The 72,089-nt window shown below is 41.9% G+C and overlaps 1 protein-coding gene and 8 gene segments (V, D, J or C); all 9 read left to right on the forward strand.

Annotated features, from left to right (window-relative positions):
- The first annotated feature begins 7,639 nt into the window (after positions 1–7,639).
- Positions 7,640–8,543, forward strand: LOC123651860. The segment is given in 2 exon segments: positions 7,640–7,710; positions 7,981–8,543. Coding segments are annotated over 2 exon segments (492 nt in total).
- Positions 8,544–10,826: 2,283 nt separating this feature from the next.
- Positions 10,827–11,347, forward strand: LOC123651989. The segment is given in 2 exon segments: positions 10,827–10,875; positions 11,007–11,347. Coding segments are annotated over 2 exon segments (390 nt in total).
- Positions 11,348–13,415: 2,068 nt separating this feature from the next.
- Positions 13,416–14,277, forward strand: LOC123651861. The segment is given in 2 exon segments: positions 13,416–13,505; positions 13,831–14,277. Coding segments are annotated over 2 exon segments (471 nt in total).
- Positions 14,278–19,094: 4,817 nt separating this feature from the next.
- LOC123651990 lies at positions 19,095–19,746 on the forward strand. The segment is given in 2 exon segments: positions 19,095–19,310; positions 19,421–19,746. Coding segments are annotated over 2 exon segments (438 nt in total).
- A 5,755-nt stretch (positions 19,747–25,501) lies between these two features.
- Positions 25,502–26,066, forward strand: LOC123651991. The segment is given in 2 exon segments: positions 25,502–25,569; positions 25,675–26,066. Coding segments are annotated over 2 exon segments (441 nt in total).
- A 5,123-nt stretch (positions 26,067–31,189) lies between these two features.
- Positions 31,190–38,710, forward strand: LOC123651992. The segment is given in 4 exon segments: positions 31,190–31,317; positions 31,449–31,789; positions 38,389–38,392; positions 38,517–38,710. Coding segments are annotated over 4 exon segments (588 nt in total).
- Positions 38,711–43,402: 4,692 nt separating this feature from the next.
- Positions 43,403–44,106, forward strand: LOC123651993. The segment is given in 2 exon segments: positions 43,403–43,562; positions 43,700–44,106. Coding segments are annotated over 2 exon segments (456 nt in total).
- A 3,161-nt stretch (positions 44,107–47,267) lies between these two features.
- LOC123651994 lies at positions 47,268–48,912 on the forward strand. The segment is given in 3 exon segments: positions 47,268–47,471; positions 47,598–48,112; positions 48,856–48,912. Coding segments are annotated over 3 exon segments (621 nt in total).
- A 16,706-nt stretch (positions 48,913–65,618) lies between these two features.
- PRSS2 (serine protease 2) lies at positions 65,619–69,341 on the forward strand. The gene is made up of 5 exons (XM_036429088.2): positions 65,619–65,713; positions 66,768–66,927; positions 68,262–68,515; positions 68,879–69,015; positions 69,134–69,341. The coding sequence occupies exons 1-5, from the start codon at positions 65,674–65,676 to the stop codon at positions 69,284–69,286; spliced, it is 744 nt and encodes a 247-aa protein (XP_036284981.1). The 5' UTR covers positions 65,619–65,673; the 3' UTR covers positions 69,287–69,341.
- Positions 69,342–72,089: the final 2,748 nt, after the last annotated feature.

Genomic DNA, 72,089 nt, shown 5'->3' on the forward strand with positions numbered 1-72,089 from the left:
ATCACATTAAGAAAAGTCATAAGAAGGGAATATGGGTTGGTTCCTTGCATTCCTCACAAATTTTCACAGAGAATGGCTAAATTCAAGGTTGAGGATTAATGTCACCCTTTGGGCTTCAAGTGATAAAATAAACTTTAAACTGTGCAGCTACTGTGCAAAGGCCATTATCTAGGCTGGATTATCTCAGTTCATGATTAGTGGTCCTGTCTTTGCCTTCATTATCAGAATGGTTAAATGGTACCAAGATATCCTCAGATCTTCTCAGACCTTTCCAATTTACCTTGTTTTCGGGCACATCCTCAGTAGGGGATGTGCAAGAGGCAGCTAATCGATGTTTCTCTCTCATCATGTTTCTAACTATCTATCCCTCTCTGTTTACCTTCCTCTCTGTAAAAAATCTATAAAATATATTTTTTTAAAGTTACACAACTATTACAATACCACAAAATTGCCCCAACCACACACACACACACACACACACACACACACACACCAATCCTAACCCCTGGGAACCTCTAATCTATTCTCCACATCCATAATGTCATTTTGAGAATGTTTTATGAATGGACTCATACAGGAGGTGATCTGTTTTCAGATTTTTATTTTTCACTCAGCATATTACCCTTGACATTTTTCTGAGTTGTTATATTTATCAATAATTCTTGTGTGTTTGTTTTATTGCTGAGTAGCATTCCATGGTATGGATGTACCAATCTGTTCAGCCACTCACTCATTGTAGAAATTTTTGGTTGTTTCTATTTTTTTTTTTTTTTTTTTTTTTTTTTACTATTACAAGTTAATTGGCTGTGTATACTAGTGAACACTTGTATATAAGATTCTGTGTGGACATCAATTCTCATTTCTCTGGGGTAAATTCATGCCCCAGAGTGAGATGTTGTTTGAGAAATATATTCTTTTTTTTTTTTTTTTTTTTAAGGAAACTACCCAATTATTTTTCAGCATGACTGTGCCATTTTACATTCCTAGAGATTCACTTTTAATAGCAGTAATTTCAATTTGCATGTAACATTCCATTTTTTCATTTCCAAAACACACATACAAATAACTAGAATAGAAACATGGTAGATCCAGACATGCTTTTCTTTGGACGTGTTTGAACTCTTCCTAAATATTTGAATTCTTTCTAACCCTTATCTAACTGGAAGTCTGTGGGTTCAATGCAAGCCATCACTGGCCACTGCTGTCTGAACACCATGTCACCTGTCCTAGAAAGCCACCTGGTTCATCAAGACAGCATCCAACGTACATCTTAATTAATTCACTTAATTAAACAAAAACATATATAGGTCATCTGTTACATTTCAGACACATTTTAAGGCCTTACATTTTGTTCTAAAAGGATAAAAATTATTGACCTGGCCACCATAATTAGGAAAGTAAGTTGCATTCTTTACTTTGGTCTACTTTTTTTTGTGAACATATGAGAAGATAATACCTATTTAAATGCAGAAACAGGTTAATGTTGTTGGCAACTTATTGGCATTGGTTCTTCACCCCTCAAAGGATAAACTTGTTCAGAAAAACTTTGCTCTTCCTTCTATGCTTCTTCCCCAGAGGGCGCTCCTGAGACAATAGACATTGGCTGGTATGGTGATGTCATTGCCAGGACACACCCTATAGCGCCAAGGGGACACAGATTTGCTCTCATTTTTGCTCATACTTACAAGTTCTGTCACCTGGAAAAGTTCTTACTTTTTTATTTGGATCCTGTCATGGTGTGCAGGCTTCTCAATTTAGTGTCACTTTGTCTCCTGGGACAAGTAAGTCCTTGTAAGTTTGAATATCTCTACTTTGCCTTTGCCCTGTCCACTCTTGCCATGCATTCTATGTTCTTGTCTTTTCCCACAGGACACACATCGGCTGCAGTCACTCAGTTTCCCAGCCACAGGCTTATAGGGAAGGAACAGACTGTGACTCTGAGATGTGACCCAATTTCTGGACATGAGATTCTTTTATGGTACCAACATGCCATGGGGAAAGAAATGACATTTCTGATCAACTTCCTGCGAGAGTATGTACAGGATAAATCAGGGATGCCTGCCAATCGGTTCTCAGCAGAGAAGATCGAAGGGACTAGATACATGCTTAAGCCCTCCTGTGTCTCACCTGATTGCTCAGATCTCCTTGGGCAATGTAGGAAGGCTATTCTAGAAACTTTTCTACTGGCCACAAGGAGGCATTATTGTGTCACCATAGCCAAAAGTTATAGAGGTTTTCCTTGATATGCTCTGAAAAGTGGTTAAAGATAGAGGAATTCCAAACTTGATTTCTGTATTAGGGTGGAACTGGTTGGCAGACATCTTTCATCCATCAATGACTGTAGATAATAAAACAAAGACATTATCTAAATAGGTTTATCAGCTAGACTGGAGCAAAAGCTATTCATGTATTGAGGAACCTCTGAACTTTTTTAGGATGTAAGTAAGGAGAAACGAGATGGAACTTGAATGAACAGGGGCAGATATAGGAAGGGGTACAGATAAGAAAACATCACATTTGCTTCATACCTGACCCAGCCAAGCCCAGACCCCTGCCTAGTAGACTGTGTATCATATCACAAGAAGGGATCATTGCCTTGGTGACATCAACATCAGCACTGTCATCACAGGTAGATCTGCCTATCAGAGACCATGGACTCAGAGCTCCCACCTCTCAAACCAGAGTCTGGAACATACAGATGCCCCATTCCTTTTCTGGCCCTGCCATGGGTCCCAGGCTTCTTCCATGTGTGGCCCTTTGTCTCCTTGGAGCACTGAGTCCTGGTTAGAAGCACATTTCTTATTAAAGCTATGAAGTCCTCAGTTCTGTGCCTTTCTTTTATGGCAGCAACATGAGTCTCCCTCTTGTCTATAAATGTTTCTTCTTTTTCTGCAGGTTACATGGGTGCTATGGTCACCCAGAACCCAAGATACCAGGTTATCAGGATGGGAAAACCAGTGACCCTGAATTGTGCTCAGGACCTAAACCATGATGTCATGTACTGGTATCAACAGATGCTGAGCCAAGCCCCAAAGCTGCTGTTCTACTACTATGATCAGGAATTTACCAATCAAACAGACACCTCGGATAACTTCCAACCCAGCCGGCCTAATGCTTCCTTCTGTTCTCTTGGTATCCGCTCACCAGGCTTGGGGGACTCCGCAGTGTATCTCTGTGCCAGCAGCAAGTACACAGAGCTAGAGTATTACCTCCTCTCTGCTCATAAACCTGTTTCCAGATCCAAGAGCCCTCTCTAGTAACCCCCTCCTCCCCCACACACACAACAGCAATAGGAAGTGGGTTATGGCTGTCATTATCTCCTTTGCAGATGGAAGTTGGGCCTAAACCTACAAAAACCATTGACGGTTATGCCAAGACTGGAAAGGTGGTTACCCTCACCTGACATTCAGTTTGTGGTGTTTTCCCAGAATCACTTTAATCACCCATTCTGTTCTCTTCAGAAAAATAATAACTTTTTTTATTGTGTTGTTTTTTTAATCTAAGTTGGAGATTTAGCAATATATTAAAGGGCAGGGCCTGGCAAGAAGTAAACCCCTCCCACAAATCCTCCCCCTAAGGAGAAAAATATGCCCTCATAGGTGTGTTGAGACCATCTCACAGGTTTCTTATCAAGTAAGGAGAATTAGAACTGCTGAGAACTTGTTCCAGATTGAGAGACATGTATTGCCTGGGGCATGCATTATTCATAATACTTCTAACTATTTTGTCTGATGTAAATCTATGAAGTATTTAAGTAGCACAGATAGGACTCATATCAAAAGCTAGATGTGGGGCTTTGTACGATATATTAAAATAATAGATACATTAAAATTACTAGAGTTTGCTCTATCTGCATTAACTAAGGGCCTCTAAGAATTAGATGCCAAGCCTGGGTTAGAAAATGCCTGTGAGAGAAAATGGGGAAAAAGCTGAGAGAACCATCAGATAATGATGCAAATCTGACCCTCATGAGGAGAGAGGGAAGGAGAAAAGGAGGGGGGAAAATAAGCCTGGTGTGGCTCAGTGATTGAGCATTGACTTATGAACCAAGGAGATTGTGATTCAATTCCTGGTCAGGGCATGGTCCCAACTGTGGGCTCAATCCCCAGTAGGGGTCGTGCAGGAGGTAGCAGATCAATGATTCTCTTTCATCACTGATGTTTCTATCTCTCCTCCCTTCTTCTCTGAAATCAATAAAAAAAAAAAAACATAATTAAAAAGGAAAAAGAAAAGAAAGAAACAATGAAGAAAGTAAAGGAGGATGTGGGTTGCAGTATAATCGTAAGAAATGGTCAATAAGGCCTGGCAGGACCTTAAGTCAAAGTCAAGCATGCCTGTGTCCTGCCTCTCTCCATGGACAGAACTCTGCCCCACAGCTCCAGAGTGGGGGGCAGGGACAGTGCCCTCTTCTCTTAGAGTTCCCTGCTCTCTCTGAGTGGGTGCTTGGGGCGGTATCTTCATACAAAGACTATTGAGTTCTATGAAGTGATCACGTATCTGAGGTTGATATTACCAAAACACTGAGAAATTCCTACTGATTTTATCTCAAACACATCTCCCCTGCAGTCTCTCCCCATTGATGTACCCCACACAGATGCGATGAGTTTCCTGTGGAACAACAGAATGCTCACTATAGCAGGTGTGTTACATCCTTTTACCACAGGGATGCCTCCTCATAAGACTGCCACTCCCCTCAGGGTAGTGATGAAATGGGAATAATTGTGAGAGTGCAGATAACACAAACCTCTCAAGGGGAAGGAAGAACAAACACTGATAAATGACCCTCACTCTGGGACTATTCCAGAAAATTCAAACCTCAAATCCTCACACAGCTGCCCAAAGAGCATGGACTTTTATTCCATAACTTGCTTCTTTCTTCAGGGCCACAGACACTGGAATCGAAGTCAGGAAAACTGCTTCCTAATCAACTCTGGATTTTAAAATTTTTATTTTATTTTTTAGCTGTAAGACAAGCGCTCTCAGCTCTCTGGGACTCAGTGTTTCTCCTTTTTAAATTATGAGACTTGCACTATTTGGTCTCTAGGGACCAACATGACTATTCTCAGGACAGAGCTCCGTCTTTCCCACCCGTGTGACCACCAGGGATTGCTGTGGAAGGCATGCCACGACCATCTGGCAATAACTGAGCATCCTGGATAAGTATATCACACAGATACTGAGAACATCTGGTTGGCAGACACATCGTATATCATTCCTGTACTTCTCAACATTGACACTGACTTGGAATGCAGTCATGTAAAATAAAATGGTATATATATATTAATTCCCTACAATCTCCCCCACTGCCACCAGATGGCAATAAAGGAGTGTGTCAGAAAGACTTTTCCCTGCACATTTGTAAGGCATCAAAAGCTTTACCATGGCTCTCCTGGTTCAGGCTTGCTGTCTTTGCATCATTATGAATAGTACCCTCCTTTCACATATTTTTTTAAAAATATATTTTATTGATTTTTTACAGAGAGAAAAAGGGATAGAGAGTTAGAAACATCTTTGAGAGAATCATCGATCAGCTGCTCTTGCACACCCTTTACTGGGGATGTGCCTGCAACCAAGGTACATGCCCTTGACCAGAATCGAACTTGGGACATTTCAGTCCTCAGGCCGATGCTCTATCCACTGAGCCAAATCAGTTTTGGCCTCTTTCACATATTAAAGGGCCCCAGTGTAGACAATAATCTGACCATTGTAGATTCCAACACAGGTTTTGCTGCCTGCATCTGTTGCATACTCATCACAATGTTTGATCTAGCTAAGACAGAGAGAGAAGGGTTGCTTTGGAACGCAGTAATGAGCAGTGGAGAGTAATCGAGTGGTGAGGCATCTGTCCTTATCTGACCCCTTTGACTGGTAAACAGCCAGAAGCTGATGGAACCATTCACAAATTGCTTGGTTAGATTCTTCTCATAAGCAGGGTTGCCTTGGGGCCTAAGTAACAACATCACCTCAGAGATGATGAGGAGACAACTCATGTCCCCACGTCTGTGTAACCATCGCTGTCCTGGCAGCCTGAGCACTAGTGACTCTAACAGTACCCAGGAACTGTCTCCTTGGGCCAGGCGTGGCCAACCAGTGATGGCATTTTCATCAAAAGCATTCGTGAGCAGCCCAGCTGGCTTGATTCAGTGGTTGAACTCAACCTATAAACCAGGGGTCACAGTTCAATTGCCCAGGTTGTGGGCTCGATTCCCAGTGTAGTATGTGCAAAAGGCAAATGATTCTTTCTCATCATTGATGTTTCTATCTCTCTCTCCCTCTTCCATTCTCTCTGAAACCAATAAAAATATGTTGTTTTAAAAAAGCATTTGTGAGAATTTGGAGTGTTTCCAGGAAAGATAACTGTGTTGACTCCAATTGTTATTGACAGCTGCATTTTGATTGAAGTATATATTTGGGAAAGCCTGCTGAATTCCTCCCAAAATAATGAGAGCTTTTCAGGGAGGCCTTGGGATCCTGCTATTAATAAGGCAAGGCCTTGAGCCATTACTTGGACACTAAAGGTTGACATGATCTTATTTATTACTCAAAGCTTATAGGATTCTAGATGTATATGTTGCATCTCCTCTGAGAGCCTGTAAATTCTAATAGAGTGCTTTGTTTTTCTTTGAATCTTCTTTTCACTATGCCTTCCTTTCACATAATTTTTATTCAATGTCACAGGTTAGAAAAGATGAAGGAAGACCCCCTCAAACATCAGTAACACATCATAATTAAAGAGAATAATACAAGAAGACAAATAGTACCTATGGACACAAGATGAGAGGGAGAGTTTGAATTTTGCTAATGTTTGTTCTTTAAAATAGATACTTATATTAAAAATGCTGCCTGGCTAGTGTTTCTCAGTGGTTAGAGCACCAATTCATATACCAAAGGGTCTTGGGTTTGATTCCTAGTCAAGGACAGGTACCTGGGTAGCAGGTTCGTCCCTGGCCCCAGTTGCAATGCATGTGAGAGGCAACCAGTCGATCTCTCTCTCACATTGATGTTTCTCTCTTTCTCTCTCTCCCTCCCTTCCACTCTTTCTAAAAATCAATAGAAAAAATATCCTCAAGTGAGAATAAACAACAACAATAAAAATTCCAATAGAATAACAAGAGATGAGAAAAATAAATTATAAACTATAAAATAAAGTTCCTCAAGATGTTTGAGATGACTGAGGTGAAGGAGGAAAGAAGGAAACTGAATCTGATTTTCCCTCAATGGTCTCCACTTTCCTGTGAATCTAGATATCGTATCTGGTCACTACCTCAGCTCAGCAACAGAAAATGGAAAGATAACCTGAGCCAATGAAAGGAAAATAAAGAAACAGAAGATAAGAAAAAATGGGGAGGGATATGGTAAAAATTAATCATTCCTAAACTAATGACCAATAATAAAGGTACTCATCTCTCTTGACTTTCCCTGCACAACATTAGCCCCATAGCAACACATACTAAGCAGGATGTTTGTATGATTCAGGGAAAAAGATGTCCCATTTAACTGATGTGCAAGATCACCTCTGCGGACAATAGGATCCATTAGAAATGGTGATGTCACAGGAAGACTCGCCTCATGGGAGGAGCTGTGAGGTCTAGCTCCCTGAGCTGCTGCAGGAAGCACCGTTCCTTGCTCTGCCCGTGAACTCCCCTCATGACAACTCAGCCATGGGAACCACACTCCGCTGCTGGGTGGTCGTCTGGCTCCTGTGGGCAGGTGAGTTCTGGGTAATGGGTCAGCACCATTGGCCTTTGGCTGTGCCTCAAATATGCTCTGATCTCCATGTTTCCCAAAGATTTTCTGGAAGGTATTGACATTTCTACAAAACAAATGCATTATGGAACAAAAAGCAAAATTCATGTGAATTTTTAAATGAACTTAGGAAACTTCAAAGCTATTTGCACTAGTCTTGGGGCTGCTTCATTGTGAGCTACAAACTTCCTCTGCCCTCAGGACTTAGTCTCATGCCATCTCTTCTCTTCTGAGGTCCCACGAGTCCCAGCAGCGTCACACAGAACCCAAGACACCTGGTCCTGGGGAGAGGACAGGAGGCAAATCTGACATGCCACCCGGTGGAAGGCCACATTTATGTCTACTGGTATCGGCAGCTCCTGCAGGAAGGGCCGAAATTCATGATTTACCTCCGGAGAGAAGAAATCCTGGACGAGTCAGGAATGCCAACAAAACGCTTTTCGGCTGACTTTCCCAAAGAGGGGCCCAGCCTCTTTAAGATCCAGCTGGCGGAGCTGGGCGACTCCGCAGTGTATTTCTGTGCCAGCTCCTCCTCCACACCAATTCAAAGTCACATCCTCCCAGGGCACAAACATCCTCCAGGCTTCGCCCTGGCACAGCCCCAGCTGCTGGGGGTGGGTCAGGGCCACAGCCAGGGAAGGGACTTGGCTTCTGACTACTGGACAAATTACTTGTGAAGCATTTTTAAGGGTGAGGGTGGGAATAGGGGAGGGCTGTAGAAATAGCAAGGAACTTCCCAGCCCCATTCACAAACTAAGACTGTCATTCACAAAAGGTGACATAATTTGTCAGATTAACTATTTATTGACTAACAGTTCTCCTTTCTTTACTTCATACTCTATTTCAAGTTCTCTGTTGAGTGCTATAAATGTTGAATTTTAGTGAAAAAGCAAGATAATCAACCAAAGGAAATGTGGTCTTCATTTTCAATATGAGAAAACATGGTTCCAGGGTTGTTGTTGTCATTCTCAAACTAGGAGAGAGGGAGAGGGAGAAGGAGCCAGGAAGGGGAGGGAAGAGGGAGGAGGAGGGAAAGGGAGGAAAAAGGGAGAGGGAGGGGAAGGGGGATGGAGGGGAGGCAGGAGAGAGAAGGGAATGGGAGGGGGAGAGGGAGGGAGAGGGGAGGGGAGGAAATAAACCCAGGTTTGTGTGACTCAAAGGACTGCGCTTTTAAAACAGCCTCTGATTCTTTCTGGAATCATCCTGGTTTTGTTGCCTAACACCTGGGTAGCTGTGTGTGGATGCTGGGACTTAAAGCTCCAGCTGTAGGCTATCCCAGAGATGGTGAAAGTAGAGTTGAATACATTTGCCTGGAATTTGGAAGGTAAGTCATTAGAAACCTATTATCTAAACCACATGTGTCAAACACAAGGCGCGCGGGCCAAATCCGTCCCGCCAGGCCTTGCAATGTGGCCCGCACCGCGCTGTCATCACTGCACTCCGCTGCGTTTCCATCACAATGACAGTTTATGACTGTTCAGTAAACCATTCGGCCCACGATTTAGGCTGGATTTTAGATTTTGGCCCCTTCTCTGATTGAGTTCGACACCCCTAATCTAAACTCTTTGTTATCTCATTGAATATATTTTTAAATCTCACCACTCAAGAAATGTTGGGCACACAGAGAATAGTGTTTCTTTTCATTTGCTTTGGTGAAACAATTTCATAAAATCAACAGGCAGATGAATGCAAAGTCATTTCAAGTGCATACATACCAAAGGAGTCCACCCTCACCAGGAGAGGTTACACACCAGGTCATTTGGCTATGTTTCCTGCCTTTTAATTTTCTGAAATTATTTCACACTGTGATTTTTCTCCTCTCTGCCAGGGGCACAGAGAGGGGCAATGACTACGCTGAGGAGGGTTGAAGAGACCCCAGGAGGACCCCCTTCACTTCCCCCCCACCCCCATAAATCAGACCTGAGCTGAACAGGAGAGAGGAGGACATAAGCTCTCACTCCATTTAAAGTGCCAGGGATGGGATTTAAGAGAAGATCATCTGAATATTAAGTTTCTGAGGGAGAAAAAAAAAAAAGTCAAAAGGGAAGAAAGAAAGGTCCTCTGACCACTGGATAGCGAAGAAAAGAAAGAAAAAATAGGGGAAAGTTTAGAGTCCTTCAAAACAAGAGAAAATTATGAAATAAGAAGAACCCCCCCCCCCCCCAATGAAAACCAAATTTACTGAAGCGACCAGAATTTTCCAGGACAATGGAAAAGGATCCCATTAAGCTGGGTATATTGTAAACACCCCAACATTATGAAAATGAACAAAAGGAACATAACATCCATAGGAAAGAGGAAAAAAAATCTCACCTTCCACTTGTCTCCCCCGAAAAGCAATCATGCGTCAAAAGACAAAATAACATTTCCACTCCAAACAAATATATGCAAGCAAGCCGTTAGATAAGATAACCTAAGCCAGAAGTTCAAAAATTATGAACAGAAATGTCAAAAACAGGGAGAAACAAAAAGAAATGAAATTAGCAAACTTATCTAAGAAATGAAAAATCCATTAAAAGATACTCAAGGAGCACTCACATGGAAGTTCGCTAGGGCATTGAAGAGAAACAGGGAACTTCTGAGAGAATAAAAATGACAATAGTAAAACCAGCTAGAGAGAAGGTTCTCGAAAGAAAGGGGGCCTTGGCGTGAATGCAGGATGGACTAGAGCAGAATGGCATTCATGGTGCAATGGGATTAAAAATGAAATCCACATTCTCGAGTGACCAGTGTCTACAGGGCTGCTGTAGCGATCAAACCCTACCATGACTAGGAAGGAATCACCAGCTGGCCAATCGGAGTGAGACTCAGCTGGGGGCCAGCCCACTCAGGCCAGATAGAGTCAGATGTTAGGGAGAAAGGCACAAGGGGGAATGGGGTGCAAGTAATTCAGGTCTCCATTCTGTCTCATCTGAAAAATTAGGAAGCCAGTCCTGGATATCTCCAGGATCCCTTCCCACTACCCATTCTAGCCTTCTGGCAAATTCTGCACACAGACTCAGGGGATCCCCAGAGCTAAGTTTCTTGCCTCATTTGTCTTCCTGCAAGTGGTTGGAGCTCAAGCAGAACCCCTTCCCACCATGGGCAGCCAGATGCTGTGCTGCTTGGCTCTTTGTCTCCTGGGAGCAGGTGAGTCTAGGGCTCAGGGAGCAAATTCCTGTCCCGAAGGTGCCAACCTCCAGATCTAAGCCTTTCCCTCAAACAGCAGTCTAGGCACCCTCTTGGGCTTTGTTTCCAGAACTTTTCTTTTTCTTCCATAGGCACAGTGCATAGTGGCGTCACTCAGACACCAAAATACCTGCTCAGAGAGGAAGGACGAGATGTGACCCTGGACTGTGAACAGAACTTGAATCATGACTCCATGTACTGGTATCGACAGGACCCAGGGCAAGGGCTGAGGCTGATCTACTTTTCACGAATTGTGAAGAATGTTGAGCCGGGAGACCTGGCTGAGGGCTACCGTGCCTCTCGGGAGAAGAAGCCGCTCTTTCCCCTCACTGTGACATCCACCCAAAAGAACCAGACAGCTGTGTATCTCTGTGCCAGCAGTGCAGACACAGTGGAGCACGGCCACCTCCCCTCTGTGCACAAATGTGTCTGAGCCCTGCTTCACTGCCAGATGGCACGGTCCTCAATACCTAGCCTTGCCCACTTTTTTTTCCACCTCAATCAGCCACTCAAAGCAGCTGCTGCCATCACCATGCTGTGTGGAATGGCACGCTACTTCAGTGATCCACTGGGTAGGCTTTAAAAACTATATCTATCTATCATCTATTTACCATCTATTTATTTGTATCATGGAGAGAGAGAGAGAGAGAGAGAGAGAGAGAGAGAGAGAGAGAGATGAAACAGTTGCCTATGGCATGCGCCCCAACAGGGGACTGAACTCAAAACCTGGGGGCATGTGCAGGAATCAAACCAGGGACCTTTTGGTGCATGGGATGGGGCTCAACCAATGAGCAATACCAGCTAGGGCAAACCTTACTTGATTTTAAAATGACCACTGTAAAACTCTTGTCTGTGCACTTAAAATTTGTGCAGTCTATTATAGTATCTCAATCATCTACTTTTTCCTGATACTAAAAATCACTCTTTAGCTGTGAAGTTTTCTAATAGTCCCCAGTCCCATGATCAAGTTGTAAGAGTTGTTGTAGTAAATGAAAGTCAAAAAAGTTAAAATATCACTAAATGTTTCCATGATAAGTTATGAAAGCCATCACATCTATTAATCTGAAATAATATTATAGAAAAATATAATCAAAGAGTGATAATGTTTTTTTTAGGTACAAGAAACATAATTTCTAAATTCAGAAATATTCTAAAAGTAATCAGGAGTAAATTAGACAAGTCAGAAAGCTAATCTGTAATTATATATTAACTAAAAGTCAAGAAATAATTCAGAATTCTGAGGAAACAGAAGAGGATGTGAGAAGAACATACCATCCCAGCAACTTTATTCACCATGACCTCAAACTGCAAAACACTCAAATGTGCATCAATAATGCAATAGAGCAACAGTGTTATATTTATCCAATAGAACAAAATACAGCAAAACTTTAGATACTATTTTCAACATCATCGATAGATGAATCTCGTAAACATAATGTTGAACAAAAGAAGCCAAACACAAGAGCACACACTAAAAGGTAAACAAGCATGAGTTGTCTTAGTGGCTGGGCTCGGCCTCCCAATAATAAATACTGTGGCTGGTTATTATTGTGGTTCTTATTATGATTGCAAGACATCCTCACAAGATCCCTCAGGAAACATTGAAAAGACACAAGTTTATTGACTCGGCACACATGGGCCAGAGGCTCAGCTTTTAATGGTGTAGAGAGTAGGGGTCTAGTATTTCATGGGCTCACTATTGTTGAATTTAAAACGTAAGATCAGCCGAAGCCGGTTTGGGTCAGTGGTAGAGCGTCAGTCTGCGGACTGAAAGGTCCCAGGTTCGATTCCAGTCAAGGGCATGTACCGTGGTTGCGGGCACATCCCCAGTAGAGGGTGTGCAAGAGGCAGCTGGACGATGTTTCTCTCTCATCGACGTTTCTAGCTCTCTATCCCTCTCCCTTCCTCTCTGTAAAATATCAATAAAATATATTAAATAAATAAATAAAATGTAAGAGCAGGAACTTAAAGTACAGGAAGCTCAAAGTGGTCAATTACTGAAATCCACCCAGAGTCTGGGGCTGGGGGGCTAGAGGGAAGGAGAAGCTGCCTGTTGCCTAGCCCCTGTGTCTGGCCATGTGTTATTCAGGATAGCCAAATTTGGAGTAGACGACTCAGCAATCAAAGTTTAGGCAAGTATTTGCATTATAAAGAAGAAAAACCAAAGGTCAGGACTTAACATTAGTCACTTTGAGGATATGACACAGAAGTAAAGAACTGACCATAATGCCCTTTATGACACAAACATACACCCCCCTTCTTATATAAGTCTAAAATACCCGTTTAAGTCCTTTAAATGATGTAGGTCTCAGGGTATCTTCTATAAAATTAGGAGTCGAATGAGAACATTTCCAAGGCCCCTTTCAGCAGTGTGTGTATGGTTCTCTGATAGGGAGAAAGAGCAAGGGATCTTGCATCATTGGCACAGGTCCCCACCAGGGGGCAGAAGAGAACATTTTTGGGATTATGTAACATCCACCCCAGGGGTGTAGAAAGGAAGAAAGATGAAGAGCTGGTCACACCTCTTAAGAGCCCTGAGGTGTGAGGCCAGCACCTGAAGATGCTACTGCTTCTGCTGCTTCTGGGGTCCAGTATGAGCCTTATTATCTGAGTAGCGTGGATGAGTGTGTGTGGGTGTTGGCATGAGTGAAGTGGTGGCCAGAGGTTGTGGATTTTTTGTGCTGATCATAATGAGAGGAGCCACCCACTGTGGAGTGGAAACAGTAAAGTGAGAAGCCACCAGTCAGAGCAGATTGGGGGTAGGTTGGGGGGTTTATGATCCAAGGAGTCTAACAGAAAGATTTTACAAAAGAAACAGGTCTCTGGGAGCTGGAAGAAAGGCATGAGTCCCTGCCTGAGGTCACGTGGGGCTGGTCCTGCTGGCATCCTTCATCTCTCTGACCTCTGTTTCAACAGGATCCGGCCTTGGTGCTCACGTCTCTCAACATCCAAGCAGGGCCATCTGTACCAGCGGAGCCCCTGTGAAGATCCAGTGCCATTCTATAGACCTTCAGGCCTCAACTATATTTTGGTATCATCAGTTACCCAAACAGGGCCTCATACTGATGGCGACTTCTAATATGGGCTCCCCAGTCACATACGAACAAGGTTTTACTGAGGCCAAGTTTCCTATCAGCCATCCAAACCTAACATTCTCAAGTCTGACGGTGACAAGTGCCCATCCTGCAGATAGCAGCCTCTACCTCTGCGGTGCTAGTGACACAGCGCTGGGCAGAGATCAGAGGACCAACCAAGAACCTTTGCCCCTCTTCCCCACCCGCCGAAGCTGTGGAGTCCTGTGGAAGGTGTGGAGAGAGAAAAACCACAGCTCCTCTGACGGAGACATCTGTGTGTAGAGAGAGAGTGAGGGGTGGGGGAAGGAGAGAGAAAGAATCTGAGTATGGAAAGGGGGCTGAGCCAATAAAATGGCCAATTGACATGAAAAAATTACATTAGTCATTTGAAAATTATAAAACCTGGATTTTTTTTTCCTAATTCTGCCATATGCTAATCACATGCTCTTAGATCTGCACATAATCCTCTAGCTAGATTTCAAAATGCTCCTATAAAACACTGTATTTTCTATCATATTGGCATTTGGCTCCCTAAGACCATTCAGCACCATCTTGTCACCACTGTAGGCCCTTGAGGTAAAGAGTCGTAAGCCAAGCAGAGAGATTCACTCATGAAAGAAGTTGATGATGCACAGTACGTAGTGTTTTGACTAATGAGTGACCAGGGTAAGACTGGGTACAAAGAAAGGCATGTGTCCTCTATATCTACGTGCAGAACCTTCATAGCTAAGGTGTTGGTTGAACTGGCTCTTGAGAAAGGTGTGAAAGGGAGGAGAGAGCAGAGAGAGTGTATAAAAAAGTTTAGACCAACATGGCTTGTTGACAGAGCTAGAAAGTTCTATCAGAAGCTATGAAAAAATAAGTGGAGCAGTGAGTGTAAGCCCTTCAGAAAAATTCTTTCCTAGAAAAAAAAATTGCATCGACCACAAATTTTGTATGAACAAATAAAAATAAGCAAAATATAGTAATATCCGTTTAATAGAAGAAATATCTATGACCAGTAAAGAGATGAGGACATAATTAACTTCACTGGGGATCAGTAAAATGTGAACTAAGGCACAATGATATGTAAGTTTATATCCATTTGATTAACAAAAAAATGAAAAATCTTAAAAATATAAACTGTTAGAGAGAGTATGGAGCCACAGGATTACTGGTGGAAGCATAAGAGATACAAATAATTTGGAAACACTTTGCCGTTATCTCATATAGCTGATGATTCCTATATTCCATGACCCAGAAATTCCACTAAATCTAGAGAGGTAGTCATGCAATGGAAAACCATACATACCAGTCAAAATGAGTGAACTACAGTGGTGAGCAATGTTATAGGTGAATCTTAGCTATGCAATATAAATTATCAGGGCAAAAACCATGATAAGATTATGTAAACTATGATGCACTTTTTATAAAGCTAAAACAATTAAATTAAGAAAATAATTTTCATGAATGCACATATATTCAATAGAATTATATTAAAAGCAAGAAGCAGTTATTGTGAAACTGCCTTTTAATCAGCTCATAGTTGCTGATTATACACATTTCTGCCAACTCCAATTTCAGTGACATGTTTTAAGTCAATGGGCTGTAGTGGCAATATTTATACCATGGCAAACAACAGACACAGCAAGTCAGGTATTGTTTTATTTCCTCTAGAGATCTGGTTATTATACATTTGCTAACACACACTGGCAAGGAATGATGATGATGACACAAATTCAGGATGGTGTTTAAAAGGTCTTGGCTGGGGAGTGGCAGGTGGGATGGAGAGAACCACATAGTTAAATTTAAATGTTGTCAAGGTCTACCTTACGTGTTGCTGGACGAGTTAGAGGGAAATGTTTGATAAGCTCCTATTATATTTTTAAACAAAGGATAACCATCAACAATAAGGCCTGTGTGTTATGAACCAAGGGTTATGGTTAATCAAACTACATATAAGTGAGATAATAAAAAAAAGGAGAAAAACTAAAACAAATACCAGAATGAATTAGAATTTGTGAAAGATTAGGATAAAGAACATTGTGTACTGAGAACCAGGGAGTAGATGCTGAGAACCACATGTAAAAAAGAAGGTGTAGAAATAAGACCTTGCTTCTGACCTACGTAGAACTGAACAGAATAAGATGGGAACCAATTCAGCAACAGGCATGCTGCCACCTTATAGCTGCATGATGACCATGTTCATTTTGTTCCTGGTGATTAAATACCCACATGGTTTCAGTCTCCTCGCCTCAGATTATGCTCATTGCCACTGAAACCTGGGTCCCATTTTAATTGAAGTCCCCTACTCTGTTGGCATTTTCAGCTGAAAGAAGAAAGCTAGTGAAATATTTAGATAATCCCACTGCTTTTTTTTCACCAATGGCAAGGGAAAGATAAGAGCATTCTAGATTCTGGCATGAAACATGCCAGTGATAACACACCCCTCTATCAGTCATTTATTTCCCTCTTCTGCATTAGGCTTACGGGTATGATATTCCCATGTCAGGTAGTGCAGATGGATGCTGTGTGCAAACTCGCATCTTCTAATCCATCTGACTGCTAAGGACACAGCCCGCTGCCCAGATGTGTTATCTTAGGGAAATATGGCAATAGCACTGAATGTTACCTAATCCAAATTTGTGTCCCATCCTCTGTGGACTAGTACCACCAAAATAAAAACCCACATGGTATAAGTCAGTGGTCGGCAAACTCATTAGTAAACAGAGCCAAATATCAACAGTACAACGATTGAAATTTCTTTTGAGAGCCAATTTTTTAAAACTTAAACTTCTTCTAATGCCACTTCTTCAAAATTGACTTGCCTGGGCCATGGTATTTTGTGGAAGAGCCACACTCAAGGGGCCAAAGAGCCACATGTGGCTTGTGAGCCACAGTTTGCCAACCATGGGTATAAATGACCAATTCTTTTAAAGTGTAGCACTTTCTTTTTGTGCTCTGGGTTTATATTCTATTCCCTAGAATAGGTTGTATTTGAAATCAAGTTAACCTTTGTAATGGATGGCAGATGTAGTAAGAGATAGACTCTTTTTTTCCACCTCACTGAAGGACATGGAGAGGAGAGGAAGGAGTAGAAGAAGGAGAAGAAGGAAGAGGAGGAGGAGGAGGAGGAGGAGGAGGAGGAGGAGGAGGAGGAGGAGGAGGGGGGGGAGGAAGAGAGGAGAGAGAGAGAAATAGCGATGTGAGAAAGAAATAATCACTTGGTTGCCTTCTGTAGATGCCCTGATTGGGGATTGAACCTCAACCCAGGTATGTGCCCTGACAGGGAATCAAACCAGCAATCTTTTGGTGCACAGAATGATCCTCAACCAACTTGAGCCAAGCAAGGCTCTGTCTCCAGCTTCCCAACACACTCACACATGCTTATGCACAGGAACACACACACACACACACACACACACACACACACACACTCATTTAACAGAGGCACATCCTTAAAAAGAGCTGGAATTAATTAAATTGAATGGGGGATAGCTCATGGTTGGGAGATCCAGTGCAAATGATTCAGGCAGGAAAGAAATTTGTGTGCTTAATGAAAGGAATGATGTAGTCATGTGGCAGGAGCAAAGAGTGAGGAAGGAGGCGAGTACAGTGAAATGGGATACAAGTAGGCAGACATTACACATCAGACCACTCATGACCTTATCAAAGTACATAATGTGGAATTAAACATAAAATTTAATACCGTGTTTCGCGGAAAATAAGACATCCTTCGAAAATAAGACCTAGTGCATGGAAAGATAAGACATCCCCTGAAAATAAGACCTAGCACAACTTTGGGAGAAAAAATTAATATAAGACACTGTCTTATTTTTGGGGAAACAGGGTAGGCGTCATTGAGGGTTTTTTTTCCACAGACTTTTAAAGAGAAGTTTTAGGTTCACAGCAAAATTGAGCAGAAGATACAGAGAATTCTCATATACCCTTTGACCTGCCATTGAGTGTTTAAGCATTTGACTTCTGTAGTAATCAGATTAGTGTCTGTTGTTATTTTTTGTGTGTGCATGCACATGCACGTTTTCAATTGTCCTACAGTGTGGCTAGGACAATGGTGGCTAGAAAAGGTTGAAAAGGCACATTATACTGATCAGTCATCAATCAATACTAGATGAATAACTGAGTGATTGAGTGACTAATTACTAGTAACAATTCTATCCACTACGCACAGGTTAATACACCAAGGACTGCTTGTTCTCTAATTCTGCTCTGGTACCCAAGGCACCTGACTGCTGCTTCACTCAGCAATTCAGGGAAGGTGAAGGCAGTTAAGAGATCAGAGGATATCGGATGAATTTGACTACTAGGGGGTGATGTGGACATTTCTGTGAAATACCCTACCTAAGAGCAGGCACAGATCTTCCCTCATAGGAAGGCATTGTTAGAAATTTCAGGTACCTTAGGTGAGAAAGTGTGTACACCAATGCAATGGTGGATGATAAATTCTACTGAATGAGTAAAATGGAGTGCTACATATTACTAAAAATTAATTATCTAAAATTATATGTATCATTTTAATTTCACAGAGCATTGAATGAAAAATGAACATGTCACCCCCCCCCAAAAAAAAAAAGTGAACAGAAGGATCCCTCTTAGAGAAATTTCAAAGACACACAGCATTAAATAATATATAATTTATAGACTTTCACACAAGTCCTAAAACCTGTAATGAAAAAAAAGTGAATGCTAATACAAACTTCAGGGTTATGGATACCTGGGAATGGCGAAGAAAGAACAATGATATCTGAAAGAATAAAACAGGCTTAAAAATGGTTAGCAGGAATCTATTTCCTAAGCTGGTTGGTTCAGGGAAGCATGCTCATTTTATTGTTTCCCTAGATGCACTGCATATTTGCCATACACATATATTTTTGTCTATTCAACATTTAACGTTTTCATGTAAGAAGCTGCTACATGGTTTCATAGTACAGTAAAAGTTATGATTTATATACACCAAGTTGTATGACTTATACTCTGAAGTGGAAGGGAAAAGGGGGAGGCAAATTGACAGGTTAAACAGGTAAAAAAAAATAAATGATGAATAAGCGATTTTGTAACAAAAGTAGTGAAAGAGCAGAGTAGGGGGTGAAGAAGATAATGGCAGCTTGGAATTCACACTGGTTGTTTTCAGCAGCTCTCGCTGCCTCCACTTCCTCTGAAAGGTTTTGGTCTCATGCCCTTGGGGACTCTGACACGTACGGGAAGCAAGCATGTCACAAGGAGGCTGCCGAGGAGGGAAGGCCACCTGCCCCTGCTCTTTTCCTGCAACAGCCATGCACCTAACACTTCTCTGCTGCGTGGCCCTCTGTGTCTGGGGAGCAGGTAGGTTCCTGCTGTGAACTTGTCAGATTCCAGGGCCAGGCCTTTCTCCTGGTGCCCGCCATGTCAGGCTGCCTCACAGACTACTCCACCCTCTATCTCTTCCCCCACAGGCTCCGTGGACCCTGAGGTCACCCAGGATCCTGGACATCTGGTCAAAGGAAAAGGACAGAAAGCGAAGATGACTTGTGTCCCCATAAAAGGACATAATTATGTTTATTGGTATCGTCGGAAGCTGGGAGAAGAGCTCAAGTTTATGGTTTATCTACAGAATGAAAAAATTATTGAGAAAACGGACATGATCAATGAGCGGTGTTCAGCTCAATGCCCCACAAACTTCCCGTGCCGCCTGGAAATACAGTCCACGGAGCCAGGGGACTCAGCTTTGTACTTCTGTGCCAGCAGCCAATCCACAGTGCTGAATGTCAGCTTTTCTTAGAACACAAACTCAACGTGGACTCAGCTCAGGAAATGAGTGGTGTATAGATGGGTAGGGATGAACAGAAACCCAACTCAAAAGAGCATACACTAGAAGGAAAAAAATTGTAAGTGACAATTCTAAGTGAGCAGCAAAGGATGTTGAATGCAGCTGATGGGGACTGAAATCCAAGGAAGAAGAAGGACTTTGGAAAGGGAGCTCAGGTTAAGGGAAGACCCAAGATACCTTCTATACCCATGAAATGGATGGGTTTCTAACAGTCTTTATAAAAACATGTAATTCTGTGGTTTTCACTTGGCAAAACTGTACCTTCAGAAATAAGGATTAGGCAGGTCAACTGTTTCTCATTTGAGCCTGGTCACCTGACCCAGCACACTCCATGGACCCAGAGCCACTTTACGGGTTTCATGATGTTCTCACAACCATCTCTGCCATAGAAAATTAGTGGAAACTCAGAAATTCTGTTCTTGGAATGCTCAATCATGCAGCTTTTCCTATTTTATCTTTTCATGCAACTTTTAAAAGCAACATACCATACACACAACATACCACTTTATGTTCCTATATATTTCAATACATTTTGACAAATTTTTACAGCCATGTAACCAGCATGACAGTCAAAATAAAGAAAATTTTCCTCTCCTAGTATTGAGTCAGAGATCTTTGCGTACATTACAGGTGGTAAGAAAGTTGCAGGCAGTTTCTTATCACAGCACATAGACTAAATATCATTTATTTGAAGTCATGGCAATTTTTAGACTCACCAAGATATATTTTATTGAATAAATTTTAAAGATGAACACATATTCATATACTATACATTTCTTTTAAAATATTTTCATAACTGCATTTCACAACAATTGGTTTCCTTTGTACTACTATGTGTTCCATTTTATGAGTTTAAAATATTATTCTGAGAAGGAGTTTTTGGGATTTGCCAGACTGCCAGAGGGGGTCCATAGTACCAACAAAGTTAAGATCCCCTGGATGAGGAATGAGATCCTCAACTTTGCAGCTGTGACTGAAAACCTGAAGCCTTGCCCCAATCACGTTGGGAGCATTCTTTCCCAGAGTTCTGTCCACACTGCTAACAATTCTCATTCTAAATCATTACATCATTCTCTTCCTCCCTCTCTTTACTCTCTCTCTGTCTCTCTGTCTCTCTGTCTCTCTCTCTCTCTCTCTCTCTCTCTCTCTCTCTCTCTCTCTCTCTTTCTCTCTTTCTCTCCTCCCCTCTCCCTCCTCCCTTTCTGCCAGGAGGGGGCAGCAACAGTTCACCAGTTTCTGAGCAAACAGATTCCAACCACAAATCGCAAATTTCATCATGAAAGTGTCTTTTATCTCAGATGATCTCAGACCTAAAAACAAAACAAATGCTTATCTGTCCAAATAACAACATCCATTAATAAAGTCACACTCATTGTGTGCATTTCAATTCAATGCTGGGAAATGATGTTTTACTTAGCTGGTGCAATCCTATGTCAGTAAATGTCTGGTTTTCCTTGACGTGGGGTTAACTTCTTAAGTCCTGTGCATTAGAATGCTAGGTCCAGAAAATGATCATCACAAACACGGTGTTTATTGTGCCTTACGAAATGTTCTGAATTTTTTATTTGTATGATGTTCACAACGTTAGTATATCTCTTAAAGCAAATACTCATTATCTTCATTTCACAGATGAGAAAATAAAGTCAAATGGAGATTAGGAGACCTGCCCAAGGTGACATAGTTGCTAAATGGCAGCTTTGGGACTCAAACCCAGGTGGTTTCCCAAACCCCTGCTCTAATCCATCGCCCCCACGGTAGGGTGTGTTTAGAGTCCTTCTCCATTGCTGAAATTACTGGAGCAGCCTTCACCTCATCTCTACAGTGTCAATTATAATAAACACAGATGGTGAAAAGAATTGGCTTATTTTACAGCAACAGAACATCTGACCCTCTTCTTGTGATTGGAGCTCCCCACCTACCAATGTTGGAGGGCTATAGCAGTGGATGGATGAGTAATTGATTCTAACTGTGTAGTATTTCTCTAGTTCTCAAAACAGTGCGCATTCTGAGTGTGATTCTGACCAGGAAATGGGAATCTCGTTTTCTGACCACATGGACACTTGTCCATTTAGGATGGATTTGGAGAACTCTAGACAGAAGACAACTGGCTTGATCTCTCTGAGCTTTACTCATCCCACCTGCAGAATCAGCTGTGACTATCGTTTCCCAGCAAGGACAAATTTTGCGTGTTGAACCAGGGGGAGCCCTAGATCCCAGCCTCTTCCCTAAGCCTCTCTGAGTCTCTGTCTGGAGCTTCACAAACATCCTGTCCCTGCCATGGGCAGCAGGGCCCCTGCTACATGGCCCTTTGTCTCCTGGGAGCAGGTGAGTGCAACACCTGCCCAGTCCATAGAATCCTGTCCTGGGTGTGCACACATCCCTCCAGCACCTTCTTCTCACAGCAGCATTGGGCCCCTTGTGGGCCTTGTCTACAGCCTTTGTATCCTCACTCCACAGAATCCATGCGTGCTGAAATCTACCAGGTGCCTCCATTCCGCCTCGCTGGGGCTGGACGGGATGTGACCCTGGATTGTGAACAGAATTTGAGGTACAATGCCATGTACTGGTACTGGCAGGACCCAGGAGAAGGTCTGAGGCTGATTTATTACTCAACAGTTGAAAAGGATGTTCAGAGAGGAGACATAGCTGAAGGTTACAATGTCTCTCGAGAGCAGAAGGGGCTGTTTCCTCTCACTGTGAGGTTGGCCCATACCAACCAGTAGGCCGTGTACTTGTGCTCTGGTAGCGCACCACAGGGGGGCACAGACACTGCCCGCCTGTGCACAAACCTGCTGCAGCCTGCAGCCCCCACTACAGCCTCTGTTTCGATTTTTAAAATATGTCCATCTGTTAAGTATCCTTCCCTAAACTCTCAGAATTCTTAACCAAGCAATCAGGAGAACAGACCCAGAGGGCACACTTTAGTCTTTGTGCTTCCAGTCCTTTAATAACACCCTTTCTACCTATCTATCCCTTTTCTTGAGATTTTACTAGGTCCTGCCACATTTTCAAATATGAAGGATACAAAATGAAATAGAAAACAGATTTTTTTTCTCCAAGGAGCTAGCAGTATAGGAAGATAGTAATTACAATAGAATAAACTATAATATAATTCACTATACTATCAAATCATATCATAATATAACAACATAAGGTAATATAATACTATAGTCAGTTCTTTCAGCCCTTGGGGAAGGGCATGCCGAGTCTGTCTGGTTGGATTAGAGAAAGCTAAGAGAGGGTTACATTTGAGCTCCACCAGATGGACCTGGCTGTGGGTAGGGCATTCTGGACAAAGAACAATTTCTGCAAAGGCATATTAAAGAGAGTGACACTTTAGAAAACAAAAGAGGGAGCTGATAAAGAGAATGTTGGCTTGTCTAATGTTGGTGTTTCTAAGAAAATGAGAGGGGAAAAAGGTAACCCTAACAGGAAAAACCACAAACACTTCTTGAGTAAGAGGGAGAAGTAGAGGAAAGGTTAGATGTTACTTGAGTCTAGAGCACATGTGTCAAACACAAGGCCCGCGGGCCAAATCCGTCCCGCCAGGCCTTGCAATGTGGCCCGCACCGCGCTGTCATCACTGTACTCCGCTGCGTTTCCATCACAATGACAGTTTATGACTGTTCAGTAAACCATTCGGCCCGCGATTTAGGCTGGATTTTAGATTTTGGCCCCTTCTCTGATTGAGTTCGACACCCCTAGTCTAGAGAATAAGACCTTTGGCATTGCAGTAAACTCATAGATGTATAAGGCCTTATTGATAGTCATAAGGAAGGCTTTGATAAGTGAAAGAAGATTCTATCTTTACAAATTGGACAAACTTGATGTTTCTAAAATGTCCCCTTTTCCAAATTGATTTATACATCTATATAATAAAAGCCTTAGTGACCATTATGGCAGAACGACCAGAATGACTGGTCGCTATGATGTGCACTGACCACCAGGGGCAGATGCTTAACACAGGAGCTGCCCCCTAGTGGTCAGTACACTCCCACAGGGGGAGCAGCCGCTTAGCCAGAAGCCAGGCTCACTACTGGTGAGCAGAGTGGCAGTGGCGGGAGCCTCACCCACCTCCGCTGCAGCACTGAGAAGCAACAAGGTGAGCAATAACGAGTGAGGGATCCCAGATTGCAAGAGGGATGCCCAACGGCCAGCTTAGCCCCGGGTTGAACCTAAGCCAGCAGTTGAACATTCCCTGAGAGGTCCCGGACTTTGAGACAGCGCAGGCCAGGCTGAGGGGACACCCCCCTAGTGCATGAATTTCATGCACTAGGCCTCCAGTTTAATATAATTCAATCAAAATCCCAACAGGTTTTTGATAGAACTTGATAAGCTAAGTCTAAAATTTATTTTATGCAGCAAAAAGCCAAGAACTAAATGGGAGGATCTAACAAATGCCAATAATTACTATAAAACCACAATAATAATAGTATAGCATAGGAACAGTGATATATAAATTGATTCATTGGGGGGAAAAACATGTATATATACATACAGAGAGAGGTGGTATTACAGAAGTCAAAGAAAAACTTTCAACAAGTGTTCCAACTATAATATATTCAAAATTAGTTCCAGCTATATTAGAAACATAACTGTAAGAAGCAACAAAGCTTTAAGAATATACTTTAGGAGTATATATTTAAAATGCCAAAGAAGAGAAGGATTTCTTAATATTCTCAAACAGTAAAAAACTGATTAATAAAAATTATTACATCAAAATCTAGTTATGTATTTCATTCATCAGTGTTAACCATGTAAGAATGGAAAGATTAGCTATGTAGTAAGATGTGATTATATATGCATATTTATATCCATATCTATATTTATATACCAAATATTACACTAATAAAGTAACAAGCAAACATACACTTAAAAGTATCAAGGAGGTAAAATATTTTGTAAAGCTCCAACTAATCTCAGAATCATAAAATCAACAATAACATCAAGGATCTATATTATATTAAAAGATAATCCTAAATAATAAAAGCCTAATATGCAAATTGTCTCCTAGACCAGGAGTTTGACCTGGAGTTCCACAGGGAGTTTGACCAGGGGCTGGGGCTGGCTGGCCAACCACCCATGGCCCCTCTCCCGGGCCAACCCCACCTCATCTGGCAGTGGTGGCAGGCAGCCGAGGGAAGGGAGGGACCCTACCCATGCACGAATTTCATGCACTAAGCCTCTATTTAGGTATATAATTGTCAAAAACAATGCTCAGTTCTGAGTTAGTGGCTGATGTTCAAATCAGTGATAAAAGACATTTCAGACAACTGCTAATGATATAGTTCTATCTATCTATCTATCTATCTATCTATCTATCTATCATCTACTAGTATCTAGAGATTGAGAGAAAGAAGGAAAGAGAGAAGGAGAGATCTGGAAAGAAGGTCTTGGGGTGCTAACAGTGATCATTTTTGCCAATGATATATGGCATTTTATTTTATCTTTATTTTCTAAGTTTCTGAGATATAGATCGATTGTTTGTTGGTAAAATATATGTAATTTAAAATATTTTTAAATTAATATTCTTAAATGAATAAAATATAAACTGGTTATATTTACCGAGCTAAGATAAAAGCTTTCCTTCTAATACTAAGAGGTGGTTTCACCCAATAACATGAAGCAGTAACATGACAGTTATGAGTCTACAAAGTGATCACGTCACAAGAAGACTGCTGATAGGACATACAAAGGCCTCATTCTTTTGCTACTTCAATGCCACCATGGGTGCAAGGCTCCTCTGCTGGGTAGTGCTATGTCTCCTGAGAACAGGTGAGTCCTAAGCACAAAAGAAAAAATCCTACAGTGGGTTGGCCAACCACCTTGTCAGGGTTCCTCCTGGGCTTTGTCTACTGCTTCTGTTTCTCTCTCTTACAGGCTCTAGTGATGTCCAAGTCACTCAGACCCCAGGACATCTGGTCAAAGGCAAAGGACAGAGTGCAAAGATGAATTGCATCCCCCCAAAAGAACACCCTGTTGTTTACTGGTACAAACAGACCCAGAACAAAGAGTTTACGTTTTTGATATACTTCCAGAATGAAGACGTTCTCGATCAAATTGAGTTGGTCAAGAAGCGATTCTCAGCTCAATGCCCAAAAAACGAAGGGTGCAGCCTGGAGATCAAGACCTCTGAACCAGGAGACTCAGCAGTGTATTTCTGTGCCAGCAGCCTATCCACAGCACTGAAATGTCAGCTCCTCTTAATGCACAAACTCATCATGGGCCCAGCTCAGGAAGCAGGTGAGGTGTTAGGCTGTAGCAGAAGTTAACTGGAGTTAGCATAAGCCACAGTGGGATTTGACAGCTGGTTGCCGAGCAGCAGTCAAGGAGTGATGAGCAGATGATTCTGCAAAAAAAAAAAAAAAAAAAAAACACCAGCTGGGCCAGGGTCTGAGATGGCTGCCCACCAGCACTCATTTTTTCTTTCTCTTATTTTGTCTGCTTCATGTCTTCTTTCTCTATAATCTGTCTTTCTCTTTTCCTCCTGTCCTTATGATGAAGATAAGATGGTCTTTGAAGGTCCCAGATTCAGTTGTTATCACCACACCACACTGATAAAGACCAGCCCAGTTCTTTCTAAATGTGAGTTAAAATCCCAAGGGAAACAGCAGAATGGTCTCCTGGAGTATGTGTCTCTTGCCATGTCTGTGTGCAAAGTTATGTAAATCTTACTTTATTCTGCATGCTTAGCTTTTCCACTCAAAGTGAGTGAAACACTTCATTTTTTTTTTCTGTAGGAACATCTAGTCTATTGCTTCTAAATGATGCACATTATCCATATTTACCCTCCAGAAACAGATACCTATTTTCTGGCCAGCATTGAAAAAATGTACAGGTAGCTTTGAGTATCCACGATTATAGGAATACATACCCAGAATCATACTTGCTGAGACATTAAATGCTATATGTATATGCTACTGATATATGGAGGTCCTTCTGTTCAGTTATTTGGTCATCCCTCACTAACCCCGCTGCTGGCCGGTCGCCCCACGCAGCCAGTTTGATCGTCCATCCAATTGTTTCAGTTGTGATGGTCACTTAGGCTTATATATATATATATAATATGTTCAAGGACTTAGAGGAAAATTATCATAGTTTAATTAATTGATAAATTGATTAGCCTGTAGCAATCAAGCCAAAAAGGGCAAATATATATGAGTGATAAAAATACAATATATCTCTATAGATACAAATACATTATAATGATGAAAGAATATAAAAAATAAGAATTTCCAATAAATTCTACAAATTAGATAACACAAAATTATTTGCAAAACACAACAACTGATTTAAGATAAAATCAGAAATATAAAAATTCTTACATGAAGTAAATGGAATTATTAGTCAGAGAAAATTATAAATCCAGATACCTTTCCTGGTGAATTTTATCAAACATTTAAGGGACAAAATATGCCAACTTTAAATAAACATTTTGTTAGACCATAAAGAGAAGGAAATACTTCACAACTCATTATGTGAACCTGGCAAAATCTTGATGCCAACATTTGACAAAAAATATTATAGAAAATATTCTGTATGACCATAGGTGAAAAAAATATTTCCCAACATATTAACAAATCAAATTAAAATGTGCATATGTGTCTGCATGTGTATACATATATAATGATACTACATCATAACCAGTAGGTTTATTGCAGGACAAACCATGGGTCAGCATTAAAAAACAATGTATTTAATCATATTAGCAGAACAATGAAGAATTATTTTCCAACCTCCTCAATAGATGCTGAGAAAACTTTGGACAAAATCAAGTATACATTTAAAATAAACAATCTCGGGCCTAGCCAGTGGCCATGGACAACAGGGGAGTGGGGGCATATGTGGGGAGGGGGTTGGGATGGGAATGGGGGGATGAGGACAATTATGTGATACCATAATCAATAAAATTAAAAAAAATATATAAAAATAAATAAATAAAATAAACAATCTCAGCAAACTGCTAATAGAAAAGCATTTTCTCAATCCAATGGAGAGCAGCAATGAAAACTGTGCAACCAATATCCTATTTAATGGTGAATATTGAACACTTTTCTTCTATGATTGGGAATAAAGCTTGATTTTTTTCTCACATTACATTATTTTCTTCAACATTATATTGGAGGTCTTAATCAGTGTGATAAGCACCCTCCCCCCCAAAAAAGAAATAAAAGTCCCAAATATTATAGATGAGAAAGTAAAAGTATAACTATTTTAAAATTACATAATTGCTTATATAGAAACAGAAACCCATAAGGAATCAATGGACCACAATTAGAAATAATTAGTGAATTTAGCAAGATCCCAGGATACAAGGCTAATAGAAAAAAATCAAGGTGTTTTTATACTAGCTGCAAACAATTGAATTATTAACTTTCAGGGGAAAAAATTCCATGTGCAATAATATCAACACGAGGAATAAATTTAGCAAAAGATGTTCAATGAAAAACTACAAACCAGGGCAAAGGGAGATTAAAGAAAACATTAAAATGGAAAGATATATAATGTTTATGGATGGCAAATTGCACTAAGATAGAAAATTTCTCAACAAATAATGGTAGAACAACTGGCTAAGCACATGGAAATAAATAAACTTTACTGGTGTCACATACCATAAATAAAATTCAATATGATATGAACTTTAGAGATAAGTGTATAAGTGAAAACTACAAATCCCATAGGAGATAATACAGGGAAAAAATTTCTTATAACACAGAAATACTAACCAATAGTTAAAAAGTCATTTATTATCTGGCATGCTTTTTGCCAGAGTGTATTTTTTATTCAGATCAATAATTCACAAATGAGAAGAGAAAACATGGCTCATAAATTAGATTTGAGAGCCATATGTGTACAATTATCCCACAGTAGGGAGACTATTGATGCATGCACCAAGGACCCTCTCAGTTATTCATAAATTAGAGTGTATTTTTCTTCAATTCTATTACCATCCAATTATCTGTGTCCTCCCTTCCTCTGATAATAGTCTCTCTTTCTCCTGCTCTGGCCTAGATTCTGCTCCCAGGGTGACTTCTGCTTCTCCTGTCCTTGCCCTGCACCTACAAACTTCTGTAGGACTCCACTGGACCCTCATCTGTTCTCTCAATCTATGCCACCCCAAAATAATAGTTTAGTGGTATATTCATTCAGCTACCAAACCTGGATTCCACTCAAATAACTGTCTCCAGCAGGGGTCGGTAAAACAGCATGTTGCCTTTAAGAACTGCACGTTGGGGCAATGATATTTTTCCAGTTAAGGATAAACCCAAAATGATCATTTTCATTATAGTTACCTTGTTTTTATTAATTGAGACCCTGGATAAGCAATTTACTGGAATAAGTCTACATTTATATAGGTATTATTAATGGAGAACTCTACCCAAAAGGAGAGATTAGAAGAGAGAGGCACTGGGCATATGTCATATACTATGTATACAGTGGGTATAAAAAATTACTTGGGTACTCCTAAATAAACAGTGCCTATCTTATATAATAAAAACCTAATATGCAAATCAACTGAACAATGGAACAACCAGTTGCCATGGGGTAAGGCCAGCCAAGGCGAGTGCCAGTGGGCAGAGGGAGGGGATGGTAATTAGAGGGCAGCAGCGGTGGTCAGGCAATGGGGGGCGGGGCCAGGGCTGCCCCCTAGTGGTCAGTGCTCTCCCACAGGGGGAGAGCTGCTCAGCCACAAGCCAGGCTGAAGGCTGGCGAGTATAGCGCTAAGGATGTCTGACTTCAGCTTAGGTGGGCCTAAGTTGCAGTTGGACATCCCCCAAGGGCTCCCAGACTGCAAGAGGGTACAGGCCAGGCTGAGGGAAGCCCCCCCGCAACCCACTGAGTGCACAAATTTTCATGCACCGGCCTCTAGTCTATATATAAAAGCCTAAGCAACCATTATGACTGAATGAGTGGAATGACCAGAATGAGCAGAACAACCAGTTAACTTTCTATGATTCGCACTGACCACCAGGGGGCCAATGCTCAATGTGGAAGCTAACCCCTGGTAGTGTGCTTCCACAGCAGGAGTGCTGCTCAGCTGACCCACCCACCCTGGTGGCCCACCAACCCGGTGGCAGCTACTCCCTCCCTCCCCTCAGTAATCCTGCAGGTACAATCTCCAGAGAACAGGCCAGGTACAATGGACCAGAGCCACCAGCAGGAAACTCCTGGAAGTTGGCCTCAGGCACTGTGGCTGTTTCCTCTCCCTAGACGCTCCACAAGGAAGAATCAATATAAAAGTGACTGCCAGGTGGCTCCCAACAACCAGTGCAAATGTCAGCAGGATGGATCTGGATCCTGGGCCAGCAAGAGCGTTCCACTGCCTGCCCGGAGGGCAGATCATGTCTTGGCCTCCCAACCCCTATCCCTCTTGGGACCCCACCCCTCTTGGGACCAGAGTTGGTAATTATCAAAACTGAGACAGAAGGGCTCATAATGCTATTATACCTAATTTCTATACATTAGAAATTTTCATAATCAACAGGAAAATAAAACAAAAATATTTTCTACTGTGCTATGTAGTAGGACTGACTTGTGTAGGACTCATGCTATATCCATGGATGAGCATTTATTACATCAGTTGGTGTTTCAACTATCCTTGAAGCTGTGCTATATTGTAATTTGTTGCATTAAAATATTGAACACTTCCTCCTAATATCAGAAATAATTGATGAAATTATGCTGAAATTATCTCTTTCTTCAACTATTTTCAGTTAACTCGCAATATGAGTGAAGATGTCAAGTATTTCTTTGAAATACATACCCACAGGTAAGGAATACTTTCTGTAACGAGCCACTATTTTCAGTAATGATCTTCACCCAGAAAACATTGACCAGAAAAACAGCATCCACTAGAGAACAGTGACAATTTAGAACAAAACTAGTAGTGCTGACCCTCTTCCAAAAAGTAAAAGAGAAAAAAAGAAGCACTTTTCAAGCTTTATGCTAAATCTACTCAAATTGCACAGGTTACCTAGATCTGAGTTAGAAAAAAAAAAAAAAAAAGAATAAATGCAGAAAGAAATGTTAGTGGTCACAACCCTCCAAAGAGACTAGATTCCTTCTATTTGAAAAGGCTGTGAATTTTCTTGATAGCCTGTTCAACTGGGAGAATGACACTTCCCTGAACAACTGAAATAGGCAGCCCTGGCTAGAGGGAGAGAGAGACCACTCTCTGACAGATGGCAGGGAAGAACCAGGAAGGGAAGGAAATGGAGTAAGTTTTTGCCTCGCCTCCGCTGAAAGGACATGGGACAAGTAAACAGGAACACCACCTGCCTGAGACATAATGGAGGAAGAAGGTTAGACCTGGGGGTTGGGAGGTAGGGGGCGTGGCTGTATCTTCCTCTGTGGCCTAGAAAGTTGGGAGGGACAATGACATCACTGACTGAATACCTAGAATTTATTATTTCCATGCCCTATTTCCCCCAATATCCAGAGCTGGAAACGCCTCCACCCTGCCTGTCCTGGCCATGGGCTCCATGCTCCTCTGCTGTGTGGTCTTTTGTCTTCTGGGAGCAGGTGGGCTTGGGAAACAGGTGGGAAGTCCCTGCCTTAAATTTCCAGATTCCAGCTGAGGCTTCTCCCTGGAGACTGTGGCAAGAGGACACTTCTTAGGCTCTGTCTCCAGTTTCTGTTTTGTTTCTTCACAGGGCACATAGATGCTGGTGTTTTCCAGACTCCAAGGAATAAGATTGTAAAGAAAGGAAACAGCATTATTCTAGAATGTACTCAGAATGAGGATCATGACTATATGTACTGGTATCGACAAGACCCAGGACTGGGACTACGGCTGATCTACTACTCCTTTGATGATAAAATTTACAAAGGAGATGTCCCTGATGGGTACAATGTCTCTCGAGAGGAGCTAGCAAAATTCCCCCTCGTTCTAAAGGCTGCCAGCCCAAACCAGACAGCTGTTTATTTCTGTTCCAGCAGCCTCACACAGCGTTTCTTGGCCACCTGCTCTCCACACAGAAAGATAAGCATGTGGGTGGGTTATTTGCTCAGAAGGGTACAGGAGGCTTCCAAGATATGGGATGTGGGATCCTGAGAGCTCTGAGTAGTTTGATGCTGGGTGAGTCTCAGTCTGAGTTTAGGGGCACGTGGGATCAATGCCCCAGTCAAGTGATGACTCTGAAACCACAGGCTAGATGGAACCCATCTCTCACACTACTGAACTTCTTTATCTCTTTCCTTAGACATTTTTTAAATTACAGTTGATATTCAATATTATTTTGTATTAGTTTCAGGTGTACAGTATATTGGTTAGAAAATCATGTATTTTACAAAATGATCCCCCTGAAATTTCCTGTCCCTGCCTGTCCCTATATATAACTATTACAATATTATTAACTATATTCCCTAGGCTGCTATACATAGCTATTACAATATTGTTAACTATATTCCCTAGGCTGCTATACATAGCTATTACAATATTATTAACTATATTCCCTAGGCTGTACTTTACATCCTCAGGATTATTCTGTAACTACCAATTTGTACTTAGTAATCTCTTCACCTTTTTCACCCAGTCCCCCAACTCTCCTCCCCTCTGGCAAACATCAATCTGTATCTATGAGTCTGTTTCAGTTTTGTTTGTTTATTTATTTTGTTCTTTAGACTCTACATATAATTGAAATCATATATCTTTTTTAAAATATATTTTATTGATTTTTTACAGAGAGGAAGGGAGAGAGATAGAGAGCTAGAAACATCGATGAGAGAGAAACATCGACCAGCTGCCACTTGCACACCCCCTACCGGGGATGTGCCCGCAGCCAATGTACATGCCCTTGACCGGAATTGAACCTGGGACCTTTCAGTCTGCAGACCGACGTTCTATCACTGAGCCAAACCTGTTTCGGCTGAAATCATATATCTTTATCTGACTTATTTCACTTAGATAATACCCTCTAGGGTCCATTCATGCTATTTCAAATGATAAGGTTTCATTCTTTTTTATAGCCAAGCAATCCATTATATATATGTCACAGCTTTTTTATCTACTTGTCTATTGATGGGTACTTGGGTTGCTTCTATATCTTGGTTATTATAAATAACACTGCAATAAACATAGGGGTGCATATATTCCTTTGAATTAGAGTTTTGAATTTCTTTGGATATATGCCCAGAAATAGAGTTTCTGAGTCAGAATGGGTTATTATCAATAAGTCAATAAACAATAAGTATTGGCAAGGATGTGGACAAAAGGGAACCCTCATGCACTGTTGATGAGAATGCAGATTGGTACAGCTAATCTAGTATGGATGGTCCTCAAAGTTAAAAATGTAACTGCCTTATAACTCTTTATCTCTTCTACTAAGGCTAGTCTAGCAGTGTTCTTCAGGAGAATGAACCTGAGCATTGAGCAACACCATCATGATTTTCAATAAGATCATTAACTTTTTTACTGTCTCAATGTAATGTGATCTTTAATGGTTCATTTGCTTTTGTCCCCACCCATGTATTAGTAACATCCCCATTTCATTCTGTCCCTTTATCCTGCCAGCCCTAACTCAGTCCGAGTTCCTCTGAGCTCAACCACTGTTTAGATATGTAGCTGCTTGCCTTTATCCTAGGAACACACTGACTCACTTGTTTCCTGTAATTCCATTGTAAGAAAATTTAATGATCATTAAATGTGACTTAGAAGGTGAAGTTCAAGTACTAGAGACTGTGGTCTATAAAAGTCATCATTCATCTACTGCCCCACACTTGGATCTCTGTTGAGATTAGTTAGAACCTGCAGAAGAAGATAAACTTATCTCATTATCTGGATGTAATGAATTACAAAAAATTTGCCTGTTCTCCAACATGAAGCCAAAGGTAGAAAGTTGGGAGTTCTTCTTTCTCTCAAGGCATTAAAATAAATTCTCAGCTCCTCTGCAGAGGGCACCTTCCAGGAGCCAGAGAGCTCCTTCCAAGACTATATATATTTTTTTAGTTTAAGAGTGATGTCCCTCTAACTTCATAGAAGGAAGGGAAGGAGGGAGGAAAGGAAACTAGATTTAAATACCATATTTTCCAGCATATAAGACGACCCTCTAATTTTTACAGTTAAAACATAGGTTTAGGCCTATATTCGCTGTATAAGACTAACTCCCAGTTCCGAGGCAAAACCAGTTCTTTTTTAAATTAAATTTTTAATGAATGACATTTTTCAAACATACCGTAATATACCATACGATAAATGGAAGGTCTCTTCACAAATGGCAATGCCATGAACTTGACCGAGAAACAAGAAATCCAAAAGAGAACATTAACAATGATGGCATCATCTGGAAAGAAAATTACATGAAGAACTTGCAGAAAACACTTGTTTGTGACTGACTGGGATGATAAGAGGTTTTTCTAGGCAGAGGAGCATTGTGAGCTTAAAATCCTTCAAAATCCTCATCATGTTCTTCTTCTGACATCATAAGTTCATCAATGACATCTTGTGGTACATTTGTAAGACAGTCATCATATGGATCAAATTCTGAATCAAATGGTGTGGCTTCAGCTTCGGCTTCCCCTTCATATTGCCACAAGAAGTCATCCTTCATACCGTCCAAAGAATTTGATATGCCACACTTCTTGAAAGACCTGATTACTGTTTCTTCAGTAATATCATTTCAGGCTTTTATGACAAAGTTACACAAAACATCCAATTGTGGTGCACGCATGTTTCTTCCTTTTGTGAATAGTAACTTTTCGCCGCTAACCATCCACTCATTCCACTGTTCTCTAATGCGATCTTTAAATGGCTTGTTTAGGCACACATCCAGTGACTATACCAATGATGTCAATCCTCCAGGAATAACTGCCGCATCTGTGTTTATTCTTGCCAGCCTGTTCTTTGTGCTGGTAGTTAAATGAGCCCTGAACATATCCCACACCAGTAGGTTACGTTCTTGACGAAGTCCTCCTGGTCGCCTACTCCATACATTATCAAGCCATAGCTTTACCCCTTCTTCATCCATCCATTCTTTTTCATTCACATGTATAAAAACTCCAACAGAGAACTTGATTTTCGGCATTGTTTTTCTTTTAAAAATAATCATTGGTCTTAGTTTGGCACCATCAGCTGTACATGCTAGTACCACTGTAAAACTGGACTTCTCATGTCCTGTTGTCTTAATTAACACTGTTTTTGCACCTTTTGGATTAACAGTTTTATTTCCAACCATATCGAAATTCATAGGAGTTTCATCCATATTTCCGATCTGACTTAATACATAGCCATGTTTCTTGCGCTGTTGTATTACATATTGATGGAAAAGATTTACTTTGCTGTCAAGATCTGCAGGTAATTTTTGTGCAATTTTGGTCTTTTGCCTCAGTACCAGATTGTGCCTTTCCAAGAACCTAGTACTCCAGGATACAGTGGCCTTAAATCCTTTGCTGTTATCTGGGTTAGATTTGGCCCACAGAAGTGCAAACATACATATTTTGTTTTGTGTCACTACATAACCATTTTGACGATGCTCAAGAACCATGTCTGCTACATGCTTTTCAAGTTCTGGCCAATAAGGGGTGCCTCTTCTTAATGCACACTTACTCTTTGGCATACTCTTTAATGCATCTTCATTTGCTTTCCAGTCTCAGACAATCTTTTCTGTTACTCCATATTGTCTTGCTGCAGCACAGTTATTGTGTTTCTTGGCAAAGTTTACAACTTTCAGTATGAAACTGGCTTCAAATTTCCTTCTTCTTGCTGGAGCCATGATGGGTTCTTTTCTGCCAGCCATTTGTTGTACACCCACTAATCTTTTAGGCAGGGGTTATACAGTACTGTAGCTTCAGCTACACACAGAATGTTCTATTACAGTACCTTTTAACTCACTGTATGTGTCCTGATACAGCAGCTTTGGCTACACAGAACGTTCCTGTGCTGCAACTGTATGTACCATGGTGAGACAATCACAACAAGCAAAGGTTCAAAGGTTATAATAGACCGCCTCTCTGACTCTGGCCAATCTGAGCAGACTTTTTACTAGAACACAGTGCAGCTTCAGGTACAGAACATGTATAATTTGCATGCATAAAAAGCTTGCTTGGATTGGCTGAATTAGAGAAGCGGTCCAAGTAGCCTTGCAGTGATTGGTGCGGGATCGAGTTGGAAAATTCGTTTAGCGGCATATCGAGACGTTTTTCTGGATATACTCGGCGTATAAGACGACCCACGATTTTCGGTTGACTTTTTTTCGTTTCAAAAGTTGTCTTATACGCCGGAAAATATGGTATGTGTTCAAATAGATCTTCAAGATTCTTCTCTCAAGTAATATGCTGTCTGAGTTCTGATGCATGTTTATTTAAGATCTCCAACCCCTAACTACAAGTCATTTTATAATTTTTTTAAAATATGTTTTATTTTGTTTTAAAATATATTTTATTGATTTTTTACAGAGAGGAAAAGAGAGAGAGATAGAGAGCCAGAAACATCGATGAGAGAGAAACATCGACCAGCTGCCTCTTGCACACCCCCCACTGGGGATGTGCCCGCAACCAATGTACATGCCCTTGACCGGAATTGAACCTGGGACCTTTCAGTCAGCAGACCGACGCTCTACCACTGAGCCAAACCAGCTTTGGCTTAAAAAATATGTTTTTATTGCTTTTTGATAGAGAGGAAGAAAGAGAGGGAGAGAGAGAGAGAGAGAGAGAGAGAGAGAGAGAGAGAGAGAGAGAGAGAAAACAAAACATAGTCTGCTGTTTTCTGCACATCCCCCTTACTGAGGGTCAATCTTGAACCTGGGCATGTACCCTGACCTGGAACCCAGCCAGTGACTTGTAGGTGCATGGGATGACACTCAACCGCCTGAGCCACACGAGCCAGGACCTACTAGGCCTTTTATAAGAAAGAAAATATATTTGCTTAAGCATTTTTACATAGGAAGACCAACACTAAAAATAAAAGAGGACATTTCACTGGGCTAAAAATATGTATAGACATATGTAGCAATTGTCTGATAATTCCTGTAACCTTAATTGTTGATATTTAGAAATTCTCAACAACTGACCCATAGACTGCCCTGGCTCTCCCAAAAGTGGGCTGTGCAGGAGTTATTCCAGTGCTGGATGCCTTCAAGTTCATTTTTATCTGAACAGGACCTAAGCCTCTCATATAGCTACTCCCAACTCAAGGTATCTCCCTTCATTCTTCCCTCTTTCTTTAATCACTTCTACTGTGATACAGATTTTACATCCAGCCAATATTAAGGAGTTTCATCAACTCAGCACTCAAATTCAATTTTCTGACTCTGAGAATAACTCAGGGCCTCTCTCCTTTCTGTTTTGTTCTTTTTACAATTCATCAGAAGGAATCTTCCCAAATTTCTTGTATCTATTCACCCATTTCCTTTTTTCTTCCAGCAGGGGGCAGTAACATTATATTTATTTATTTTTCTTCCTCAACACTACCTATGAGGATAAGACCAGCTGTCATTAATGCCGTTAATGATTACCTTTATCTTAAAGGACGCCCTGATGGGATAAGACTATTTCAGGGTTTGATAGGTCAAACGAGAAAGCAGGAGCTTATGGGTGCTATATATAAAATACATAGCTATAGTAGCACAGCTATAATAGTCAAAAATCCAAAACCCCAGATCAGCAGGACGTAAGCAAGAATTTTATTGAACGTCAACTGTGGATCCACTTGAACTAAAGCAAAAGGAGCAGAAGAAGGGGAAATGGACTCCTGGGATTAATCTTGGAGACTCAGATCAAAGCTAAAGACTTTTCTATAGAAACAAAATGAGGAACAGAGAAGAGAGAGGCTAGTACTGCAGCAGTGCCCCCAAATGTTTAGCTAATATACCAAAGCATGTAAAGAATTGCCAATCTGAGTTTTCGGTTCTGACAAGATTGATGTTGCAGTCAAAATAATGAATGGAGCCTACATAGAGAAGGTTGGTAGCATCTGAATGCCAAATCAGGGAGAAATAAGACTGAGAAAGTTGTGGAATTACCACAGGATAATCACATTACATTTTTCTGTAATGTGAATTTTTTTTTTTTACATTTATCATTTTACTGAGAAGTCAGTAAATGTCAGCTACTGCTTCAAGCCCTTCACATGTATTATCTAAATGGGTTGTTGCCTCATTTAGTCCTCAAAATGTGCTTCCCTATGCCCTCTGTGATGGAGCCATTCTGTTTACTGGGCATTCTTTTGAATGTAATCTCTTAGCTTCTCAGAGTTCTTTTTAGTCCATTCTTCAGAGTGTCCCTCAAACATCACTTCCTTTCCCAAGCTTTCTAACTAGGTCACATCCTCCTTATTATAGTCTCTCAAAGCTCTGCAGTCCTCACCTTCACAGCTTGTAAAACTGTTGCAATTTAATGTTTTGTGAAAGAGTGGGGACTTGAGTTAAGTAAACTAACCAAAGTTTCTAGCCTACTTTGGATGTGAGAAGTGAACAAAAATATTATTCCTTTGATGAGTAAAGGGATGTAGACAACACAACTATAGCAACAGGATGGCTATGGAAGCCAGCAAAGTTGCAGGGACTGTGTTTGTCACTCAATGACTTCCTCAAAACTTCTTGCTTAACTGTGCCCATGGCTCTCAGTTTCCTCTGCTATGTGGCCCTTTACCTTCTGCAGGCAAGTAAGTCAAGACACAGATTTCTGTAAAATCAGAAAGGAACATTTCCCCCGATCAGGGTTTGCACCTGGATCCAGCATCAAGGCCATCCTGGACTCTGTTGACAATGTTTGTCTCCTTCTTTCAGGCCCCATTAATGCTGATGTCTCCCATACCCCAAGACATTGTGTTACAGGGACAGGAAAGATGATTACTCTGGAATGTTCTCAAACCATGGGCCACGACAAAATGTACTGGTATCACCAAGACCCGGGAATGGAACTGCAGCTAGTGCATTACTCATATGGTGTTAATAGCAGAGAAAGGAGAGCTGCCTTCTGAGTCCACTATCTCTGGAATAAGGAAGGAACATTTTTCTCTAAGGCTAGTATCCATCAGCCCTTCACACACATCTTGGTACCTCTGTGCCAGCAGCCACACAACTTTACATGACATCTACAGCCTTCACACAAAGGACAGTCACACAGGTGAGAAAGTTCCACCATCATAAACTTAAACTACAGAAGCAGCTGTGAATCTTCCCAGACTCCTTGGCCCTGAGGGGCCAGTGTGGTCTGAGCAAGTATGAGCAGAAAACTAACCCGGGTAAATCGCTCTCTCTGAAGTTGGGGAACACTGAGCCCACACTGATTTCTCTCCTGTATCTAACTATAGTGTCCAGTTGAGGCTTACACAATCATATCCCTTAAGATAGGTGTGACATTATTTGACAGTTGGCTATCTGCAGGAAAACTTGCTAACTGAGAAGCAGAAGTTCTTTTGGCTTTCTCCACAGGCTATCTCTGGTCAATGGTTTCTTCCTCATGTACATCTATTTACTTCGTGTACACTGTCTAAGTCCCAAGCCCAATCCCTCTTCCCACAGCTTGGAATAATAGAGAGACCAGAACTGATCACTTTCAGTACTCTACTTTAAACCAATGGAATTTTAACTAAATCAACATGAGACAGAAACAGTGGTTGCAAGAAAACTCCCCTGTCTTCAGACTTGGATCTCTGGAGATTCCCCTAATCACTGGGAAGCTATTTCACAGATTGATGCTTCTGTGAATACATTGAGTCTTGGAGATGCTGTCTCCATCTGCAGGAGACCAGAACTTCAAGCTCAAGTAGGCAAAGGACAAAAGTGCAGCCATCAGCTAGGGCAGTGGTCGGCAAACTCATTAGTCAACAGAGCCAAATATCAGCAATATAACAATTGAAATTTCTTTATGAGAGCCAAAAACTGATTTCTGCACATGATCCACGAAGTTTCAATCGCACTGTACATGCGCCAGCAGGTGGTATTTTGTGGAGGAGCCAGAGCCGCATGTGGCTCGTCAGCCACATTTTGCCAACCACTGAGCTAGGGTGCTTACGTCTCCCGAGAAGAGGTGAGTGCTGGGCTCACAGGTGAAACCTATATCTTGAGGCTTCCATAGAGTAAAGCCAGTCAGTCTTTACTTGGCTTAAACTCTTCATCCTGTTTTTAGCTATTATGTAAATACTAGAGGCCTAGCGAGGGACTGAAATCACATGAGGAGGTACCCCATCTCCCACTGTGCAAGGAAGCACCCCGTGGGGGGGCTGGGACCTGCACCTGACCTGCACAGCACCGGCTGCCACATTGTGCTCGTAGCATGGCCTTGCTGCAGTGTGGTGTCTGCTGGGATGAGGCAGGCACTCCTGTGTGTTGTCTCCACTCCAGCCTGCCCCCAGCCCCAGCTCCCCCCTACTCTCCTTCAGCAGCACGCAGTCCCCTCCAGCCCATCTGCGTTCTCAGCTCCTCCTAAGAAGTTGTGATACAGCCTCCTCCTGAGCAGTTGTGACACCCGGCTAACTAGCCCTGTTTATCTATATATAGACTAGACTGCAGTGTTTCCCAACCTTCTCTCATGATGAGAATCACCTGGTGGAGTTGTTAAAACACAGATTCCTGAATCCCAACTAAGTGCTAAACTAGAATTTTTGAGAACATATAGGTAAAATTGCATACCTAACTTAGTGCTCTGTATATAAAATCTGTCTTAGAGCACTAGTTAAGTATACACTTTTACCTATATGTTCCCAAAAATTCTAGTTTAGCACTTCTTAGTTGGGATTCAGGAATCTGTGTTTTAACAACTCCACCAGGTGATTCTCATCATGAGAGAAGGTTGGGAAACACTGGACTAGAGGCCTGATGCACAAAATTTGTGCAAGAGTAGTCCCTTCTTCCTCTGGCTGCCAGCAGCGGCTTCCCTCTGGCACCCGGGACCCGGGCTTCTCTCACAGCCCTGGCTTTGTCCTAAAGGTCATCTGGAAGGACACTGATCTAATTAGCATATCACACTTTTATTATTATAGATTCCATATAATATGAATTAGACTTATTTGGCCATGTTCCAGTACTTCCAAGCTACTTAATCTCTACTAAAGATAATTTCCTAGTCTATAAAATGGACTCAATAATATGTGGCTCCCATTGGGTTTTATTTAGTAGAGAAAATGTATGTGGGTTGCCTAAAATAATTCCCAGCACAAAAATTAGACTCAATAATAAAAGAAGGTTAACAGCAATAATATTAGTAGCAATACTACTAATTAACCATTTTGAAAGCTAAACCTTAATAAGTGATTGCTTTGTATTAGGCATTGTTATAACCACTGAACATATTAACTTATTTAATCCTCACAGCAACTCTGTTAAGTTTATCCTTTTATTGGCACAAATCAGATAGTAAAATTGAGCACAAAACAGTTCATTTACTTGCTTAAGATGACAGTAAGTAACAGAACCAGTATTCAAATCCATACAGTCTTCCTCTAAAGCCTTCTGTGTAAACTACTACCCTAGTGACAATGGTAGTTGTTAAGGAATGTCGGAGATGTCATGAAGAACTAAGGCTGCTTCAGAAAGAATGCAAAGGAACAGCATGCATAAACCCAAAGAATAATTGGTTTTCCCCATATGAATGGTCCAGGAAAGTCATGTGATTTCTGGTGCTCTGTGAAGGGAAGAAAAGACTCCATCTGTGCAGGGTTGGGACATTGGGTGTGGACAGAGACAGTGACATCACAGGCTGACAAGAGCTGGTAAAAGACCATTTCTTTTCCCATCCTTCCACGGGTATCAGCTCCTCTGAAAAATAGCCTTCTTATCTCCTCAGTGAATGAGATAAGACAACACAAGAAAAATTAGACCCTGGGTTTCTAGGCCCCAGCATGACTTGTGTTCATGTTTTATGTCCAAATCATTGGGCTTCCAGGTAACACTGCTTGTAACTTCCACACTCTTCTCCCCCAGGTCACCTGGATGCCAGAGCTTTTCAAAATCTAGAGACCTAGAGAAGTAGAGAGGGAAAGCCTTTTTAAAAAATGTCATTAGGACTTTGGTCATGACAGAATATTCTGCTGTGACTAAGTACCAGGTTGGGACCATAGTTGACCCACTGCTCACTGGCTCTACTGCAAAGCATTCCCTGATGAGGGCAGTCCCCAAGCAGAAGGAAGAGGGTTTCTCCCTGGTCCTGGAGACATCTTTGCACTTCCATGCTAGCAGTTATCTATGACAATTCACAGCCACATCCTGGAGGAAAAAAAAAAAATCTGCTTAGAAATAATGTTAAATAGTAGAAAGCCATATCAATGACATTCGAATTTCAGTTCATCTGTGGTGACTAACATCTTTCAATTTCCATCAAATACATTTTTCCCAAAAACAGATGCTACAACTCCTTGTGTTAGCACTTGCCCATACCCAGTCCTAACTGGTGGAACCTCTGCTCAGACAGATCCAAACTGTCTCTGCACACATTCTAGGCATCTACCAGACTCTCCTAAGTTTCTACCCTGTTTCCCAGAAAATAAGACAGTGTCTTAATTAATTTTTGCTCCCAAAGATGCTAGGTCTTATTTTTAGGGGATATCTTATTTGTCCATGAAGAAGAATACTGTACACATTTATAGTTAAATGAAAATAAAAGAAATTTATTACCTGTATATGGTACGGTAGTACAGTAGTTGTCAACACAAACCAGACAAACTGTGAATCCTATAGTATCAAGAATTTACTCATTTATTCAATGACAATATCATGTCATCATCTTCTGGAACATCATCATAACAATCCAATTTCTGAATTTCCTGGTGAATTTCTTGTGACTGCATTTCTTTCAGAATCAGTGGACCAAATCTCTCATGTTTAGCCTAGAGGGGGCCTTATTTTTGGGGGGATGCCTTATATTTCACTCAGAAGGAAACCTGTAAATAGGTCTTATTTTTGGAGGAAGTCTTATTTTCAGGGAAACACAGTATGTATCCAGTTGCTCCATTCTGCTTCACTCCCGTAAAAATCAACCCTCTGAAAGAGAAATGAAAAAATGCAGAGATTGGGTGGCACTCATGGAAATGAATGGTATTAGACTGGCTAAAGAGATGAAAGTACTTTTAGAAAGGAATTTGAAGTTGGGTAAAGAGATAAAATGGAAAGAGTTCCAGGTGTTTATATAAGACACGCAGTGTCCATAAACACTACTTAATTTACCATGATAGTCTCATTAAAAATGCAAAAGATGCAAACACACCATATCAAAAAAGATAAGTCTTATAAGGGAAATTAAAAATTCATAGAGGAAAGGCCCAGCCAGCTGTGGCTCAGTGGTTGAGTGTCCAACCAGGAACCCCAAAGTCACTGGTTTGATTCCCAATCAGAGCATTTGCCCCAGTTTCAGGCTCAATACCCAGTAGTGGGCATGCAGGAGACAGCCAATCAATGTTTCTCTCTCATCATTAATGTTTCTATCTCTCTCTCCCTCTCCTTTCCTCTCTGAAATCAATATATATATATATATATATATATATATATATATATATATATATATACATATATATATATATATATATATATATATATATATATATATAAAAGAAAATTAATAGAGGCAAAAAACAGCCATGCTAATTCTTCAAGAAAACAAACAACACAACAATCACGTGGCCTAAATAGATGTCACCACCACATTCTGTTAAGTCTGAGATGCTTTCACTTCTCTTCCGAAGCAGTGAGGGAAGGGTGTGTGGTTCCTGGCCAGGGGTAGATGACAAGTGTTGGTGTCAGAGACTAAACTCCTCACAGTCTCAGACAGCATTTCATCCGATGCTGCCATGAGCAACAAGTTGTTCTGCTGTGTTGTCGTTTGTCTCATCCGAGTAGGTGAGCACTGGGCACAGGTGAGGGACCCTGTCACTGGCTTCCCAGGCTCCAACAACAAAATGTTACTGCAGGGCTGCAGTATGTGTGTCCACTCTCGAGGGCCTACCTTTATTTGACCACCCTTTGTTCTTCCACAGGCCTTCAGGATGCTGTAGTCACACAGTTTCCAAGACATAGGATCTTGGGGACGAAAAAGGAATTAACTCTACAGTGCTCACAGAATATGAATCATATTTCAATGTACTGGTATCGCCAAGACCCAGGATACGGACTGCAGCTGATCTACTACTCAAATGGTGCCAACACCATTGCAAAAGGAGATGTCCACGAGGGGTACCGTGTCTCTCGAAGTGAATTGAAATACTTCCCCCTGACCTTGGAGTCTGCCAGTACCAACCAGACATCTGTGTACTTCTGTGCCAGCAGTGACTACACAGCGCTGCACAGCCACATCCTCTCTGCACAAAATACAGGCGAAGCAAGGAGGGAGGGGACACTGCCCTCAAGATTCCTGAACCCAAGATTCCACACGAGATTGCACTGAAGTCCTAACTATTCCTTACATATCTTTTCCCATCCTTGTCTCCTCTAAGATGTTTCCTATTGGAATCAAAGAATCTGTCTCTGGTTGAGATTTCACTAGGCTAGAGAGTCTTAACCCAAATGAATATTTTCTAAGGCAAACTTCAGTTTCCAGTTACCGATGTGGGAAAATTTTGATTGAATTGAATTCTTATCAAATAAAGAAAAAATTAACCCTTAATTTTGAAAAGATCTTCAGAGATTCTTCAATGGAGTCTCTCAATGACTGATTCATATTGTACAGGAAAACAGGTATTGTGGTGGGACTTCCTCAGATGGGGAATCTGGATCAAGAACAAGAGGAAGCAGAGGGAAGAGGGGAATAAAAGATTTACAGACAATATGTGGAATCAGGATTACCCAGAGGAAGGAGGAAATTAGTAAGATTAAAACAACACCAACTGATTACCTCACAGTCCTGCACGTCAAAAGTATAGGATGTGGGGGAGGAACGGGGGTCATGGGGAGTCTTTGCTCAGGGTCTCATGTGATTGCTTTCTCTTTTAAAGCCCAGCCCCTCCTCCTGGCTCATTCCCATTATTGGCAGACTTCAGTTCTTTGTGGTGGTAGAACTTAAGACCCTGTTTCCTTGTTGGCTATCACTGGGCATTTCTCTTAATTACCTGTAGTCTCTTTCCAGTCCCCTCCATCTTCAAAGCCAGAAATGCTCATTAAAATCTTATGCTTCAAAGAGCTCTCTGGCCTCTCCACAGGGATCATGAGATTAGAGTAGACCTATCTGGATAACTAATTTTTGTCAAAAAATATAACATAATCCCAGAAGTGATACCATATTCATAAGTTCCACCTCTACTCACAAAAGGAGGGGTTATACGTGGGCAAGGATCATTGGGGACCTTTATAGAATTCTGTCTTCCTCAGCAATGGAGAAGAAAGGCAAGAAAATCAGGACACCAGAGAGCTGAGCCCCTCTGCACAAGCAGTTGATCAATGCAGCTATAGTCTCTGCACTAAAATGGCAAACCCAAAGAGTGCAGTGACCTTGCCCTCAGGAGCAATGTGCCATCTCTGACCCTTCTTCCTTGCTCACATCTCCTCTAAACACAGCTGGGAAGGGTTCTACACTTTTAAGGACCCAAGTGATTAGATTGGGCACAACTGGATAATCCAGAATACTCTCCCTATCTTAAGGTCAGCTGACTAACAACCTTAACTACATCCACAACCTTAATTCCCTTTGGCAATCTAAACAGTCTCAGGTTGTGGGGATTAGTACTTCAACACCTCTAAAAGGACAATATTCTGCCTACCATAGTATTATTCCACTAGAGGGTGCTAAGAGATCCTTTAATATAAATATTATATTTCAGATAATGATGAAAGAGGAAGTTTGATAAAAATGAACATTGTGAGAATATACATTCTTCTCAAGTGCACACAGGACATTTTCAAAGGTAGACCACATATTAGGAACAGGCAAAGTCTCTTCAGACTCAAGAAGATAGAAATCATATTAAGAATCTTCTCAGATCACAATGGCATAAAATTAGATATCAACTACAATAAAAACAATGAAAAAAAATCAAATACTTGGAGGCTAGAATGATATTAAACAATGATTGGGTTACCAAAGAGATCAAAAAGAAATAAAAAGCATCTAGGAAACAAGTGACAATGACAACACAATAATCCAAAATCTCTAGGACACAGTGAAAGCAGTCCTGAGGGGGAAGTTCATAGCTCTACCAGCCTACCTCAAAAAACAACAACAAACAAACAAAACCCACAACAACAAGAAAAAAATAGTAATAAATTATCTAATCCTTTAACTTAAAGAATTAGAAAGAGAGCAACAAGAAAAGCCCAGAGTAAGCAGAAAGAATAAAATAATAAAGATCATTGTAGAAATAAATGACAGAGAGACAAAAACAAACAAACAAACAAAACACACACACACACACACACACACACACACACACACACAAAAGATCAATAAAACCAAAGCTCATTCTTTGAAAGGATAAACAAGATTGATGAAATTGTATACCTATGAATGAGTACAGTGGGGTGGTGGTGGTGGTGGTGGTGGTAAGGGCAGAGGGTGGGTTGGAAACCGGGTGGAAGGGGGCTATGGGGGGGGGGGGGAAGAAGAGAAACAATTGTAATAATCTCAACAATAAAGATTTATTAAAAAAAAAAAAAAAAAAGACTGATGAACCTCTAGCCAAGTTCATCAAGGAACAAAGAGAGAGGACCCAAATAAATAAAATCAGAAATGAAAGAGGTGAAGTAACAACCGACCCCATAGACATACAAAGGATTGTAAATAAATAAATAAATAAATAAATAAATAAATACTAAGAATAATTCTACTCCAAGAAATGAAAACCTTGATGAAATGGACATATTCCTAGAAAAATACAAGCTTCTAAAACTCAATCAGGAAGAATCAAAAAACCTGAATACGCCAATAACTACTGATTAAATTGAAACAACAACAACAACAATAATAATAATAAACTTACAGCAAGCCTTGGCTGGATTGGCTCAGTGGATAAAGAAAAAAAGCTGTGATACCCTTGGCCTCAAGCAAGGTCCCCAAGACTTGGATCCAGAGTAGTCTGGCTGCAACACAGCATCCAGGGACAGGGACCTTCTATGTGGAGCCACATGGGGAGAAGGCAGAGAAGCAAAGCGGTGCCAAGAGCATACAGGGGAACTAAGTGTGCTGTATAAATGCCTTTCACCAGCCCCTTCAGGAGGAGAGGAGGAAAAAGAAGAAAGATTGCCTAAACTACAACTTGAGAAAAGCAGCTGTTGGCACTTATGACCAAGTCTAATCTGCTGATGAGGAAAGAGTCCCATCACACACACACACACACACACACACACACACACACACACACATACACACACACACCAGTGAATAGACAAAGATGGGAAGAAACATGGAATTTTTTTCTGCAGAATAAAAATGAGGACTTCTACATATAAAAGTACAGCTTTGATGATAGCATTCACATTTCTGATACTCAAATATGTTATACCAATTTCCAATATAAAGCTGCAGAAACACTTGCCAAGCTTTATAAGAGCATACAGACACTATCAAATGCTTAGAAACAAGCAGCCTCAAAGCAGAGCAGGGACAATGACAGTGACCACAAGCTTGCCCTCCCATGTTGGCTTGTATTGGTTGGCTGTGTTAAATGTGAGAAAAGGGGAGTGGCTTCTCTCCTGAAAATGAAGGCCAGATAGAGACATTTCAGAAACCAGGCACAGCCCCCAGAGCTGGCAGACACCTGTGTGACACTGACATGGGCCCTCAGCTCCTGGGCTGTGTCATGCTTTGTCTCCTGGGATCAGGTGAGTCCCAGGACACCTGGAAAACCCTTGGCCAAAGTTTACAGGTCTTAACTGGAGTCGCTTTGTAGAGGCAACAGCACAGGCACCCTCCTCAGCTATCTCTAGCTCTGTCTCCTTTCCTCACAGGTTCCACAGAAGCTGAAGTGACCCAGACCCCAAGACACCGCATCACAAAGACCAAAAAGAATTTGACATTGACTTGTTCTCAGAATATGAACCATGACGCAATGTACTGGTATCGACAAGACCCACGGCTGGGTCTAAAGCTGATCTATTATTCAATTAATGTTGGTTATTTTGAAAAGGGAGAGGTTTCTGATGGGTACAATGTGTCTCGAAAAGAGAAGAGGAATTTCCCACTGACCCTGGAGTCAGCCAGCATCAGCCAGACCTCTCTGTATCTCTGTGCCAGCAGTCTAACCACAGCACTACATGGCCAGCTGCTCTCCACACAAAAAAGGCAGCCACAGAGTAAGGAGGCTCCTCCCTCAGGAGGCCCCACCCAACCAGGAGGGAAACCTTCCACCATCAGTGCCCATAGTGCCTCCCAAGCCCCCAGCTTCTGGGCCTCTGAGGGATGCAGACTCTCTGCAATGTGTCCTGCTCTCACTTGCTATACCAATGTAGCTAGGGCTACAGTTGTAAGATTTCTAGACAAGGAATCTTACACACTCTGTCATCCTTTCTCCTTACTGACCTTTTCTGTTGCCCAAAGAACAGTCCATACCAATCCAATCACTCAACAAAATGTTGTCTCATATCATAGATCCTATTCCTGGATGTTTTGTCACCAGGGAAATAGCACATTCCACACCTAATCTGTGGCCACCTCCTCCACATTTCTAAATATTAAATTCTTTGCAAATTTTACTATTTTTTCTAACTTCACTGATAACATCATGGTCCAGCAAACTTCATTTCTCTAGTGCAGCGTTTTTCAACCGCTGTTCCGTGGCACACTAGTGTGCCGCGAGATGTTGCCTGGTGTGCCATAGGTGCAGACAAGACAAGAATTTTATAATTTTTCACTAATTTGTTTACTTAATATTTCATAATAAAGTAATTATAAAATACTTTCTTTGTGTTTATTTGATTCCTATTCAAGAGAATTACTTTATATATAGTCAATATAGGCACAGAGTTAGATTTTTTAACATTTTCTAATGGTGGTGTGCCTCGTGATTTTTTTCATGAAACAAGTGTGCCTTTGCCCAAAAAAGGTTGAAAAACACTGCTCTAGTGGATTCTTTAACCACCTTTTAAGTAGTCACCCTCCTTTCTAGTCTGTTGCGTGATCCAACCCACAAATTACTCTCTTTAGCTTCAAAGCCACCAGGGTCTTCCACTTACAAACTGAAGTCTCATGCTTATGTTACTTCACAAGCTTCTCAGCTCCCTCTACGATGTGGTGTTTGCATACCTGCCAACTATCCTAACGTGAACTTCCTCTTTCTACAGTTACCGCAACTGCCTTCCTTTCTACCAGATGTATTCCACCTCTCTCATGTGTCCAACTATGTCCTATGCTGACTCACTCCTGGCTCATCACCTGGGGTTCATTTTTCCTGGAGCTCCCTCCCCTCCCTATCTACCTGGATACCTACTATTAATAATAACCATTCTTCTGCATATGAATTGAGAAGTCATTTCCTCCAGGAAAATGTCCTTGAGTTCTTGACTGCTTTGGTTAGTTCCTCTGCTAGGTGCTTGTATGACAGCCTGGACTTCTATCCTCATGGCAACTAATCCACTCAATTCTTTGTAATTTGAAATTTGCCCTAATAATAGACATTGAGGTTGATGAGAACAGGGACCATGTCTATATTATTTACTTTTTTTTTTTTTAATCTTCACACTTACCAAAGTACCCAAAGAAAGTGGTATTAAATGAATGAATGAATCAATATTTTCTTAGATCAGCTCCCTAGCCCCCCATCTCACTGGTCCAGAAGCTAAGCCCCCTGCAAAGTTTTCCTCATACAATTTGGGGAGAGTCCAGGGGCTTTCGTGTGTGCATATAAATAAGACAAATTATGTTTCTAGTGGAGCTTATTTTTCCTCTACTCCAGCCCCATGTTTACTCTGTGCCATATGTCACCCTGACAAGGTTGTTGTTACTTCTCTTGGGTACCACTGAACTATGTGATCCTTTTATTTTCCCAATCAGCCCTAAACTACCTACTTGACACTGCCGAGGATTCTGTTCTGTACCGTATTATTCACCAGGAAATATAATCTGGCAGACCCTATTGTTGCTCCCAGCAGGTTCCACCATCACATAAAGTGGCACACAACTACATGGACACATGCATACAAATATACTCATGAAATATTCAGGTTTCCCCCAGGGCATCCAGAAATCCAGGTCCTTTCCCCTCCTTTTAGGAGAAGCCATGATTTTCTCTCAGTTCTTTGTTGGGATTACCTACAAGTTCCTTGAACATTAAAAATAAATATGAAATATGTTCTTGGTTGAATAAATGTATAGAAGAGTAAAAGGGAATGTCTAAGAATAAGAAAATAAAAGTATGGAACATAAAACATATTCTAGATCTGGGCTAAGCTAGGAGGACAAAACATCTCAGTTTTTAGATTAATATAAGGAAGGGAAAAAGAGAGCACAGGGTGGGCCGAATGAAGTGTATCTGGAGAAAAAGTTAAAGAAAAAAGGGGTTTGGATGTTACAGCCATTTCCCCTCTATGTCACAATCCTCAATGACAGATTGGCCTCAGTCATCCAAGGGTACTGAGCACAATTAATGTCGGTTCAGGAGAAGGAACACTCTGGCATAGCCCTCCCAAAAAAAGACTTGTTGAGGTCAGAAGAGTCAGTGGAATGAATGTAAATGTGCAGGTTTGAGTAAATTTGTAAAAGCAGTTTTGAGGAGGTATTTAGAGAGACACTAGAAATGATAATGCTTCATTCCGGCTATGGAAATAATTAGAAAATTTAATCACTCTACATTAATAAAAATTGGTGTGCTGTGATGCTGAAACAATAATGTACAAGGAGATAGAATTTTAAGCACTTGAGATTAATATAATATTGTATGTCAACTGTAATTGAAAAAAATTAATAAAAATTTAAAGTCTAAGAAGGCAACAAAAATACGAATATACTTCTATAGACCTTATTTAAACAGAGGCCACCAGCTACTTTCATTCCGATTGACAAGTGGTACATGAAAATCCCTCCAGGTGCTATGGAAAAAATGGGCATGGCTCCCTCTTGACTTTGGGAGGTAGCTTTGAGCACAGACATATGGCAGAGATATTATGTCACAGGCTGGCTCACTGGCACCCAGATTTCGTTTGAGTAACACCAGAGCTAACACAGACACCCCGCCATGAACTCACCTGCCATGAGCACTGGGGCTTCTATCTGATCTTTAGCCCTTTAGCTCCTTAGAATAGTGGTTCATGGGAGCAAATAGGATGTCCTTGAACTTGGTATGCCACACCCCTACACTAAACCTTTCTCAGGTGGTTAGACATCGGTATCACACCTAAACTCTCTCTTCAGGTACCATTTCATTTCATATAGAGTGTCTGAGGATGCTGAGGTCACTAAAATCCCAGCTAGTAAGTTTCAGGGTCAGAAAAGAAGGAGTCTCTGTGATGTGACCAAAATATGTACTATGACCTATAAGTGCAGATTCAAACAAGAGCCAGAAATGAGGCCACAATCAATTAGCCCATTGGCATCAGGGGAACTGACAGATGGGAAGTCTCAAAAATAGATGGCATCTTTTAAAGTAATACGGAGAATCCCTCCTAACCTGCAGACATATCTGCCAGTAGTTAACCCACAGCACTGCCCAGCCACCTCCTCTCTTCACATAAAGGGCTGACACAAGGGGAGAAGTGGCTGTGTCTTCCTGAGCCCTGCCCCTACCAGGGGAAGCTACTGCCCTCACAGAAGCCTTTCTCTGCTCACCTCACTAGAGACAGTAGGAGTCCATCCCAGGACATGGAGGAGGACAGCACCATGAATGGGCTGTCATGGTCTTCTTTCCCTTACTTCTCTCTGCTCTTTCAATAAGGCTTCCTCAGCCCAGACCCTTTACCAGAATTCACCTGATATCAATCCGACTTCCCTGGCACCACCTGCTGGAGGGTGATTCTCTCTACTTCATACACACAGTGGTCCTCAGGGCCTCTGTCCAGGACCCCACAGGCTTCCCAGTCCATTGTATTTGCCCGTCCCCACCACCCTCACCAACAATAGCATTGGACTCTCCAGTCCTACTTTAATTTCCATTCAAACTGCTTTTCTAATTTCAGGTCTTGGCCCTGAATTTCCCTTCTCAGGGCTCAACGCCTTATTTTGAGTTATTTTATAACTGCATTTCACTCGTAACTGTCCCCTAATTACCTGGACCCCATCCGATTGTACATACTGTTTCCTCTGCCAAGTCCAACTGGCAAATTCATTCTTACCCTCCAGACCTCATGATTGTTTCCCAAGTTCCCCACGAGGTCTCTGGTCATGCACACAGGATGGCTAAGGTTTATGACACAGACCTGGTAAGGATACACAGCCAGATCATAAGGGAAAAGACATAGGCAGAGTGTGGAGGAATCTATATGAGATGTCCTACACTCCCTCCCTCCCATGAGGCCATACACTTTCACCCCAGCTATGACAATGCAATCACCTGTGTGCAATGTTAGTGTCCAGAGAAGCCCACCAGAGACTCAGCAACCAGATATTTTGGTGGCTGGTTTTATGGGCTGAATTGCATCTCTTCAAAATTCATATGTTGAAGTTTTATGCCCCAGTACCTCAGGATGTAACTGTATTTGGAGAAAAGGTCTTTAAATAAATAATTTATGTTAATGAGGTCATTGGAATGGGTCCTTTCCCAATATGCCTATTGTCTTTATAAAAAAGAAAAGAAAGAAAAAAGAAAAGGAAATTAGGACCCAGTCATGCACAGAAGGAAGATCATGTAACAACAAGGGGAGAAGATGACTTTCTATAATTCAATTGGTTCCTCTGAAGAAACCAACCCTGTTGGTTTAATGCCTTGATCTTGGGCTTCTAGACTTCAGAATAGTGAGAAAACAAATTTCTGGGTTTTGTCAACCACTATGGAAGCATTAGCAAATGAACACAGGTGGTCACACAGGTACCCTCTCCCTGACACATTCCAAAATTTCAGATTCAAAGAAGCAAAGTGGGTGTTCAATATAAACCACATTGTGCCAGTAGCCTAGACACAACGAACTAAACAGTGGGGACACTACTGAAACCCAGATACCCAGATGCAATCCCAGAGCCGACCCTGCAAGAAGGTCCTTCTAAGATAGCTGTCTCAGGCCTGCTGTGCTTTTTTCTACACACACACACACACACACACACACACACACACCTATAAGGAAAAGGGGTGGTTTTCGCTCTAACCCCTCTAAACTTTTTTAGAATCTGAGGATTGCTGAGGGATCATGAGTGTGGGCAGGACAATGACATCAGAGATGATCAGCCTGTAACTTAAGCCTCGAAGAAATACATTTGTGCCTCAAAACTGCCATGGGACTCAGGCTCCTCTGTGGTGTGGCTTTTTGTTTCCTGGGAGTAGGTGAGTCCAGGAAGTTGGTGGTGAACTCCTAACTTATTATTTCTAGACTCTGAATACAAGACTTTTTCTTCTTCAAGCTTCTTGATGACCTCTTTTGTCCTCCTTTCACAGGTCTCATGGATGCAGAAGTAACCCAAGTCCCAAGACATCTGATAAAAAGAAAGGGAGAGAAAGTTTCTTTGGAATGTTCACAGGATATGGACCATGAAAGAATGTTCTGGTATCGACAAGACCCAGCTATGGGGCTGCAGCTGCTCCACTTCTCATATGGGGTTGACAGTTATGAGAAAGGAGATTTCCCCGATGGGTACAGTGTGTCCAGGAAGAAGAAGGAGGGCTTCTTCCTGATCCTGGGGTCTGCCAGCACCAACCAGACATCTGTGTACCTCTGTGCCAGCAGTATATCCACAGCGCTGCACAACCACATCCTCTCTGCACAAAAAGGGCATGTGCCAGAGGGAAGTGACCTTAACTCTGGGCTGAGTTACCCTGGCTACTTAGAACAAAGGTGGCCACTAGGTGGGAACTAAGCCCATGGATGTACATCTTGGCTTGGAAAGCACAGGATATTTTTCATGCCCCATGCACTGTCATTTCCGAATTAGGGGCCATTCTGAAGTTAGTCTGCCCAGACTTGTGTATTATCCCCAATCTAAATTCATGAGACTCTACCCCAGTCAAGAGGAAACATCCTCACACATATTTAATGGAAAAAGCTCTGTTCTATCATTTTTTACCAATTTTTCTCTCCCTGTCTTATTGTCCCCCTTACTGTCATTTGCCACTTAGCTCCATGTCTTTGCTCTTAATCAATGTTTCACTAGGGGGCATCACACAAGCTAAACTCCTTCTTCAGATAAATTTTATTCTCCTTATGTTGATTTAAGAGAAAGCGTGTAGAATTTGAATTCTCTTCATTCAATCTAAAAATAGAACAACTCTAATAAAAAGCAATCTTTCTCCAGGTTTACTAAGTGGTCACTAATGTTTACTAAAAAATTCTAAACAGGTAAGGAATTAATTCTATTGCAGAGGTTATAAAAATTAGGTTACATCTGTACACATGATCATCTGGAAAAGTCTCTGTGTATTTTAAAATATATATTTTATTAATTTCAGAGAGGAAGGGTGAGAAAAATAAAAACATCAATGATGAGAGAGAATCATCCATCTACTGCCTCCTGCACAACCCCCTTAGGGAACTGAGTAAACCATGACCTTCTGGTTTATAGGTCACACTCAATCACTAGCCATTCCAGCCAGGCATTTCTGTGCATTTTAAAGAATGAAACATCTATCCTGTCTGTAAATAATAATTGAGTCCTTTGGGAATACAAGAGAAAGACTTTGCTTGGAGTGATAGATACACAATGCAGAGTGCAGATGATGTTTTGTTGAGTTATACACTTGAAGCCTGTATGGTTTTGCAAACCAATGTCACCCCAAGAAATTCAGTAAAAGAATAAACATAGTAAAAAATTATAACTTCAAAAAAATATTAGAAAGCTTGATAGATTTGACAGGTGTGTGCATTTGTCAAAATTTATTTAATGGTACTTAAGAATTGTGTCTTTTACTATACGCAAATTTACCTTAAGAAAGAGCCATGAATAAATATTGAACGCTAGTTAATTATATGCATGCTAAAGTGTTTAGAAGTGAAGTATGCCTTCAACTCATTTTTAAGTGTATCCAAAATGTACATGGGTTGATGGTTAGTTTTATGATAAAGCAATAAGTAGCTTTATCAAGGTGGTAAAATCTAAGTGGTGGGCACATGAATGTTCAATATAAAACTTTCAACTTCTATAGAGATTTGAAAATTCTCAATAAAATGGGAAATAATAATAAGGCAAATATGTATATTCTGATATAAACTATGCTTTTAAATGTATTTCTAAGAATACATTGGTAATAAAATAAACAGCAGGGTACAGGAAAACCAATCAGATACTTGTAAATTTGAGTAAGTCAAGAATATTTCTTATAACAGATAAAACACTTAATGACCAGTTGCTTCTGGGGAAGGTACCTTATTTTTTTGCTGTTTTGTGTTTTTTGAAATTTTAACTACATGCATGTATTAATTCAATAAATAAATACATTAAAATTATACGATAATGGTAACCATGACACCCCTGAAAGAAAAGTCTAGAGACACAAATGCTGATGGAAGACAATGAAAACAGAGAAGAATGTGTTTTCTGTTGTTTTATAATCTAAAACTGAGGGGGGAAAGATTTGAAATTCTTTAAAGAATAGGAGTCACTTGGTAATTTTTAGGATTTAGGATGAATGAACTAGAAAAAGATCTTGGGTTGTTTTGATAGAAACTTTGATATATTTGACTACATTTTTAAAATGTATCCCTAGATGTCAAGAAAAAATGGAGTATTCTATACCTTTCATCAGCATACTACTTAGCAGGGTTTACCTTAAATCACTCACTGCCTCTGGCACTTCCCATAGATATACAGACTACACACACACACACACACACACACACACACACACGCCATAGCAGAAAGGGTTACTGAAATATTATTAGCTCTAACATGCTGCACTTCCTTAATCATAAGGTAAATTGTTTTTCCAGTTTTATATTTCCAAAATATGAGTAAGTCCTGTAATATATATAAATTTCTAATGTAATATTAACACCACCTAAAAATAGCCATTATGTTTCTAAGAGTACATTTTATATTGGATTGACTTTCTGAATTAAAAATATAAAGTAGGTTAGTTTTACTAGAATTTGTTTCTAAAGGTGCTTATTTTCTTTAGGGTGTTTGGCCTGTCATTCTCATTAATTTACCAGATTTTATTAAGTTCTGACAACTGTAAAAGTGTGACCATTCTTGACAGTATTGATATTCACATTGGGTTTTGAGGTCATATAGACGTTGACCTGAGACTTGCCTGGCTCACTTACTCTGAAATTATGTGAACTTGGGCAGGTTATTTAAGATCTTTATGTTTTCCTCATCTATAAAAATGATTTGATGTAGTCTAAGTAGCCCAATTTATAGGCTGAAATCATACATGGAAAGCATGAAAATACTAGCTCAGCTTTTATGAACAATAAAATATTGTATTTGGAGGGAGGAAAACAAAAATAGAGTATGGATTGAGGGAGGAATAACTGGGATAATTTGGGACAATAAAGACTCAACAGACAGTTGAAATTCTGAGTTATATAAGATTTCTTCATATCCTAAAGTTTTTAGTTATTTAAGGTCAGTGCTGCATCCCTTTCTTGCTTATACCCAAAGAGTAGCACATACATGGCACTGAATAATGATGCATGGAGAGGTGGTGGACATATAGTGGATGGATGGCAGTTACATGCTGGGATGCTTTGTGAGTGAAGAATTACTCAGCTCCACTAGGGGCAGACTAATTTTCTTCATATTTTGCAGAACCTCAAAGTCTATTTACAGGAAAGGAACTACACAGTGGTGAGGAAAGATGACCTTGAGTTCGACTTCTCAGTGTCTTTTCTCATGGAAGAGGAGAGGATATCACCTAAAGATGCCGACTTTCTTGCTACTTCTCCTAGGACAAGGTATGAGCCTTATTGGGAGGGGAAGTCTGGGACTAATATTAATGTTGAATAGAAGAGTAGAAGGTCTGAGGCCACCAGTCAGAGAATGGGGGGAAGATGTTGGATTGTAGGATATGACAGAATAACAGTTGGCAGAACAAAATGGAGGCAAGGTTCTTTGAAAACCAAGGTGACAATGGAGCAAATAGTAAAAAGAGTTTTCTTCCTGGGGACAAGCTGGTCAGCGCTCATGGGTTTCTCTTTCTCCCTGTAACCAGGCTCTGTGTTTGGCGCTATCCTCTCTCAAAAGCCACTCAGGAATATCTGTCAACGTGGAATCTCTGTGAGAATCCAGTGTCAGGCTGATAGCCAACTTGCCCTTATGTTCTGGTACCGACAGCTCCCTGGACAGAGCTTGACACTGATTGCAACGGCAAATCAGGGCTCTGAGGCTACTTATGAAAGTGGATTTACCAAGGACAAGTTTCCCATTAGCCGCCCAAACTTGACGTTCTCCATTCTGACTGTGAGCAGCGTGAAACCCGAAGACAGCAGCTTTTACTTCTGCAGCGCTGGAGACACAGTGCCGGGCACAGATCAGAGATCTGAGCAAGAACTTCAGCTTCCTCCTGCCCACTTCCCTCCTCCCCAGTTTCCATCCAGATGAGCTCTGTTGAGGCAAGTGGGAGGGAGGAAACCACAGCTTTCAAGCAGAGACAGATGTTTGTGTGTTTGTGGGCAGGTATGAGTATGAATGTGTAAACTGAGATGAAGAGAAAATTTTATAGGACTAGCTAGAGGGCCCTATCCACAGACACGAAAAGTGGCTACTGGGAGGCTGAAGATAAATTCCTCCAGAAGAGCGCTTAAAAAATGCTCTTCTGAACAATCAAATATAGTTTGCCTTCAAGTGACAAGTTCAGAAACACCCTTTAACTATTTCATCTCAATGCTATACTTAGCCTGTTTTCTATCAGTATAGTTCAGAAGGCCCTTAGTCATCTTGATAGCATACTCACCCATTGCACTCATGGTATTATGTTGATTGTTCTTGTGAATAGAAATTATAAAGCACTCTAGGTCCCTCAGTATATTACATATGCAGGCCAGAACAATGTAAAATCCACAAAAGTTTAGGGACCTGCCTCATTGGTGAGCTTTTAAGTAGTCCAGATGTGTGGGACATATCAGATAAGTCTTATTACCATCTATTATGAAAGATAAGTCTTGTTACCATCTATTATGCAGAAAGAAGTGCAGTATTTAGTGGGACTCTATGGACTTTGGAATTAACATATACTGCAGTTGGGTGTGCTGCTCTGGTCCATTACTATATCATTAGTAAGACTGGCCCTGGATGGGCACAAGAGAGTTGTGTAGCAGAAACAAGGCTGGGATGAAAGCTGCTCTGTCACCTGGGCCAGAGACCAAGCAGGCTCAGTTGTTCTTGAAGTACCTGTGGCCAATAGGGCTGCTCTGCGAAGCCCCTGGCATTCTTCAAGGCAGATGCATAGAGTTTTGGTGTAAAGCCATACTCTTTTCTACCTGTCAACAACTTGTCCTTTGCAAAGCTGCTCCTGGCTTTTGACTGAATGCCTCATCCCAGCATTCAGAACTGGATGCTATCTGATCTGCAACACTGGAAAGCTGGCAAAGCACAGAATTTTCTGTGATACGTGGAAAATGTACAACCAAGATCAACTCAAGCATAGCCAGAAGAAAGGACAATTTGATTTCAAGAGCAGGTCTCAGTCTCATAGTACCCACTCCTATTTCACACACCTTGACCTCTCAATTCATGCCCAAGCCTTCATGGGATAAATTTGCACTGTGTTATAGAATGCTCATTACAGTTTAATACAGTGTGTTTCTAGTGGTAGTGTTGAAAAGTAATCCTCAGGAGGGTTGGAACTTCAGCCCATAAATGTGGTTGTCCACATTTTATAGAATAAAGAGATGGTCTGAAGTATAGACCTACTCCTTGTTCAACTTTCTCTCACTCTGTCATCTAAACTATTCATTCCCATTTTTCTTCTTTTTGCTCCTCAGTGCTACATTATGGGTAATTTCTTTAGACCTGCTCTCCAGTTTACTAATTCATGCCTCAGCTCCAATAAGCCATTTAACATTTCAATTGATTCTTTAATTTAAATTATATTAATTTTCATTCCTAGGAACTCTACTTGGGTCTCTTACAAATAGAAATGGTCATTTTTTTTTAAAACACCTTGCTCCTTGTGGTTTTTGAAGTTATTTATTTAAGGATATCATGCAGCTATTCAAAACTTTACCCATTAATGACAACTCCTGATGAAATTTTGCGTCTGGTTTTCTTGTTTGTAGGTTCTGCTGGTTTTTACTCAGAGTGGCTTATATTTTTGTGCATCATAAAAGTTGATACTATGAATTCATCTTTGGGAATATTTTAAATCTTGGAATAAGATGGGTTGTTCAGGAAATATCTATTTTTGCCTCTATCAACCAATTGGGATGCAATATACCTATGTCATTTGGTTTTATAATTCTCAATGTGTGTTTTCTTTCATCATACAATGTCTATCCCAAAAGCTGAAGGGCTGATAACATAACATCATGAATATTTAGAGAAAATTTTTTTTAGTCCTCCACCCAAAGCCAAACTAGGAAAAACAATACTTCTTGTTAACTGCCTGTGGAATTATTTTGTTCATTTGCCCTTTCATTAAGCATGTAGCCCTTCCTATATCCTGGCTTCGTATAGAAATTATTTCTATCTCACTCCTAGTTTACTACAAGGTCCTATGGGTCTTGCCCAGTTTCCACACATACTGATTCAGGGCCTCTGGGATCCATATATGAGTCCATTGGATCTAGTGGGTCCAGTGTCATCTTCCCTTCCTGCATCATGCTCCCATTTCCCCTAGAAGTGGGTAAATTCACCTACAGATAAGTTGGGCTGTGAGCACCTTTCTATATGACAGCACAAGTTTCTCCTAAGAAGCATTAAAACACTGCCTAGAAGCTTGGATTCTGGTATCAGACAGACCTGAATTTAAAATTTAGTTCTATTGCTTGATCACTGGATCTAACTTTGAAAAGGTTACACAATTCCTTTAAATATCTCCACATATGTAGTATGATGATAATAATGATACCTACAAAATGAGGTATAACCAGCACTGACTGTCACTGGTGCGGGTGCAGCGACCCAGCACTGACTGTTGAGGGGGCTGCGGATCAGGCCCAGAGAGAGGCCCAGAGAGAGAAGGAGGGTTTGATCTGCAGCCTCTGTGGCGACTGTTGATCAGCTGTTGCCTCTCTTTTTCTCTCCAAGCTTGGCCAGCAGCCTCACCTCTGTTTCTTTCCAGGCCTCCTGGAGCTGCTGATCAGCCCTGCCTCACTGATAAGGCCCAGAGATAGGCCCAGAGATGCTGACTGGCATAGAAACCAACCAATCAGAACCAAATCTGGGTGAATTGTGAGGAGCCAATGGCTGCCTAGGAGGCGGAGCTTTTGACTCTGACTGGCATAGAAACTGACCAATCAGAACCAAATTGGCCAGCAGGGGAGAGCAGTTGGGGGCAATATCAGGCCAGCAGGGGAGGGCAGTTGGGGGAGAGATTAGGACAGCAGGGGAGGACAGTTAAGGGTGATCAGGCAGGCAGAGGCAGTTGTGGGTGAGATCAGGCCGGCAGGGGAGAGCAGTTGGGGTGAGATCAGGCCGGCAGAGGAGGGCCATTAGGGGCAATCAGCCAGGCAGGCAGAGGCAGTTAGAGGTGATCTGTCTCCCATTGCTGTACATACAAATACACATTAATGCCACTAAAGCAAACACCTTTTATATCTTCTCCATTGCTGTTTTCTTATAGCTTAGGAAAAACACAGAAACATCCTGGGAATTCAATAACTATTTACTGAGTGTATGGACATGGACGAATTGTGCTTCCTCAAAATTCCTTTGTTGTAGTCTTAACTCCCAGTACTTGAGAATGTAACTGTATGTGGTGACAGGATCATGAAAGAGCTAATTAAGTTAAATCAAGGCCATTGGGATGGGCCCTCATCTAATCTAGCTGGTGTCCATATCATAAGAGATTAGGAAATACTTAGAGAACACCAGGGGAAAGGTAATGTGAGAACACTGTGAGAAGGCAGCCATCTGCAAAACAAGGAGGGGGGGCCTCAGGAGAAACCAATCCTGCCAACACCTTGATCCTGGACTTTTAGCTCCCATAACTGTGAGAAAATAGATTTCCATTGTTTAAGACACCCACTTTGTAGTATTTTGTTATGGCAGCTTTAGCAAACTAATACACTAGTACAGAAAAATAATTCAGAAATAGAGGGAAATTGGCCAAGCAGTATGGATTTCCTTGGAGAAAAACTCTAGAAAAGCATTTGAATGTAGATAATGTCAGCCCATAGGAAAATGAACTAGATTGTTCTAACAGGGAGGGAACAGATGCTTTGACCTTTATATCTGGATACAAAGGTGGCCCAACAACATGTGCCAGGGCCTCTGCTGTCTCCAAGGCTGGGAAAGGGACAGATGTTATGGGTTCTAGATATGTAAGCCCAGAACCTGCTCAAACATAGTGGCCCTAAAGTGGAGGGCCCTCAAATGGAAACTGTGTTGGTCAGTGCTTGTGTGGACAGAGCACTACCTTTTGGACTTGAGAGCCTTTTTCATATACTGCTGAATGGGTTGGTCTATAAGAAGTAGATGGACCAGTTGGCTGCCTTCCAAATGAACAAAACAGTCTATAGTTGTATTAGCCAAATGAGTGGAGGGAGCCCAAATGGCTTATCACCAAGCTGGTCTTGTAGGACTCAATTTGGAAAATAAATAAGCATGTTACTCATTAAACTCTGAGTGTCATGGGAGAAGTCATGGCTGCTACAATAACAGTGGACCACATGGGTAGTCCTCCTGGACTCTCTCCTGATTTCTTCTGCTTATTCTCCAATAACCTTGGGAGTCAATTAAGCAGCTCTAGTAGGTCCATGGATGGGACAAAGAGTTACTGAAATGTGAACAGAAAGACCATAATAGTATAGAGACCAATCTATATTTACATCTAAAAAATAACTGCAATCCACTTCCCTATTCACCCCTCAATAGAGATCTAAAGAATATATAAAATATGCAAATAATCCCTGTAAGCATAAAACATGCTTATGCTCCATGGCTTCAAGGTGGGGGATAGGATGGGGTTAAGGAAGGAGCAGAGGCTACTCCATTTAGCCAACCAGCCATGACAGTCTATGCTTCCATGTCTCTCTCATGCTTGGATTTTTCTGGATCACTCAGAGGGCTCCCCCACTATCTAGACTTAGTGACCTCCAGGATAAGATATTCAAGAAAATAAGATATTCAGGAAAAATGGATAAAGGGAAAAGATATAGTTTAGAAAAATAATGGAGGAAGAAAGAAGCTGGAGTTTGGAAGAAAGATAGCCCAGAATGTGATTCTGTTTGGAGAGTGATAAAGGCCTAAGGAGGAGTTGATTACTGATTATGAGCTGAGAAGAAATAACTCATATGGGGAGGGGGGTAAAAGGAAGAAATTAGTGATTTGTAATCTGAGCAAAATCTACTTCTCAAACTACTGGAAGGCCTGAAAGAATCTATATGTGGCAACATAATGGAAATAAATTTGGTTTGAAGAGGTGTCATATATTTATTCCTTAGCCAGGTGACCTTGAAGAAGTCAATCTCTGAGCTTTAGATTTTTCATCGGTAAAAAGAAGAAAACTATACCTCCTGCCTACCTCATAAGGCTGTTCTGAGCATGAGCATCAAATTAGAAGAAGGGGATCCAACATTTCTATGTTTAAGCAAGCCAATCCTAGAGTCAGATTACCATGCTACTATTCATCTCTATGAATGACTGGCTGTGTGACCTTGAGCAAGTTACTTCACCTCTATAAAGCTCATTTTGGCATCTATAAAATGGTTTGATATGTTAAGCACTAAATATGAACTAGGAGAATTAAAGAAACAGTCAAAGGAATCCATGGTTCAGATTGAAGAGTACCAAGAGCTGCATAGACTTATCCAAATTGAATTGGATATAATTCTAAAGGGGACTTGAATCCTTCCCACAGACCTGAATCCAGGCTACACATCTGAGCCTGGAGTATGATGCAATAGTCTCCACCTAAAGCTATCTTCTCTGCCTATAAGGTGTGGTTCCTACTACTTTGAATAAAACTGACCTCATAGTCTGTGTTGTTGTGATGTTTTATTCTAAGGAGCACAAAGTATCAAAGGAAGGCTAGTCTTAAGGCTTTAGACACAGAAAATCCCCAAGCTCTTGGGTGTCCCCTTCTAGATAGTATTAGAGCTGTAAGCACCAATACAAAAATGTCTCTCCTTGCTCCAAAATAATATCTTAGATTCTACCAAGGATTAATTACCTCCCCAAAACTTTTCCAGGACATGCTGGTATCCACATCAAGAATTTCTTCTTATCCCCTAAACCAGGACTTCCTATGAAGACCCCACAACAAGGGATACAATAAATAGCATATTTGGTGATGTTACAGGAGAAGCCCCTATTACTGAGGCTCCATACTCTGGATAACCTGGGTCAGCTAACCTGTGAGCACAGAGAGGTGTGTCATCCATGCCTTAGAAGTGCCCTAGAGGGACCCAGGTCATGTCAAGGCAAGGTTCTGAGACCAGGTGCCAAGTGAAATGCCACAACCTTCATGGCGGGGTTCAGGATCTGAAGGAGGGGCTGATGCACAAATGAAAATATTATACAAGTAATATTAATTTAGAAGGCATTGCGGGCCTGGTGGAGCCTCTTTCTTGAAGAAACACACTGACCTCTGGCCTGGTCCGTTTTTATTCACTTGAACACACATTTTCCTTTTAGCAATGCATACAAGCAGATCAAAGGTAAAGTTTGATAAACAATGTAAGGATTATCAGGTTAGGAAATTGTCCTGAGCCATTGAGCCCACAGTAGGGCAGTTTTATGCTGATTTTCAACCCAGGGAATATCCAAGTCCATTGGTCTTCCAATGTTTCTTTTTGCATTTTTATACTAACTGCTGTTTGCTTTAGCCTCCAGGAGTAGAAGTTTAATTCCATCTTCTATTTCTGCCAGGAAGACAAGCATCAGGAAGGATCAGGATGTAGCTTTCCCTCTGACTTGATCCCAAATAAACATTCTCTTAGATCCACCTATCATAATTCTCATACTTCTCTATACTTCCCATTTCTTCCTGTAGGCCTGAGACCATTTTCAGATCTGTATAATCAGGCAAGACAACCTTTCTAATTCTCAGTCTCATCTTCTATAAATGGAGATAATTTTGTTCTGCATAACTCACAACTAAAATGTTTGTGAAAAGTTTAACTTGTAATTCAACCCAAATGAAAATCAGCTTGGTTGTGTGAAAGCCCTTTAAAAACTGTCAGGCACTATACAAATATAGCAGTGTTCCCTCCTGGATATAAGCCCATTGGAGGTTAGAGGGTGTGCAGTGAAGAGAGGGGAGGGCTCTGAGCAGTGGGTCTCTTGGTAAGGAGAAGCTGGCTTCCAACCCCTTAGGTCTCACATTGGCATTTCCCCCAATTCACTCTGGTTTCCAGTTATTCCATCCCTCTAACCTACTTTCTATCTCACCACTTCTGAGCTTTTCTCATTTGGTTCTTCATCTCCAGAATATTTACTAATTTCTACCTTTCATATAATTCAATGAACTCTGCCCACTCCTGCCTCCTACTAACCCTGAGCTCAGAGGAACTGAGAAGCCTCTTCATCGGAGGGCCCTTCAACCAAGGCTCACATAGACTCATACACAGACTACTTCCATCTCTATACCCCTCTGCCATGTTGTGCCTCAAAAAGTAACAGAACTGTGTCTTGGTGGCCATGGAAGGTCCCAAATTGAAATAATTTTCTGGAAATATTCACTCTATATGGAGCTCAGCACGGTAGTGCCATTGCATTTAAAATAGAAAATCCCAAACACCCCCCACCACCACCACCACCACACACACACACATACACACACTGCAATTCTGTTATTGATCACCCAATACTTGGCTCCTTTACCATGTGCTAATCTTTCTACCTACTGCTACTCTTCTGATCAGAACCCAATTTTATCATTGTCTAAACACTTTTTAATATCTGATTTGGAGCACATAATGCTAGCTCAGGCTGTCAGCTCTTAGCAATTGGGGCACTTTTTATCAGTTAGTATAGATTTCCATGGCAACCAGGAGGCTGCTTAAAGAGACCCCATAATAGGGTGAGTGGTGAGAAAGGCCAAGGTCCTGATGGTGAATAAGAGGAGGAATGTGGTTTTCTGTCCCCTAAATGTATCTGGTAGACACCAATTTAACTCTTGCCCTTTCCACCTCCCAAATACCCTTCTCTACAGACTTTGGTAGGCAGGAGAGCCAGCTAAAAGCCTATAACTCCAAGGAACACAGCCTCTTCCTTCTCATTACTTCTTCATGTTACAATCCTGGTTCCTCAAAGCCTTGGATTTGACCTTCCTGCCCACTGATTTACAGTTGAGAAAGGGTCTTCATGCTCAGATATAGAAACTTAGAGAAGACTTCTTTCCTCTCAGGGGACTCTAGGATACTGAGCAGCCACATTTGCAACCAATATCAGCCCTTCCTTAAAGTCAATTAAATAAATCTCCATTAGGTCAGAGAATTCCTAAGGGCCCTTTAAAAATTGTCAAACACTATAAAAATATAGCATTATTCCCTCCTGGATATAAGCCCATTGGAGGTTAGAGGGTGTGCTCTTCCTTCTCCTAACCCCCCATCCCCTGAGCCTGAGAAGGCCCAGATGTTGTATGTGGGGCTTGGATTCCCCTGTTCTCATCCTGGAATACCTCTATGAATCACCTGGTCTTCTTCCTCTCTGCCTTTAGAAGGTAAGTGTTCTAATCACCTGGAGGTCACGAACCCACAGAGTGGCCAAAAATAGCAGAGTTGATCCAAGACCCTGGGAAAAGGAAAGCTGCAGCTGTGTTTGTACAGGGAGTAGGGGTGGCCATCCACCTTCACCTCGGGAGGTATAAAGGCTCTTCACCACCAACCTGATTCTACTTCTGCCACCATGAATCCACTCCTGATCCTTGCCTTTGTGGGAGCTGCTGGTGAGTTCCACGTGTTGCTTCAGGCACTGTCTCCTAATACAAGTTCTACCACCTTGCTGCCTCTCCTGTTTACCTGTGCTCTGATGTTCTATCTTCCTTGTCTAGAACCTCTCCATCCCATTCCTGGGCTCTCTTTTGGCCTTACCTCTCTCACCTTCTGCATGGCCTATTGTCAGCTCCATCATCAATTCATCTCAAGCTTTTAGTAGAGAGGCTGGAAAGAGAGGTGAGGTGAAACTGTTTTTATTAAATAGACTAGTCATCTTGAGGCTTAGCTCTGGGCTATTGCACTGTGCTTTTTAAAAATTTTTTTTTTAATTTTTAAGGTATTACCATTGTGGCTATTCTTAACCCCAGATATACCACCTACAGAGACAAAGAACACTCATGCCCATGTGCTAGCTCTAGAAATTCTGACTTCTTTAGCCTAAGGTGTGGCCTGAGCATTGAATTTTTAAGCTTCCCAGGTCATTTTAAGGTTCCCAGGCATAGAGCCAAGGTTGAGAATCACTGTTCTATCAACCAATAGCAGTGCCTGCCTACCTTTGTCCCATCCAATGGGTGTGGGGCCTCCTCTCCCTGGTCTCTCTGTGCAGATTTGAGCTATGGGAGAAGCTGGTGCAGTCAGAGAGATTGAGCCAGGAGGTTTTCCTTGTTGGGCCAGCCCATCCTGATCCTCAAGGCTGATAGCCCTGGGGAGCAGATGAGTGATGTTGAGTGAGAGAGAAGCATTCAGTGAGTGAGAACACCACATTCTGAGCTGCATTACATTGAGGGCACTCTGAGGATGTTTATTGTGTCCTCATTTTCCTGGTGCCCCTGTAGAGGTCAGGGCTGGAGCCCTGTGGGTTACCTAGCTATGTGCTCTGCAGACACACAGAGAGACTCAGGAGAACCACATCCATTACACTTACTGGGGATGGCAGTGTGTTCTCACTGCCCATCACCGCTGTGCTTATGGAGGAATCCTAATTAATATGACCCAGCCACCGTGCTCTGGCTGCACCCTCTAACATCCTGTTTAATCGGCTTCTCTCTTCTGTCTCCACTCAAGTTGCTTTCTCCACTGATGACGATGACAAGATCGTCGGGGGCTACACCTGCCAGGAGAATTCCGTCCCCTACCAGGTGTCCCTGAACGCTGGCTACCACTTCTGTGGCGGCTCTCTCATCAATGACCAGTGGGTGGTGTCCGCTGCTCACTGCTACAAGTCGTAAGTGCTGGGCCCTGATGGCAAAGCCCACAGAGGGGCCCTTGGAGAGCTTGGTTCAGTCCAGGGGAGGGTGGGGGAGAAGGACCGTAGAGAGGAGAAGTTGTCAATGATAGCTGATGCCCAGGTGTGGGGGTGATGAGGGACACATGTAGGAAGACTCTGACACCCCAAATAAATAAATACAACAGCCAGAGCTATAGTCATGAGAGCAGAAAGGGGCTATTTAGGGTAGAAGGCCCAACTGGGAAACAGGCAAGGACTTCATACAAGTAACCTTTGCCAGTGCATGCACATATAAATACCTAAGAAATATAAAATAATAATAATAATAATAATAAAAAAAGCGCCTGGGCCCTATCTCAAGGTAATTAATTCAGACTTTTCAGGAAGAAGTGTCTAAATGTTGGTGTTTTGAATGCTCTCTGCTTCTGGTGATTCTATTCTATAGCAGAGCTGAGAATCACTGCCTAGAGCAAGGGTTCTCAAAACTGAGTGTGGGTCAGAATCGCCTGGCAGATCTGCTGGACCATGGGTGACTGGATCACACCCCCAGAGGTGGGAACCGAGGCTTTGCATGTCTAACAATGTCCTGGGGCCACACTTTGAGACCCACTGGATTATATCATCCAGAAAGATAGTGCTTGCCAGATCAGGGAGGGAGCAAAAGTCACCACTGTACGTAGCAAAGTCACAGAGGGTGAACAATGCCTGGGGGCTTCAAGTAGTTCATCTGTGCCCATGACATTGGAGGCATGGTGGGGGAGTGCAGAGTGCAGCTGGAAAAGCAGATTGATGAGTCACTGCAGCTGGACCTCTTCATCCCATCCCAGCCCCACTAACACCTACCTCTGAAGCAGAAAGGCTTAGTGTCTCAACTATACTTCCTCCTGCCCCTCTGCTGTCCTGTGACATGAGTACAGCCCCACCATTGCCACGACCTTCTTGGTGGGTTCAGAATAACTTGAAGGAGAGCTGACGATACAATAGATACACTATACAAAAAAATATGAATTTAGAAGGCCTTGGGGTGGAGGGAGGGGAAACCGAATTCTGGCCTACTCAGCTTTTTATTCACTTTGAATACACATTTTTCCCTTTAACAATGCATTCAAGCAGATCAAAGGTAAAGTTTGGTAAATGATGTAAAGATTATCAGGTCGGGAAATTTCCTGGAGTCATTGCAATCACAGCGGGCACAAAATTTGTGCCTTCCAATGTCTCTTTTTGATGTTAACTGCTGTTTGCATTAACCTCCAACACACCATGAGCAGGGAGCTTGGGATCCCAGAAAAGAGTGGGGGTGTACGAAAAGGTCCTAAGTTCTCTCTCAACAGTCGCATCCAGGTGAGGCTGGGAGAGCACAACATCGAAGTCCAGGAGGGGAATGAGCAGTTCATCAACTCCGCCAAGGTCATCCGCCACCCCCGCTACAACAGCTGGACCCTGGACAATGACATCATGTTGATCAAGCTCTCCTCACCTGCGGTCATCAGTTCCCGGGTGTCCGCCATCTCCCTGCCCACCTCCTGTGCACCTGCTGGCACCCAGTGCCTCATCTCCGGCTGGGGCAACACCCTGAGCTCTGGCAGTGAGTGGGGTTCTCACTTCTTTACTCTCTGACTTCCAAGGGTTTCTCAGAACTCAGCATTGTCTGAGCTCAGTCCCCCTGGTGTCTAGTCTGCAAATAATATCAAGTGTCCACCACCCTCAAGCTCTGTCCTGAAGGCCAGAGAGATGCAGAGTCTCAAGGAGTTGACCCAAAATAGGACAAGCATAAGCACTTGCTATGCTCACCTCCAAAGAGGGGTTCAGCAGAGATTATTCTGGGAAATGAATCGCCTTGACTCTCTTGGGGGCTTAGGTTCTTGGGGACAACCCCAGATTACCATTCTCCATCCTGGCTTGATTGACTCTCATTTCTCCTTTCCTTTAACCTCCCTGCTCCTCAAAGTCAACTATCCTGAGCTGCTGCAGTGCCTGGATGCCCCACTGCTGGCCCAGGAGCAGTGTGAAGCTGCGTACCCCGGACAGATCACCGACAACATGGTGTGCGCCGGCTTCCTCGAGGGAGGCAAGGATTCCTGCCAGGTGATTGCCCCTTTGCATGCTGAGACCCCTGCCCATCCACATGGCCTGCCTGGAGGCTGGATTTGAACCCCCAAGGCCATGAGCCTTATAAAATGTGTTGTGTCTTCCTCCTCCACAGGGTGATTCTGGTGGCCCTGTGGTCTGCAATGGAGAGCTTCAGGGAGTTGTCTCCTGGGGCTATGGCTGTGCCCAGAAGAACAAGCCTGGTGTCTACACCCGGGTCTGCAACTTCGTGGACTGGATTCAGGAGACCATGGCTGCCAACAACTAAAGATCCCACCTGTCCCCCTGCCATCACTATGTTAATAAAGTGACACTAATCTGAATGCCTATGTCTGTGCCTGCTTCCCCACCGGGCTCTGGGCAACACCCTCCCACCAAGGTCAGCCGGGCCTGGCTGGCCCTCATACCGAGTACCCCCACTTACCAAAGATGCTCCCTGGCATACTAGTTTAATGGCACATAAAAAGATGGAATCCAAAATCATAAGCAGGAGCGAGGGGAGGCTGTTTTCTAGAAGGAAAAATACATTTCTGAGCTGGCATGCAGTGCTGGAGTGTGCCCACAGGGGGCATGGCATGGTGGGCCCTTTCCTTCCTCTAGCTGTAGCCAGATTGAACACACCTGGGGAAGCACCTGTGCATCTACCTTGGCCTCTTCTGAGTCCCTCTGTCATGTGTACTTAGCCAGCATGTGCTCCCTAATGTGCCCTACTTCCTGACAATCTGACATGTGTCTGGGGGGGGGGGGGGGGAAGAGACCTCCCTGGGTCTCCATCCTTCAAGCTCCAGAGAAATCAGCCTTTTGTACATCTCTCCTGATGATATCAATATGTATATACTGTTGACATTTCATGATTGTTGCACCCTCCCTTCTGCAGTAGATACCATTTCTGTGGTACAGATGAGAAAGTAGAAGTTAGTTTATCTGCATCCCTCATTCAGCAAATGGTAAATCTAGGGTTCAATTTCTTTTTTGCCTGGCTCCAAAGCCATGCTCTCTCTACTCCACCTCACAGTCTCTCCTCATTCTACTGTGGTCCATCAACTCTGCCCTTCAACATCTCCCCAGCCCACTCCCTGCATCACTGCACTTACTGAGGGGCAGGTCTTCTCTCCACCTTCTAACACTGCACCCAGAGAGGTCCTGCTCATTACATCAAGTCCTGATTAATACCTCTCCTGACCTCCTTATCCTGGAGATGGGCTCTTCCTGCTCTGCCCCTGCCTATGTTTTCAGCCTCACTCCCTGCTGCTCCCGTCCCCGCCAGTGCTCTGAAGTCCCGGTGGTTCCTCCAACGAGCCACACACCTCTGACCTCTAACTCTGGACACTACTGTCCATCTTGCTCAATGGCCTTCCCACCCACCCCTTCACCCTCTTCAGAAAGGTCTTTTCCAACTCCTCCTATTCCCGATTCTTCCCCTCACCTCTGTGTTGGTGCCACTGGCCCTCAAAGCCTGAATGAGGATCCCCCCTTCTGACCCTCACTGATGTCTGTCACAGTCCTGCTCATGCCACTGAGTAAACATAGATACATCTGCCTTGGCATTCGGTGGTGAGCTCCTTGGGGAAGAAATCTTGCCTTGCTCATCCTGATATATCTAGCAATTAAACAATGCCTGGAATATAATAGGTCCCCAGTGATTGAATAAATAAACTATGGCCTAGGAGTAGAGGGAAATGTACTGAATAAAGACAGAGCCTCCAGAAGAATGGTTCTCCAGGTGTGGTCCCCGAACCAGCAGCACCTGGGAATTTAGGACAAGTGCAAATTCCAGGGTCCTACTTCGGACTTTCTGAGTCAGGAATTCTGGGATGTGCTGTATTTTGCGACTCGTATTTTGCGACTCGTATTTTGCGACTCATATTTTGGCAAGCCTCCCAAGTCATCCTGATGCAAGCTAAAGCCTGAGAACCAATGCGGTAGAGGGATTCCTAGCTGTATTCTTTGTGAAAATAGTCGTAACTGACATTTTTACTATTTCAGGCACCATGCTAAATCATTACAGGCATTATCTATCTTATCTAGTTCTCACAAGAACTCTTTAAGGCAGGTGTCATTGTTACTATTCCCATTTCTCAGATACAGAGACTGGGGCTTGAAGGTCTCACAGGTGTTGGTGGAGGGCCTAGGTGGGGGCTCGAGCAGACTGGATCCAGGAGGTGGGCTTCCCTAAGGGGCAGGGCCTTCAGTGGCCTCAGGTGCAATGGCACCTACAGAGCGCCAGGCCTTACGTAAGGAAGCCTGAGTGCCTATTCCAGCTCTGTTTCTGCATCGGGCATGACTTTAGCAATCCTTTTAGCCTCAGGTTTCAGTTACATCTGAGGAAATTAGGAGACAAATTTTAGATTAACATGAGTGTAACCTCGTGCTTGAAAGTTTTAAGGATTATGCATATATAAGATGTCATTTATGTATCTCCTTCCCACATGCCAATGCACATCTTGAGAAAGGCACACAGGTAACCCCACTTTCCACTGGTCCCCATGAGCACCATCCACATTCTTCTCACTCCCTCAAGTGGCCACACTGAGATTGCAGCTACTTAGGTCTAAAAAAATAAGGAAAGGCTGCCCCCTGCTGCCCAAATTGATGAATGATCCCCCTCGGCACTAAGCTTTTTTTTTTTTTTTTACCCCCCTTTGCCCTGTCCCTTCCTCGTCCCCCCCCCCCCCCCCCCCCCCCAAAAAAAAGCTGCACATGAGAATGTGACAGAATGGCAAACCGGGGACAAATCCTATCAGGATTAAAAGAAGCTGTGATAGTGGTCAGGATGAGGATCCCCAGCTATATGGTCCAAAGGAAACTTACTGAGAGAGGCAATTATTGTTAGGCAAAAGGGCTTAGACAGGAAAATATACGGAAATAGGTCAAACTAAGTCATTACATCGATGAAAGGGTTTCTCGATGTGGAAAGGGAATAAAAACCAGGTCTTACCACAATTCATCTGATAAAAGCAACCCATAACCTTTACAAATTCAGGCTTATGAAAGTATGAGATTTGCTGCTATCCCTAAGTTAAGTAAACAGGCTGTCTTCCCTTTCTCTTTTCCTCCTACATTTTAAGAGC

This window comes from Pipistrellus kuhlii, unplaced genomic scaffold (genome assembly GCF_014108245.1).
Source record: "Pipistrellus kuhlii isolate mPipKuh1 unplaced genomic scaffold, mPipKuh1.p scaffold_m20_p_10, whole genome shotgun sequence".
Lineage (NCBI taxonomy): Eukaryota > Metazoa > Chordata > Mammalia > Chiroptera > Vespertilionidae > Pipistrellus > Pipistrellus kuhlii.

Excerpts from the sequence above, each read along its gene's own strand:
- PRSS2 (XM_036429088.2), top strand. The coding sequence starts at position 65,674 with ATGAATCCACTCCTGATCCTTGCCTTTGTGGGAGCTGCTG. Across the intron at positions 65,714-66,767 it reads TGCCTTTGTGGGAGCTGCTG|TTGCTTTCTCCACTGATGAC; the intron begins GTGAGTTCCACG and ends TCTCCACTCAAG. Across the intron at positions 69,016-69,133 it reads GAGGCAAGGATTCCTGCCAG|GGTGATTCTGGTGGCCCTGT; the intron begins GTGATTGCCCCT and ends CCTCCTCCACAG.